General features: G+C 35.3%; 1 long non-coding RNA gene across 1 annotated transcript; it reads right to left on the bottom strand.

The window, feature by feature from the left end:
- Positions 1-5,010: 5,010 nt before the first annotated feature.
- On the bottom strand, positions 5,011-20,604 carry LOC125351564. The gene is made up of 3 exons (XR_007210973.1): positions 20,594-20,604; positions 11,320-11,329; positions 5,011-5,386 (listed from the first exon to the last, which is right to left on the bottom strand). It is a non-coding gene; the product is annotated as an uncharacterized LOC125351564 (long non-coding RNA).
- Between the last annotated feature and the right edge of the window lie 51,485 nt (positions 20,605-72,089).

A 72,089-nucleotide genomic window follows, 5' to 3' on the forward strand; every position in this document is an offset into this window, starting at 1 on the left:
TTCATTGATATATCTATTTATGCCAATTTACACACAATGTTATACTTATACATAAATATGCTAGACATATTTTTCAATAACAGTTGATTTATATTTATACATAATATAAGATTTGCATTATTTTAATTATAAATATAAAATTGAAATCACATTATAAAATTATAAATTACATACATTTATGTAATACCATACCTAAATGTTGTCTATCTTAAGTATATTTTAACTCATTTTTGTTCATATTTTGAATCTTACTAAGACTCTCTCTGAAACATATATATGATTACATTTGATCAAATTTCTCTGAATATTTGAAAGAAGGGAATTCAGGGATTTTTTTTGAATTCAGGGATTTTTCATCAGTAATATATATTTATTGATTGTTTTAAGAATTCTAAAACTACCATATTCAATCTATGCATTATTACAACATACAATTAAGAATAGAGAAGCTATAGGTTTACTTAGAAAATGATCCTTGGATCTTTTCTCTGGGATACTGTTTATTATTAAAAATAAAAAAAGATACCAAGTAATAAATAATACTGAATGAAGCATGAAAAATAAAAAGAGCTAGTCACAAAACCAAAATATTTAAATAAGTTCGATTTACAAACACTACAGTTGTCAGACCCAAGTTCTCCAAGGACTATGAAAGCAGAATTAATTACTGATTTATTTTTGTTGCTAAACAATTTTAAACATATATGGCAGTGTTTTTTAAGTAGTTGAACTGTCCACTCAATTCATCTCTAAATTGATATTTAATAATCTTGAGTCAAGTTCCCCATATGAATCTGACATATTTGATCACAAAGTATATTAGTACTTGTTGATGTTACCAAAGCAAACGTTATCTTTCTTGTCTCATTAGTTTAGTAGTTTCAATACAGTACTTTGAATCTGCTATTGAAAAAAAATTGTGTACTATATTTTGTGCATTACAATTGTTGTAAACTTAATTATTCCATTTACATTTTTCTCAATTTAAGATTAATATATTGGGGGGGTTGAGTCAACAATCAACTTTTTTTATGTTTTTGTTCTGATTTTGGAACTAAATATATTTCTTTTAAGCAAATGTACCATTTTTTCCCCTCCCACAAGTACTATTATCCTACCAGGCCTGAGAAGAGGTTTCTATTGCACATTTTCTAGAGGTGTACAATTTTCCCAAGTAGTGGCTATAAAATACAATATAGAAAATTATGTTTATTTGTGTGTGTCTCTGTGTGAATTATCAAAGTCTCCAGCTGTCTATATTTAATAGCTATACTTTCTCTATTATTTAAAATGATATTTCTTTTTCATATCAAATTTTCTTTAGTAACGCACCTATTTATACTGCTTCCTATTCTTTACTTATCTTAATATAGTAGGCTGTTGTAACTTAATTAATAACTAATACTAGCTGGACACAGGGGCTTCTGAAGAATTTATGATCTAAGGATCATTATTCAAGGCCAGCCCAGGCAGAAAAGTCCATGAGACTATATTTGCAATTAACCAGAAAAGGAAAACTGAAGTGGTAAAGTGCCAACCATAAACAAGAAGAGCCAATAAAAAGAGCTCAGGAACTTAAGTTCAAGCCCTGGTACTGGCAAAATTAATTAATTAATTAATTAATTAAATCTAATATTAGCTAGGAAATTTATGTTTGTTTTCTATTTCTTGCCTTTTATGAAAATGCTACGATAAACTTGCCAAGACTTCTGAAACAACTTAAGATTTTGATTAAAATGCTTTCTGCTTATGCACCAATTGATATGAATTTAATATTTGTACTATTTTGAATTGTCCTATTTATATAAACACGCTACCCATTTGTTCAGATGATCTTTAATGCAATTTTCCACAGAACAGATATTTTTCTTACTTGTACTATTTATTCTCATTATATTCAATTAACTTTTGAATAAAAATCCAAAGTAAGGAAAACTTTTATAAGGATAAACATTACTTATAATATCTTATGCTCTTCTTTTTGCTGAGACTTGATTTTTTTCATCACTTTCACTTATTTTCAAAAATTTTATGTAGTATTTCTCAAATGACAGCCTATTGACAATGCAGGAAGTTGTTTATAAATTCCTTTTATTATCACTTGCACATATGTGTAGGCATTTTAGTAATTCTTTCACTAACTCAGTGATTCTTTCACTGATCAATCTAGCTAAAGGTTTGTAATTTGCTTGATCTTTGCAAAGTTTCCAATTTTCCTTTTAATGACTAGCTTTCTTTTATTCTTTATGCTATTTGAATCTGTTTTCTTTATTACTTCCTTTGTTCTATTTAGCTTTATATCTTTTACTCTTTTTTATTCTTTAAGATAAAAACTTGCCTTATTTAAGTTTTTCTTCTTTTTTACTAGTAGAAGCTTTTAAGGATTTTAACCTATTAATTTACCCCTAAGTATCGTTTATTATGTTTTGAAGTTTGGTTGTTGTGTTTTTAATCATCTTATTCAGGGTATTTTCTATCGTCCTTGTGTGTTTTTCCACTGACCCATGAATTATAAGAATTCAGTTAGCTTGAGGCTTGAACTCTGGGCCTAGGCATTTTCTCTGACCTTCTTTTGATCAAGGTTAGTTAGCAATTTACCACTTGAGCCACGGCAACCCTTGCCACTTTTTCTGTTGATGGGGTACTTAGGAATCGAACCAAGGGCTTCATGCTTGCTAGGCAAGCCCTCTACCACTAAGCCATCTTCCCAAACCCGGTTAGCTTTTTCTAAAACAATTATTTTCAAAACTTTCGTGTTTGAAGAATCTTTTTATTGTATGTAGCATTCAACTTAAGTTCTTTTTATATTTTAAGGGTAAAATTTATATCCCATTGTTTTCTAATTTTCACTGTTTCTGCTGAGAAACAGTGATTACTTGCCTTTTTTTTAAATTTAGTTTTCTTTTTTATCTGTGTTAAAACATGTCTGTATTTGGTTTTAAGATTCTACCTCTATCATTGTTTAATTATGATATGCCTTGTGTTTTCTTTTCTTTGAGTTCATTGATCTTTTGAACCTCTGTGTTGATATTCTTCTTTAAATACAGAAAATGTTTTCTCAGAATTTCTTCAAATATAATTTCTGATAAGTGTGTTATCCACCAGATTCAATTACGTGTTAGTTAAACTACTTCATTTTATCTTATAGGACTGTTAAGTTCTGCTTTATTTGCTTCCTTCATTTTATTTTTTTTTCTACTTTCTCTGATCAGTTTCTTTGATGATATCAAGTCCTCAAATCTTTTCTCTTTCAGTAACTAATATGTTTGTAACATTACCTAGATATCTCTCTGAGATATATTATTCCTCAGCTTTTACATGTGTAAAACATACATACCATATTTTAAATATGCATTTTCATTTTTCTCTTGGTTTTCTTGGATCATATGGATAAAATGTGACAATTCATTTACTTGTATATCAGCTCATATATCAAGAAAACTAACAATAACAATTGTTGGAGGGGATGTGGCCAAAAGGGAACCCTACTTCATTTTTGGTGGGAATGTAAACTGGTTCAGCCACTCTGGAAAGCAGTATGGAGATTCCTCAGAAGGCTAAATGTAGAACTCCCCTATGACCCAGCAGCCCCACTTTTGGGTATCTATCCAAAAGACCACAAACAAAATCACAGTAATGCCACCAGGACAACAATGTTCATCGCAGCACAATTTGTCATAGCTAGAATCTGGAACCAACCCAGATGCCCCTCAGTAGATGAATGGATCAGGAAAATGTGGTACATATACACAATGGAATTTTATGCCTCTATCAGAAAGAATGACATTGTCCCATTTGTAAGGAAATGGAAGGACTTGGAAAAAATTATACTAAGTGAAGTGAGCCAGACCCAAAGAAACATGGACTCTATGGTCTCCTTTATTGGGAATAATTAGCACAGGTTTAGGCAAGTCATAGCAGAGCATCACAAGGGCCCAATAGCTATACCCTTATGAACACATAAGATGATGCTAAGTGAAATGAACTCCATGTTATGGAGACAATTGTTCTATCACAGTTGTAACTACTTTCAACATCCCATGTGTATCTGTAGCTTCTATTATTGATGATGTTCTTGTATCACCTTCCTGTGGTTGTACCTACACTATCTCTGTAATCTTATCTGAGTATATTGGAAACGGTGTATACTGGTATTGGAAGTAGGAAATTAAAAGGGAATACCAAATTTGAGAGACACAGGGTAAAAAAAGACAAACAACTACAAAAGCAATACTTGCAAAACTGTTTGGTGTAAGTGAACTGAACACCTCAGCGGGGGAAAGAGTAAGGGGGAGGGGGAAAAGGGGGTATGAGGGACAAGGTAACAAACAGTACAAGAAATGTTATCCAATGCCTAATGTATGAAACTGTAACCTCTCTGTGCATCAGTTTGATAATAAAAATTGGAAAAAAATATTTTTGAGCTTTTCAAATGTTAATTAATTAACATTATTAATATTAATTATATTAATTCTTAATTAATATAATTAATATTAATAATATTAATTCATGTAAAGCTTCCAACTTTTTTTTACTAATAGGGTACTTGAGCCTTTCAAATTTAATATGGTAGCTTTTTTGTATCTTTTTAGGATGTCTGATGTATTCATGAGCTCACTCCTCTGATGATGGTAAGAACATGAATGTCTCCCACTCCTTCAGTCCAGGAACTATCTTTGCTCAATGTCTCATTACTCAATACTTTCTCCAAAAGTTCTTTTCCATTACAGTTTCACCTTAGCCATCTAATTCAAGTAACTCCTTGAAGTTTTCTGGGACTCTTTATTTTATTGATTCCCTTCTTTCTACTCATTTCCAGAAATGGTTGCCATCTAATCCTCTCCAAATTCTGATCTCAAGTTTCTTTATTTCAGGGAAGCCACTGTGCACAGGGTTTCTCTTCCCTCAACCACAGTCTGAAAACTGCCTACAAGCACAAGCCAGAAAAAGTAATAGGGCTCATCTTATTCCTCTCCTGTCTTCAGAGATCAGAGTCTGGCTTTTTTTTTGCCCATGTTTAAAATAGAAACAATTATTATATTTCTCTTATCTACATTTTAAAGTACTGGTGACATGAAGTCTGATCTAGTGCTAGTTATTCTATCATTGCCTGGAGCATTGCACTTAACTCTAACAATAGACTGTCACAGTTAGGACAAAATCTAACCTCACAAGGCATCTATAGATCAATACACCCTACCCTAATAAGACTTAAACTTCCTTTGCCAATTACCCAGTACACAGGACTCCTTATTAGTGTACTTTGTAGTCTTCTATGGCAGGCAATTTTAATTCCCTTCAGTGATAGTGCAGGCCCTGTTTCCCACATAGGCTTACAAAGTTTGCTGGTTGGTATGTTTTTCCATCAACAGAATTGTGTCTGCAACTTACCCAGGGAATCCACACTTAGAAAGCCAGTTCTCCTTTCTTCTCAGTAGCCTTTCAAATAGTTGACCACAGCATTATGTTCCCCTTGAGCCAACTCTTCTCTACACTAACCATGCTCATTTTCCCCCATTGATTGAAGAAGCAAGATAGAAGACAGCTGTTTCATTCTCCTCCAGGACCTTATACATATGCCCCAAGACATGCATTCTCCAGAGAAAATTCCCTAGAAACCCTCCTGAAATCTTACATGTTTATATTTGTTTAATTTGACCAAATGATCATTCATTCAACTGTTGTAAATGGTCTATGGAGATCCTAAAGAGTTTGGGTCTACTGCTTCCCTTTACAGTGCTCTCTCTCTCTCTCTCTCTCTCTCTCTCTCTCTCTCTCTCTCTCTCTCTCTCTCTCTCTGTCTCTCTGTTTCTCTCTCTCTCTCTCTCTGTGCTTCTTGTTTCTGTCTCACAAATAATTTTGTTTTGCCACTTGAAAAATACATAGCCTATGGTGTTAGCATCTTTCAGAATCTCCTGGGAATATCAAATGGCCCCTTTCTCAGCTTTATAATCCAGAAAATAACACTTCTGACCATAGAACTACAAAAGAAATAGGTAATAACTTCATTTATTATGGCATGGGAGCTATAAGTTAAAGAGGAAGCATAATTCTATCAAGGAATATATAGTAGTAACATTTTCTCATTAAAAACTTCAAGAATAAGATTGGATCTAAAATTTCAAGCCACCACTAATCAATCTAAACATCTGAAAGACAAGGCTATTTTATGGTTCTAATGTAATTTGCTGCTTAACTTCAGTATGTTTTTTTTTTTTGTTGTTTTGTTTTTTTGGCCAGTCCTGGGCCTTGGACTCAGGGCCTGAGCACTGTCCCTGGCTTCTTCCCGCTCAAGGCTAGCACTCTGCCACTTGAGCCACAGCGCCGCTTCTGGCCGTTTTCTGTATATGTGGTGCTGGGGAATCGAACCTAGGGCCTCGTGTATCCGAGGCAGGCACTCTTGCCACTAGGCTATATCCCCAGCCCAACTTCAGTATGTTTTTAAAATGGAAGTTTTCAATGTTTTGTTAATGGTATTAATCTTACTTAATAAACACCTTATAGTGAAGGTAATACAAAGTCCTGAAAAACACATTCTCACCTGTTATCTTTTCACTTGTCATAAGTACATGTCTGGGAACAGTGGGCATCCGCCTGACAGTGTTTTTAATTGGTTTATAATTTATTTCTTTAGGCTATGCTTTTTCTTCCCATCTCTAGGTCTAATATGCATAACAGAATTAACAGAACATTGTGAAACATAATTCTGACTCATTAAAAAATGCAGATGCTAAATGTCAGCAATTTACATTTTGAAACACTGATTTCATTGAGTCTACTTTATCTTATTTAACATTTAAAAGTGATTTGCCAACGAATAAGTGTAAGAAAACCTTGGTAACTTTATCTAGGCATTTTAAGCCCACATAGACAGACAGCCAGTCGTTCCACCAAAGTGTCAACTAACTAATATATAATACTTCCTATGGCATGTTGGGTTGTTCATTTGACAAGTAGTTATAATAACTTTTAACATTTCATATTCATGGCTATATTTATTTTTATCTTTCCAGGGTACTTATTTGCACTTAAACTTGTCTTATTAATTCTCTGCTTCTTTATATCTTCATGAAGCTTTAGAGTAAGATTCCAGGATAAAGATAGTTATTTAGTTAACGCTATTACCCACAAAGGCTTTCCAAAGACTGTTGACAGAAAAGAAAAGAGAGAATGGAATTGAAATCCATGAATGTTTGTAACCTACTAAGCTTTTCTTGTTACTCTACCACATAGCCTGGAAAAGAAAAGGAGTCAAAGAGAAGAGACTCAGGGGTTGATCCCAGTTAAAGAACTCAAATATAAGCAGCCGGGAAGATTATGAAACTTCTATCATTGTATTTTATCTTGTGTTCTAATGCTTGTAGAAGCTCATATCGGCACCAAATAGGAGTTTAGCCTAGTTCTACCCACCACTCATATCTATTTTTTATTTTATAATTCATAAAATTGCATCACATTCTTCCTAAGGGCTCATCCTAACATGAGATGTGAAAATTGAAAAAGTAAATGTCAAGTTTTCTGCTTTGAAGGGGTGTATAAGATGAAAACAACACAGACAGTCAGAAGAGAGCTAAATAGGCTTTCAGTCAAGTCAGGCCATGTTCAAAAGTAAATTTTGCAGGTCAGAGACAACTTCTTGAAAGATAAAACATGGATTGAACATTTACAGATGAGTTATACAGTCAGTATAGAGGTAGAGAAGAGAGAAACATTAAAATGAGGGGAGGAAAAGATAGCAGGTAAAATGAACTGGAAATCTGAAGCAATATGATGAGTTATACTCATGACCAGTGGTTTAATGTGGTAGATATATTAAACATTTATATCCAGAAACCCTCTTTCTATTATTGATGTTAACCATTTACCCAGCTCAGAGGGTTTTCTACATTTTTTATTTTTTTTGCCAGTCCTGGGGCTTGGACTCAGGGCCTGAGCACCATTTATTCCTGGCCTATTTTTTTTTTTTTGTCTCAAGACAGCATTCTACCACTTGAGCCACAGTGCAACTTCCAGCTTTTTCTGTTTCTGTGGTACAGAGGCATCAAAACCAGAGCTTCCTGAATGCTAGACAAGCACTCTACCGCTAAACCACATTCTACATTTTTGTTTTCCTCATGTCCTCACTCTTAAGGCCTAAGGTGTCCATCACCCACTCCTAAGTCCTTCTTCCAGGCTTCAAGTCTCCATACTGTCTGCTCTCTTTTCAGATCTCTGTAGGAAATACAGACAGTATCATTCCTTAGCTGCAAAATAAGTATCAGGAGTTTTGTGCGGACTGCAAATATATTTCAAACTCTTACTGTCGTCATCTAAGACTCCAATCTGATTCAGCCAGCTCAGTTTATCAAACTGTATTTCAGCCACCAACCTAATATGAGCTCCCACATCTTTTTACAACCCTGGTATTTTGAAGTGTCTCCTGAGATTTGAAGGTATATCCTTCTTTCTCCTTTTAAGTATGCACCTACTTATTCATCAGGATTTACCTCATATGCTACTATTCCTCGAATCTCTTCCTGGCTTTCCTGATTAAATCTGTCAGTATATCTTTCTTCCCTTGGCATGTTATAAAAATTTTTTATTAAATGTATTTCCTGTGCTGATTACATTTTCACATGAAGTTAAAGCTGTATCCCCTGTAGGACTCTTGATGCTAATCACTGTCTCTGGCATTGGAAGCTATAGGTGAAATGGTGATTTGCAAAAGGGTATTCTTGTATCATAATTTCTGGAGTGTACAAATTCTGCCTTATTTGGGGAGTTTTTATGGATGTGATTAAATGAAGTTCATTGGATGAGGCGATCACCTTGGATTATTGAGAGAATCCTAAATTCCACGACAAGAGCCATGAGCTAAGACAGAGGCAAGAGGATATTTGACAGTGAAAAGAAGGAGCTAATGTGACCTGGAGACAGAAATTGTAATGATGCAGTAGCAAGTGAAAGAATGCAAGTCACTACCAGAACCTGGAAGAGGAAAAGAAGGGCTGATTTGTTAGAGGCTCCAGGAGAAGTACAGCCCTGAAAATGGCTGACCACCAAGCCTGTAAGAGACTATTTCAAGTCATCTATTTTATGGCAATTTGTTACAGAAGTCACCAATAATAGAGTATTGGTTTCAGATCTTTTCTGCTACAGTCTTCAAATATTGGAGATTATCATATTTTCTTTGGCAGAATAGAGAGTCTTGTTGATATTTCTGTAAAATAAATTTCAATAAAGAGAAAAAATTGAGCTTTAATTCAGCAATGTAATTCAATCATATAGAAAATAATTTTGTCATCAAACACCTTATTTAATTTTGTCCTTACAATTCTTAGGTTCTTCATAGACCTAAAAGCACTCTTTCATCATATTTTATGTAAGTGATTGAGTTTCAGTTACAGAAATATCAACAAGATTCTCTATTCTGCCAAACAAAAGATGATAATCTCCAATATTTGAAGACTGTAGCAGAAAAGATCTGAAACCAATACTCTATTATTGGTTTCTGCTAGGTGAGGTAGAGATGGCAAAAGGCCATTGATTTCCCAGAAGTTTGCTTTCAAAATCGTAGAGTTAGCACAAATATACAAATGCCATTAACCACAAGTAATTACATTATTTTAGCCTGAGTTGCATTTAAGCCAGGCTGTTAGTTAATTTCCTTGTTTAAGATCAGTGTTTCATAAATAAAGCCATGTTTACACGAAGTCAAGTTAAATTCACACCACCAATACAGAGCTGAATATTTCTACAAACCCATGTTTGTCTTCATTTCTTGGGAAAGGAAAGACATGAAAAGATTATTTGTAAGGCAGCAGCCTGGCATGTGTCAGAACCCAGTTCTGATAGCTGCCAACACAGTGCTGGGAAAGCACTGAACTGAATCAGAAATGGCAACTAATTCTGTTGTTCACTATTGTGCCACAGGAATTTGGGCAACGTATCCTTATCTCAAAGGTGTTAGCTTTTATTACAGTGAATAGGTCAAAGTGTCACTGACATCTATTCTAAAAATTTATTGTTCTAACTGAAAAATAAGAGAATTAGTCATAGCAACTATAATTTGTCTCACCAAAGATCTGATGGGACCCATATATGGATCCACTTTTGAGGAGTTCCACTAACTTCATGTTTCATGGAACTCTGGTCTTTTCCTTATGAGTAATTTCACAAAATGATGGGTGTGGCATGTATTTTAGAGATTGAATTGATAAGATTTGGTAGTGATACATGAAAGAAAAGGAAATAAGTAAAATGCTTGTACTCATCTCCAACTATTGGGTGGATGCTGACATCAGACACATTAGAGGTCAACCATACAGGAGAGGACAATCAAATATTTACTTCTGGGCAAATTCAACTGGGGATATTTTGAGGAGCCAATTGTACATTCCATTCATTACACAAGTCAGGAACTTAAAGGTCAGGCAAAGAAGCATGAATGTGGATGTTATCAACAAATAAATGATATGTTTAAACAAGAAATGAATAAGGCAGAGACAGAGAGTATAGAGTATGAAGAGGATTGCTTAGGGACTAAGCAATTTCCCCATTACAGCTTTAGAAGCAATGGCCAAAGAAATAGAAAGATAGAAGAAGATCGCAATATTATGGTGGACTAAAATGTAATGTCAGACAAATGCTTAATAAGCAGGAAAAGTCAACTGTACAAAATGAACACTTTTCAAAGGATGGGGTAAGGGTAGTCAAGAGTCAAGAAAGAATCATAAATTTATTCTCTAACAGCCCTTCTGATTTAAGTACCTACATAGATAAAATATAACATTTAAAATACATAGGATCAAAAACTAGATGAACAAATATTCCCATGTATATCAGCAGAAGATGATGAAAAGCAATTAAGTAGGCAATTGTTCTACACATCTAACAATGATTATATGAAATGGTCTGAGGTTTACAAAGGCAGACCAGGCTAACCTAAGTCAGAATCAAGGGAAGGGCTTAAAAATGTTATTATCGTTGTTTGGGACTGGCTCTTACATCAAGCATTTAATCGAGATTTGAATATCACAGGCAGTGATAGAACTAAGATCTAAACCATAATCTTACCATAGAACAGAAAAAGAAAATGTTGTTCCTGCTGTATAATTTGGTTCTGGACTCAAGTTAAAGATTTCCAAATATTGAAGTAAGCTGGAGCTCATTCCTTTTTTTTTTCTTTCTTTCTTATTTTTTGGCCAGTCCTGGGGCTCAAAGCTAGCACTCTATCATTTGAGCCACCACCCCACTTCCGGCCTTTTCTGTTTATGTGGTGCTCAGGAATTGAACCCAGGGCTTCATGCTTTCTAGGCAAGTATTCTACTGCCAAGCCACATTCCCAGCCCTGGAGCTCATTTCGATTACCTTTCCCAGCTACATTTATTCTTTGCTGATATAATCCAAGCTTATGTTTTTATTATTTTATTTTTATTAGTTATTGTATCATCAGTTTCTGGCTGCCTCATGAATTTACACCTTTAGCTTGGGCCTCTCCCCTGAGCATATGTAGTTACTTGTTTGGTATCACCATTTGAATGTCCCCAAATTCAACTCTGCATCTCACCTTTAATCTTCTCTCATAGTTTTCCACATCAGCCATTTTTCTGTAACTCTATAGTAACCAGCCTATCTCAAAATGCTCTTAACTCTCATCTGAATGACTGCCTTTCTGTGGTACTTCCTCTGGGGTACTGTAGCCCAGCTACATAACAACAGTATCTATCTACCTTGTCTATCATAAGTAGGTACATTGCATGGTTGCACTCTCCATGTTACCTACATTAATAATATTAACCTGAGAGAGACATGGTCAGTTAGCTCATATTACTCAAAATTCATATACCCCCAAAATGTCCATCTCTCAAGAGTAAAAGTCAGAGACTACAACCTTCCACATGATGTTGTACGGTCTCTGAGCTCTGTTGGTTATTTCTTCCCGTGTTTTTCGCCTCAGCCACATTGGTCCTCTGCGATTTCTTGACCATGGGGTATATGTCAGAAAATGAGCTCCATGCTATCCTACATTTAAAAAAATATCTATCATTCACTGCTATGTTCCTAGTATCTAGGGCTTTTTTAACTACTGGTGATTTGTCAATAAATATTTCTTGAGTGAATAATAAGGCCAGGGTAAATAGAGAGAAAGAAGAAAAACAAGCTAAAAATAAAAATTCTGATTCTTGAAAGTGAGCCATGGATCAGATTTTCGACGCATTTGGAATAGTTTCTAGGACAGCCAAATCAACATGAAGATGGATAAGTCTCAAAAACACATTATTGAGAGGGGAAAAAACACAATTCCTAATGATACATAGTGTGTAACGTCAATATATAACACATTTAGACCAAGCTGGAAAATGAAGAATGATACTATGAGCTGCTGAGAGTCATGTATATGTGGCAGCAGTATAAAATCTTGAGTAGGAATGGCAAATGGAAAAATAAATTAGCTGCAGTGAGGTATAGATGGATCTCAGTTTTGAACAAGCATACAGGTTCCAATGCTTTCAGAAGGCTTTGGTGAGAGTCTGAATGGAATGAGACCCGATATTTTCTCAAGAAATATTTCCACAAATAAAGTAAATGAGCAAATGCATAGGGAAGACTAGTTCCAAGGTTATGTTAGACTGGCATTACAGAAGAAAACTGACCACCTGATTTGAGCAAACAGATTTATGGCTGACCAGACTCTTTTTTTCCCTCATCCAGAATTTTTTTTTATATCTTTCTCTTTTTTTCATTTCTTTATTTTTAAAGTGATGTACAGAGGGGTTACGGTTTCATATGTAAGGCAGTGATTACATTTCTTATCCAACTTGTTACCTCCTCCTTCATTTTCCCCTGCTCCTCTCTTCAATTCCCTCTTCTCCCCTCATGAGTTGTACAATTTATTTACACCATGTAGTTTTGTAAATATTGCTGTTGTATTGGTCTGTCTTTTTATACTACGTCTCTTGATTTTGGTATTCCCTTTCCCTTCCCTAGGTCCAATACACGTAAGTACAGTATCCAGGGTACTAAAATCAATCACAGTGATATCAGGGAAAACCACGGGAAAGAAAGACAAAAGAAAAAGGGCATAATTTCACATGGTATTTTGAAAATAATGACAATGATATACCACTTGTTTCCATAACTTGAAGTTCATTTCACTTAGCATCATCTTATGTGTCCATATGTACATAGCTATGGCACTATTGTGATCTTCTGCTAGAACTATCCTAGACATGTACTAATTATTCCCAATAAGGGAAACCATAGAGTCCATGTTTCTTTGGGTATGGCTCACTTCACTTAGTATAATTTTCTTCCAAGTCCTTCCAAGATCCATCTTTCTGCTGCCTTCAAGAGACACATCTTGCCAACAAAAGACTGACTTGACTCTTTATCCCTAAATAGCCACAAATATTTCTAATAGTGTTTTAAATTTTTTTCTTTTAAATGGTGTTGCTGAGTTAGGACTTTCCATTTCTCTCCAGCTCAGTGTCACATTTCTAGGCTTGACTTGATTTTCTTTTTACAAACTGTCAAATCTTCATATCAGCATCCACATGCCACTCTCCATGCCCTTAGGAAAAGGTTTTAAGAAAAGGCTAAATAACAGCGTATCACATCGAAATAGACCATGGGTTGTTGACATAGACATTGGAAATTTTTACTAAGATTTGTGTTTCTCTTCTTGTAGGAACATATCTCCTTGAAGGTAGGTATACCTATGGGACTTGCTTTGGAGTTTGTCATGAAGAAGAAATGAAGTGTGGGTGAGTCCTAACCCAAAGCATCTAAGTAGTGATGTGCATTCCCCCATCTTTCCTTCTTTCTGCAGTTGGCTGGTGCTAACCCTTTTCTTTTTATTTCATTAGTAGTGTTCTATGTAGCAACTCCTGTGTCAACATCACTTTATTACCAGAGTCAAAACAGCATAAATGCCATAAATAAGGAACTAAGTTAAATATGTGCTAAGTGGAAAACTATATAGTAAATATAATTGTATCAAGTGAACAGACTTGGGGCAATTAGATAGCCCGTTCAAATGTCTTTAGCTAGACCTAAATGCATCACATTTTTATATGGAGGTTATTAAAAATAGTCACATGGCTTAATCTTCTGAGATTCCGATTCAATGGTTTCAGGGGTTGGGACCCCTGACATTATTTTGTTTTAGAGTCACCCTTGGTGGTTATAGTGTACAACTGGGGTTTGAGCCATGTTATTCTGAACTTTTCCTTAACTGTTTATGAAGGCCATCTACAAGGCCTATAAGAATGGAAACATCTGGAGCGAATACTCAAAAGATGGTCATTTATTGGCTTCCAGTAGAATCTGTGTATTGATTAGTTTAAAATGTCTATGGATGTTTCTTATATAGAACCTGTTTGAGAATCAATGAACTGAACATTGGCTCCTAAACTGCAAATCTCCAAAGAACTGTTAACACAGAAATTGCCAAACCTCATACCTAGAAACTCTGGTTCAGTGAGTATAAGAGGAACCAGAGAGTTCATCTATCTTCTGCTGTTAGTCTGGGGACTGCACTATGAATATCACTGAGGTAAAACACATTCATATTAAAAAAGATCTCCAAAGCATATTAGTCTTCCAGATATTTTAGCTTCATCTTAAGAAAATTCAAGTTATTTCCTTAGTAATATTATAATATATTCTTTGTTATTTGAAGTTGAGTGAATTTGAAGTTGAATGTTACAAATTATTAATTAATTTCTTCATTTTCTACCCTTCTTCATCTTCCACCAAAGTGATTTTTTTGGTAATTTTAAATCAGAAGAAATGGAAATAAATGATTACCAAGAATTTGTAATTTGATTTTCTTCTACGAAGGGTTAAGGTCCATGGCTCTGCAGTGATTATTAAAAATCATATGAACACAAAAGAATAGGAGGCACTGATAAAACAGCATTGTAGATATCATATAATAAAACTAAAGTTAAGGTCACATTGACCGATAGTGTTAAGAGAACACCATCTACTAAGCACAAAAAGAAAATAAATTTTCACACTTTATTTTTCCAGTGATGTGGTTGAAAGTTGATATTTTAAGAAGTAATATTAATAAAACATTAACATAACTAGGAAGAAAACCTAGTAAGTAAATATGTACTGTAATTCGAACCCAGATTGAACAATGACTCTTCTCTTCTGTTTCTGCTTATTTTTAATTAACAAATATCACTTCCTGCAGTATGGGCCCACTCCTGTCTATCATCTGCAAAAGATGCATAGCCAGTTTTAAAAGCACAAAACCCACAAAAATAAATCATGCTTTCTGTCCTCATTTTTCCCCCAACCTATTTTCTTGAGAAAATGTAAAAGGGCAGCCAAATTATTGACTGGTACAATGACTTTCACACTTCAGACCTTGGCCACACAACATCCATTGTATTCATCTGTCTCTGGTTTTCCTCAGATGAGGTCAACAATTTCCAAAGGAAATAAGCCAAAGGGCTAAGGAGCACTGGATACATGAAAACCTTTCACCAGGAGGTAGATTGTGATTGCTACATGAGGATTCTCAATTTATTTAAAGAAGAGGAAGACGAAGAAAAATATTCTTGGAAAAAATATAAAAAGCCACCTGCTCTAGATTTTAATTATAAAAGTGACTTTATCAGGAATATCAAGATGTTGACAGTGATTCGACTGGGAGGATATTTTGAACTAGGACAATGTGATTGACATGTTTCGTATTAACACACATATACAAGGAGGCATAAAACCTGACGGTGGGTACTGTGCTAAATCAACTCTTTATATAAAACTGAAGTACAATTTGTCTCACAATCAAGGTCAGATTGCAAAATGAAAGTGCTTCTGTCCCTAAGTACTCTCTTCCATCCTTGCGCTTAATTAATCACAAGTGCCTTACTTTGGATTCTTTGCAATGTGGTAAGAGAAACTCATTTTTAAAAATCAGGAAAAAAAAGCAGCCATAAGTAAATGCAAGGAAATTAAAATACAGATGAATAATTTGAGCTATTCATTAGATAGGTAATAATAATAACTATGGTATCCTACAATTGTACAAAATAGTAATAGTTTCCAATCTATTGAAATTGTCTTGTCACATAAATAGATGTGCCTTGACTACCATTTGATAGATGCATCAGTTGTATTTTGAAGTTAAGGATCTGCTAAAAGCATTCAAGCTGGTATGGGTTTCATTGATCTGTGAAAAAACATCTTCTCAATCCCAGTATCAGTCACTTCTTCTCCAGAGAGAGAGAATATAGAAAGCATAACTTGAACTGTGAACATTTGTTTTCCATAATTATTTTCTTCAGTAATTATTTTTTTAGAAAAAAACACAAAGAAAATGTACAGAAAGAATTTGTTGAATGCTAAATTGTTTAGACTCTTTGGGAAATCATCTTAATCATAGCAATATCACATGACTCAGCAATTCCAGTTCTAGCTAAGAGAAGAGAAAGTATTTGTGCACATAAGAACTTAGTCATGAATGTATATTGTAGCATTATTCACAATAGCCCCAAGTGGCAACAACCCAAATATTGATCAGTGATGAATGTAGAAATAAACTATGTTTCCTCCTGTTTGGCACATGAGGTGCCAATACAGGCTACAAGGTGGATGAAACTTCAAAATATATACTGTTGAGAAGCCAGACCCAGGAACCATATATCTGAAAATAATTTTAGAATAAAATATTCAAAACAGGTAAATCTGTAGAGATAGAATGTAGTTGCACAGTATTGGGTAGTATATAAGTATTTGAAGAACAATGGCTAAAAGATAAGGGGTTTCTTTTAGTGGTTATGAATATGTTTTAGGCTGATTAGAGGCATGGCTTAGGTGGTAGTGCTTCAATGAGTAAAAACATGAGATAGCAAGATAGAGTTCTGATCCCAGACCTAATAATATAATAATAATATTCTAAAATGTATTGTGGTGATGTTCACATATCCCTGTAACTTTATGAAACGCTACTGAGTTGTATACTTTTCAAGGGTTAATTGTAGGTTGGTAAGTTACACCTCAATAAAGAAGAATGATTTATTTTTAAGTGTCTGAGGACGTCTCTACATCCACACAGAATTCTCTCCCTCCTTTAACAGTCCTCCATTATTCCAGTTCTTAGGACCTGAAACTCATATCATTGTGATGGTAGATTTGCTAGAAAACTTGAAGCTAGATGCAATATTTGTCCTATTAGTTTAGGAATTCTGAATTTTCATTGTCTTAATGAAACAAGGATATGTGCAAAGACGTCCTTCCCTACAAGAAAACTAAAAATATTTAACCTAAAATATACATTGTTGTTGTTGTCACTTCAGCTGGATTATTTTTATAGGACAGATAAAAATTGTTCATATTTATGGGATGATGTATAAAATTTTGATACATATATACCATGCGTAATGAGTAAGTTAGGACAATTAGAATTTTGATCTAAGTATTTCACATTTCCCTGTGTTTAGAAATTTCCAATTCCTCTTTTTTTAGTTCTTACATATATTATATGCTAAATTGATTGGTAGATAAGGACTCTCAATTTACTTAAAGGAGAGGAAGACAAAGAAAAAATCTTGGAAAAATATATGTGATGAATTGATGAATGGTTTGAACTACAATTACTTAGCTGTGACATAGAACATTAGAGCCTAGTTCTCCATTGTAAATATGTGTTGGTAGCTAGTCCCCAGCCCTTCCTTTTTACCTCTCCAACATTGTTCATATAATATTCGCTGAGTGCTACACTATTCTCTATGTTTGTGAAATCAACTGGGATAATTTTCAGGTATGAGAACACACAGTGTTTTCCTTTGACTGGCTTAAAATTACAAGCATCATGAATTTGCATGTCACCCTGGCATAGGGCCTATGATAAACTCTTCTGTACTGTTGCTGTACTTGCACTGCCAGAGCTAACCCGAACCTAGCCTTCTGTGTAGTACTGACTCTCAGTGACCCACATATTTATGGCTTCAGTTCTTGTCTTGTCAGCCATTCTTGTCTTTTTCTAGAATTTCGAATAATGTCTCTATCTCTTTATCTCACCTAGTTCATAGCTTATGTGAATAATGATAAAAGAAAATTTACAGGCAACCATTTTCAAAGTGATTACCCACACACATAGGTAGAAGGGTTCTCTAGCTTTAAACAGTAACTATTTTCTTTTAATATGCTAAGGTAAGAAAAATTCAATAATTTAAATAGTGAATGATATAAAGGCCTGAATCCAAGATGTGACAATTTTCACCTAATCTGCTGGCTGCTCTAATTTTTCATCTCTAAAACTCAGGTTTTTCATCAGCTATAGGTATCTGCTGATGTATAATGATGGTAAAGAACAGATCATACTGCCTGGAAAATGCTATCGTTTAGAGCACAATGCTGACTATTAGCTTATCGACATTATTTATATATAAAATCAGGTTGGTAACAGAAAAACTCAGAAGTTACAAGTAATCATAGAAAGGGAACAAATATGGAAAAAAGCAAATACACCAGTTGTATATAGTTGCATTCAATCATCCTGATGGTTTTGCAAAAGTATGAAGGAAGACTCCTAAATTCATTGCAAACCATCCTTCTGGAGTCATGTCTTCCTCTATGTGAAGCACATATATTATTCCAAATGTCCTGAAATCTTGGACGATTGGAATTTGCAAAGCAACAAAGGTTTAAAAATTAGTAGAGGGATCCATCTTTAGATTGTTACTGGAGTACATCTAAGCTGTCTTTTCTGCTCAGCTGCCTCATCTCATCTTCCACAGTCATTGTGGGTGGTTTGTGACTAGCATGTAGACGTCTAGAGATTCTGTCCTTTGAAAGTGTACTCTGTTATTTTGTAATACAGAAGACATTCTTTCACCAAAACACCTTATGATCTGTGGGAGAGAATTAACCTTTCTTCCTATCAGTCATTCTTTCTTGCTATATCTTAAGTCTGTCATTGAAGTTTCTGGGGAATAGTGAAGTACACTCTGGAATCCTAAAGTGCTGTTACTTTTGAGTTATTTTGATTAAAACTAGACTCGTCAGTTGTATGAGAAATGATTTTTCTAAATGTTTCCCTTGACATGGCAAGAATCTTAATGCAGATTACATGAAATAAATGTGTTTGACCAACTCCCAACTATGATTGTCAAAGATGCTTCTTCTTGTAGTGATTTGTTTAAATTTTCTGTCAGTTTTTCAAAAAAAAAACTGAAACAAAAACAGTTACATGAAGATAGGTTATTTGGCAAAGTAATGTTGCCACTAAAAGATGTAAGTGTGGAATCGTTCATCCTACAAAAATTTGAATGTGAAATTAAACTTGGAAAAGTTCATTTTGTTGATTTCTTGGAATCATGATGAGCTAATCTCCAAATATTCATCATGTTCTGTGCTATTTACAGATTAGGTTCTTATTCTTAGAACTATTATGTATGTTCCTAGAGAAATGCTAATTTTATGCTCTGTTATTTTATAATTGATATTTCAGATTTAAACAAGTTCACCTGCTGGTAAATTAAACAAAAAAAAAAAAGCATTAAGATATTTCCATTTCAACTAACCTCCTTCTCAATAGCATCCCCCTGGCAGTCATAATACAGGACCTAAGACAATATGATTTTAAACTGCAGTAAAATTAAAGTAGAAGTCCAGATTGCATAAAGATATTCTCAATCATTTGGAGACCCAAAACCCATTAAGTAAGCTATAGTAAAAGAAGAAATCAAGGTTAAAAAAAGAAGAAATTGTACACAAAATTAGCATTTAAGGTAGAACTTTTTTGTATAATAGTTTAAAGATGATAAATTTTAAAAAGAAAAGAAATGAATGTAAATGGAAATATAATAGGCCAAAATTTAAATAGTATAGCTAAAATATTGCTTAGAATCTGTGTCAAAACTTCTAGAAGAAATATAGGGTAAAATATCTATATAATTAAGTAAGCAAAATTCTCTTGGATACTGAAAGGGCAAGTCTTGAAAACAAAATGGTGAAAGCTTTTTTTAAATTAAATTTGAGGGGCTGGGGATATAGCCTAGTGGCAAGAGTGCCTGCCTCGGATACACGAGGCCCTAGGTTCGATTCCCCAGCACCACATATACAGAAAACGGCCAGAAGTGGCACTGTGGCTCAAGTGGCAGAGTGCTAGCCTTGAGCGGGAAGAAGCCAGGGACAGTGCTCAGGCCCTGAGTCCAAGGCCCAGGACTGGCAAAAAAAAAAAAAATTAAATTTGAATTATATCTGAACTGATAAATAAAGCCTCATAAGCTAGAAATCAAAAGGTAATCAAAAGCTGAATATGTAAAGAAATTGTGGTATACTTTAAAATGAAATACTTATTGAGAACAAAAAAAACAAGTCTCCAATAAACACCACAACATGTGTAACTATTGAAAGCATGTAAAAGGATGCATAAAGGAATTTATGTAATGTATGCTTTCATTTATATGAAATTCTATGAGAGAGAAACTACTTTAAAATGATAGAGATCATATTAGTGATTGCCTAGGTCCAAGCATAGCGGTATAAATTTCCTAGGGGCATGAAGGAAATTTTTAGTTTGCTGCTAGTTACTCAGGTATATACACATGTATACATATTTTTCAAAACCCATTGAACTATACACTCAAACCCACTGACTTATGTAAATCATGCCCCAATTAGGTTGATTTTTTTAAAAGCTGATTAAAAACCTCCCAAGGTCAGCTTTGTATTCATGAACTTGCCTATAGGATTGTTTCTCTCTGGTTTTATATTTTATCCTCTCATTTCTATTTTTTTTTCAAATTTTTATTATCAAACTGATGTACAGAGAGGTTGCAGTTTCATACGTTAGGCATTGGATACATTTTTTTTAATGTGCAAGTAAAGGGAAAATATCAACATTTTAAAAAAGCTTTTCTGCAGCCCCATCCATGCCATTGTGTTATGGTACATGTCATCCTACCTTATTAAAACAGAATGGTTGAAAAGTACTAAAGAGTATATCTAACTTATACCTCTTTTCAGTCCCAAGCATTTTAAAATTAAAACATCAAGTAAATCCCCCTCTCACAGGACCCACTACATATTTTACATGGGTTGAAGAGCTGAGAAAAGCTTTGCTTGTGACCACTGCTACCTCATCTTGACCTCTTTGAAGGCTAAGTTCACGTTCTTTCCAACACAAGGGATAGTGTTTCCTTCAGCATTTCCACAGGCTACTGCTGACCTCTCCCTTTCTCTGGTCTTAAGGAAATCTTAGTAAAGTTAATATTGGAGGCTCCCAGAGTTTACAAGCACTATGATTAAGCAAGTTGTTGAAATGGTATGGGAATGGAAGGGAGGGGAGTAATTTTGTGTACATTAATTTAAAAAAAATAAAAAAGGAATACCCAGGTACAAGGCCATGTTGCCCTCACTACTTAGTAAATTTAATTAAATAGGACTATTCCTAGGAGAGGTTTTCTGCTTCAGTTTGCAAGTAAGGTTTACAAAACTCTGTTTGGATAGGTGTTCAATTAGATTTTCCAATTTAGACTGTGCTGATCTGATATACATTTTTTGAGTGATTCAGTGCATTTTGATTTTCTAATTTTCTGGGTCAGGTTTTTAGATACTATGTTAGCTAAAAGAACACATTTGATGAATGAGTTGAAATGCAAGAGGAAACAAAATATCCCTAAAAGATTGAGGGAAATAAAATATTCATAGGTTTTTTTCCTTCATTTATCTTTTAGTGACACTGTTCAGTTTTGTCATTCATTCACTTGTGTATTATTACAGAATCAGTCATTTATTCATTTATTTCTCCATGTGTTCATATCTGAAGTGCATACAAAGTACCTAAGCATACAAGGATAAAGATAACACTAACATACTGGTTTTTTAATCTCTTGGGTTTGTGGCACTGTACACACTTCATTTGTTTTTATTCCCTAGAAACATCTACTTTCTTTATTTTCCAGATGAAGGATATGAGATTGAATCAAGATTTGAACCCAACTGTCATGAGTATAAAACCACAAATTCATTTCCCTAAGCCATTTTACTTCCCAAGTCATAGTGTAGAGACAAACCAAAAGGATCTATAGATGTTCAGAACACCATAAAGCTGGAAGAAAAAAACAAGTTCCAGAAAGTTGGAACTGTAGATTTATTCCTGACAATCTAGACTTGTCACTTTAGAGAGAAAATTTGTGTATAGAAAATTTGTATATAAATCCCCGTCAAAATAGGGAATCTATTTACTTGTTGTTTATTTGTGTTTAATTTTGGAGGTCTTATTAGGTACTTGTTTGAGAAAATTAAATGCTTAAGTGTCAACGGATTCAAAAATCTCATGAAGCAGCTTTGAGGCTAGTGATTTTCAAGCTCCTTTAGTTCCTTTCCTTTTGACACTGGTCCTCAAATATGCAAATATAATGATGGTGCACACCTGGTGATTTTTAAATATTTTAATCTTAATTAACGAATAAAGAAAAACTTGTATTGCTGAGCTCAAAAGCTTGTCAAGAATGAGAAAGCTATATCTCAGCTGTATGTTCTGTTACACCGTGTTCCTGAAACCTCTCCTGTCATTCTGTCTGAGTGCAATCTGAAAACTAACTGCAATTATCAGATGAAATATTTATATATGCTCTCACATAGTCAGTCCATATGTGCACAATATTGCTCATTACTCAGTAGCATTCAGCTTCACCCACTCCTACGTTGGTTTCTTAGAGTAGACAGCATGGTGCCTTCCAAAGTATTCTCTGAAAGCATGCAATTTCCTTGCTTTATGTGTGTGTCATGGAGCTCAAGTCAGCTCAGTGAAGTGACACTTTTGCTCTGTATCATGTTCTATTCCTACCAGTTTGGAGGCATACTTCTTCCCTTTTGAGTTGATCACATTTATAGCTTACAGGTCACCCTGTATGTGCACAGGTCAGTACACATTAACATGGGCCACCCTTGTATAAAAATTCCAACTATTGCCTCTGTGCAACTAATAGAGAATACACACTGTCTCAAAAGGAAATTTATGCCTCCTCCAAGTATAGAGTCTCTTTTATATTCGGCACATGAACTTGTTGATTTCTCAAAAATTCTTACAGAAACTGAAAGGATATAAAAACTGGAAGTTAAACCTATCTTGGATATGTTTCTGTGTTTAACCTAGGGTATCCACTAGTTTAAAGACCATGGGGCAGTGGTGTTCAATAATGTATTTCTCTTCTCCTGTCTTAACTCAGACCAGATAACATTGAGTTGAGGGAAAACTGACGTGAGATTTGACCTACCAGTCTAGAGTATGTGTACCCTTAATTTACAGAAACCTTTGAGCTTTATCAATCAAGTCACAACAAAAAAATAGAGAGAGAAAGAGAGAGTGCGGGAGGGAGAGAAACAGTATAGGCAACAGAGAAGAGGGAGAGGTGAAGAACACAGATGACTGATGTGTCCCTTGAGATGGATTCTTGTGCTACTGAACTAATGACAGAGTCAATGAAAGTTGTTGAAATGTAGAGAGCTAAGAAAGGTCTTGGTTATTAGACCAATATAAATAAGAATGTTTTAAAATAAGTACAGCTAATGCCTAGATCCAGAGGATATTGATGCCTTTAATTTATGACCCCCCCATTTTTTTTTAAAATAATACAAGCCTTGTTAATAATGCAGAGTCTCTTGAAATGTACAATTCCACAGCTCTTAAGAACAACCTTGAAAACAGAGGTACTTTACAGAACAATAAACGCATAGTGTAACTACAGTTTGAAGCAGGGAGGATTACATTATTTCCTATCTTTTTCTATCGTAATAGATTTGTGGTAGGTTGGTTTAAGAGGCTCCTGCTGTCTCAGACTGTTCCCTTTGAGTGCTGACCATGAACTGGGCTCAAAGATTATTTAGACACTTAACATTCTCAAGGACAAAAATTTCTCCCAACACTGCAGAGAGAGCAAGATGGGAAGAAAAGGTTATTTTTACCATTCTGCTTTACGGTTATTAAAGTAAAGCAATACAGGAAGAGTCCAGTATTGAGCTTGCTGTGTCTAATTGTGAACTATTTGAATTAATGGCATAAATGTCTACATAAAAACTAAAAATATGCAGAGCTATTTATGCAATGGTTTAAACAAATAAAGTACAGTTTCAGTTAAAAATGCTAACTTGGCCACTCCCTGCCAAATCTCTTTGCAAGGCCTGTCGGCTAGTTTTCTCCACCCTGACAGATTGGATTTAATTGAAAAGTTGCTAGTTTAGAGCTGTCTTTTAAAACCCATGTGGGGAAATGAAATCAGTCTGATGACTGTCCTTCAGTCTATTTTTACATAGCCTCTTTACTCTGGTCATCAGTTTTTAGAAACTCATATGAATATTTCCCAAACCCATCAAAAATATCTAACAAGTGGAAGTACTCTCTACTTAAGAGAAGTTCAATGTCTCTAACAACATTAGTATTCTTGTTTCTTGTCACCCATGAGCTTTTAGTGCCCTATTTATGAGTCAATTATTATTTTTTGTTTACTGAGGTTTAAAAATCCTATTTATCTTTATTTTTTATTCTACAATCAGGAAACCACACCACAAATTGGAATGATTTCCTTTTAAAAGCACACTGAAAACAAGTGAACATGCTCTCAGATTGAGGCAGGCTGAGCAAACTGAAATAAATCTTCTATGGAAGAGATTGAAAATAAATAAGGTGAAAGTCAGACAAGCAGGGAGCTAATAACTCTTTATCTCATTGCCATATTTTCTTAAGTAATTTCCTCCAAACTTCTATTTGGTGTGTAATACTACATGTGAGTTTGGGAAACTTCATAACAAAATAGGCCCCAGTGCATACCATCTAAGGGTCACAAATTTATTAGGGGTTTCTATGTCTTCAATCATTGTATGCAGGTTTATCAGCTTTGTTCAAACAACAAATAAACAAAAACCTAGAAAATACAACTGCTATCTAGAAAATAACTTTCCTGTATTTTAATAAATATCACTGTGTAATCATTCCAATGATTGTCATCATCAGGAACAACAATGTCTTGCTACCCAACAATTTTTGTAATATTATTCATTTTTCATAAGTTGGAAGCACAACATTAACCCAGAAGCTTGATGGGGTTGTAAATTAGTAGATCTCACTGACTTACAGAATCGGAATTTGCAAGTTACCAAGTCCCCAGTGATTTTATGCTACTGAAATTCCAGAGGCATCTCCTGAAAAGACATGTGTAGGACATCCATGTGAATTTCCTTTAAAAAGAACAATCTTAAGATTAGAAAATACCCTGCACCTTTTTTCCCCAATTTTTAAAAATCACATTGGCCAGCCTGAAGAATAGATTATTCCAGTTACAACTTTCAAAAGCTACTAGAAAGGCAACCTGTCATTGACATTGGGGATTCCACTATCCAGGCACTGTGGTCCAAAGAGGAATGATGACAAACTCAATTGCACACTGTTGGTTGTAGAGGACACGTTAAGTAGCTGTTGAGCTGACACATATTAGTATCAGCTATGTAAGCATAATTATTGGTCAAGGGCAGATTGTTGTAAAACAGCTAATAAACAGGAAACATTAACTTCCCTTGCACAGGTCCTTGGCAAAACAAATATTAGGCTTATGTGCACTATACATGTATTTTCTCTGAAGCCAATTAACCTCTTTATTGGAAAGCAAGAGCTTCACTATTGTTGAACATGGCAGCTAATCCTTCAGAGCAGATAACTTCCACTGAGCATGAGTAGAGTTTGATTACTTCAGGACTGACATTCCTATATAATTAAAAAGGAAGATCAATTGTTTAATTACCTCAATGCTGATGCTAGTGAAGGCTAGGAGATTCATAAAACTAAAAACTATAGATTCTTATTCATTCAAGGCTAAAGGAACAGTGGAAATTAATATTTAGATAGTAGGTATCTTTTTACTATCTTGACCATGTAAGGAAGAGTATGTTTATCAAATCTATTTTTACTATATGTTTTCCAAACAACTTTGAAATTTCAGACTTGGAAATGATATAAGCCTACATAGTTCTGTCAAATCAATTTGACATTAAGGAATTGGATTTTTGGTTGTCGTGTGTGTGTGGGGGGGGGGGTTGGCATATATGGAAGTTTCCAACAATGAATAACAATAATATGAGCAAGGAGAACTTCAGTAAATATAAAATGCTGGAGGTATATCTAATAACAATGTGTACCATTAGTATAAATCTACCTACATTTGTGATATTGTACTAGGTCTTCCTTCTATACTTCCCTTCTGAGTAAACATGTAGGCAGAACACCTTATTAGTCAAGGAGCTCATGGAATGTTGGCTCTTTCAAGTACTTTTAAAAATCACTTTCATCTGTTCTGCCATTTCTGGCTATTTTATCAAAGATAAAACATAGCAGTCCTTGTGAACTTCTCTAGCTCACAGAGAAGACTCCAAAATGACTTCATTAAAGACAGCTCAGGCTATCTTTTAGGACTTGACATGTGATATCTGTAAGAGATTACAGGGTGCCCTCAACTGAAGAGGATCTAAAGTAAAAAAAAAAATGTATAAATAGATCCATTAAGATGGGAGGGTTTCTCTACATCTCAACTTGGTTGTTTTTTCTCACCACCACAGAATTGCTTTAAGTCCGTCTCTTTATCTTCTTACATTTAAGTATTTGTAAATCAATAACAACTTGACATAAAGACCAGAGGGAGAAAAAAAGAAAGAAAGCTAAAGCATTGGGAAACATTGCTAAGATTAATAAAAAATGGAGACAGTCATCCTGAAGTTTACTGTTAAGTCAAAGGGAAATTACAATTCACCATTTAAAGGTGTCAACGCAGCTCATTTTTACCTTAGCAGGTGTGGAGCTATATTATTAAACAAATCTCTATGATGTTCTATATTCATCAATACCCCTCTTAAAATTAATGACCATGAGCACTCACTACACACTACTATGGTGAGTGTGGGCGGGAGTGCACCCCCCCAACTTCCTATTTCTTTTTTCTTTCCTTTTTTTTTCTTTATTGTCAAAGTGAAGGAGAGAGGGGTTAAAGTTTCATATGTGAGGCAGTGAGTACATTTCTTATCCAACTTGTTACCTCCTCCCCCATTCTCCCCACCTCTCCCCTCCCCCTTTCCTTCCCCCATGAATTGTACAGTTGGTTTACACTAAATGGTTTTGTAAATATTGCTTTTGGAATGGTTTGTCTTTTTATCCTTTGTCTCTCCATTTTGATAGTCCCATTCCCTTTCCTAGTTCTAGTACATGTAAATACAGTATCCTGGGTACTAAGATCAGATACAGTGATTGCAGGGGTAAAACCATGAGAAGGGAATATGAGAGGAAAAAGAAAAGAAGAGTACTGTTTCACATGGAATGTTGAAAATAATTACAACAATGATATACCGCTTGTTTCCATAATGTGGAGTTCATTTCACTTAGCATCATGTTAGGTGTCCATACAGGCATGGCTTTTGGGATATTGTGACCTTCCACCAGCACAACTATGTTCGTAGCAGCACAATTTGTCATTGGTAAAATATGGAACAAACCCAGATGCCCCTCAGTAGATGAGTAAATCAGGAAAATGTGACACATATACACAATGGAATTCTATGCCTCTATCAGAAAGAATAACACTGCCCCACTCATAAAAAAATAGAAGGATTTGGAAAAAATCATACTAAGTAAAGTGAGCCAGAGCCAAAGAAACAGGGACTCTACAGTTTCTCTCATAGGAAATAATCAGTACATGTTTAGGTTAGCCATAGCAGAAGATCATACTTCCTATGTCATTCCAGAAAATTCTACAATGTTCTTGTGAAATGATAACCATTGATAAATGTTGACCTAGGGGTAACTTTAAGTTCCTACAGCTGCTAGAAAGCCTTTTTTTTTTTAAACCAAAAACAGCTGCAAAACCAGACAGACTGACTTTTAACCTCCCCAGTTGAATACAGGAACACTTGGCACAATTACAGTGCAAGTAGCACAGATTCTATGGGGTTACCATTATAGAAACAGACTTGGCCAGCAGGAAATGTTTACATCCTGCATGAAACCCTGATGTGTGACATGAAACCTGAGCTGTTCTCCAGGGTTTCAGGAAACAAAAGTCTCCATCTTTGAACTTGCATGATAGCCCAAATAAACAAATATTCTCATTTCCTTTTCATCAAATGCCTCAAGCCCATCTATTCTTTTCACTGAACTCTTTCATATTCTGTAGACATGGGACAGCTACAGCCCTGCAGAGTTCCACTCATAATGAAATAAATGCCACTTTCACCAATAGTTGCACTCAGTAAGTAACACAACAAATACAGGCACCCTGGTGTTGTCATTTCTCAAACATCTCCTCAATACAACAATTATATTTCAACAAGAAGTAAACTAGGCTTTATACTAAAAAAGAAAAAAATGGCAAGAGGATCTTCTCTTAGAACCCAAGAGGTATTACTGATATGCTGTCTTTCACAAAATACTCCAAGATCATATTTCTGTCCTGGTTCATTGGAGGGGAGAGAAATGAAAGAGATCTGGACTGAGAGTTTGAGGTGGCTGAATCTAAGATCCACAGGAAAGAAAGTAATGCTCTTTTCCAACCTTTACCAGCCCTTAGTACAGGTACCTATAGCTAAGTAAAAATAGAAGATTGGTGAAGCTTCCCAAAAGCTTGTTCATTAATCTAATGGACAATGTACACCTAATATCTCTATTTACTCTCCTTACCAACAAAATGTTAAAAGATTAAAAAGTACAGAAGGGAACACCAATGATTGACTTTGAACATGTCTAATACGTGCATATTTTAAACAGTTAATCATTGTACCCACCTCTGTGGTGAAATGCATGGCCCTACAGAAGCCAGATAATTTTGCCATAATTTCAGTAGGCTAATATGGTTAGACCCTATTAGCTTGTTCCTTTCCTGTGTTGAGATGACCATGCAAAGGCTCCTACTTCCTAACTGTAGAAGGTCAAAAGGAAATCAGGAAGCCAAAGGCAAACTGTGTGTCATCATCCCTCTTCCAAATTTATTTGAATTTCACAAGTGCATACATATGAGCAAGGAAAAATGAAAAGACTGGGAGGCCATGTGCTAAGGAAAACATAGTATGGAGTTTCTGAGCTATTGTGGTTAGTTGAATAATATTATGAATGTATTTAACTTCTTTGAATTTCTGTTTATCTACATCAAGTGAATCAATATCTTACCAGGACATAAAAATACAGAGTTAAGGAGAGACCAGGCTACTCTAAACTCACTGACACTTAAAATGTGGAAAAGAAACTTCCTCATTTAAAGATTCAAATGTACCCATTGTCTGTTTATTCATATATATTAAGTGATCATTAAAAATATTAGGACAATGGTTATATTTTCTATGACTTCTATAATGAATTCTTACAAACGTTGTGGGTTAAGTCAACATAAATTATCTTGTGTTGTTCTTGGTTATAAATTTAGCATCAGTCTCACTAGGCTTAAATCATGATGCTGGTAAGGCTGCATTGTTTCTTGGAAGAGCTAGATTAGCATCTGTTTTCCTTCTCATTGGGAGATGTTATTGAGGTTTGACTCATGGCCTCATGCTTGCTAGCCAGACCCTCTACTGCTGAGCAATGCCTCCAGCTCTTTCATGTTTGCAGTGATTATTTTGAAATAGGTTATTACTTCCTGCCCGTGTCCAGGTGAAACTTTGGATCATGATCCACCTATTTTAGACTTCCTGTCATAGCCGGAATGACTAGCACGCAGCACAATATCCAGCTTCTTCCATTGAGATAGATTCTTGTGGACTTTGGGACTATGCTGATATTGAACTGTAATCCTTTCACTCTCAGCCTCCCACATATCTAGGATGTCAGGTACTTACCACCATAGTCAGCTACTGGCTGAGAAGGATGCTAAGAGATTACATCGGTATCCGTAGTTACTTAAAAGGGTTATGTCTGGAAGATTGTGGATTGAAGCCAATCCTCCAGAACAGATGAGACTCCATCTCTAAAATAATTACAAAGAGATGGACTGATACTACCCACCAAGCTAGTAAGCCAAATGAATACAAAGACCCGATTTCTAACTACAGTACCACCAAAAAAACAAAAGGAGTCTCCTATGTATGCTTGGTTTGGCTTTCAATCTTCCAATCTCATTCTCCTGAGGATGTAGGATTCTATTCTTTTTCTCTGCCCCTGGCAAGCACTCATATCTGCTGACTTCCTTTCCGTCTAGCATCAAAGCCAGTAGTTTCTAACCTTTTGAACCCAGCATAGGAAAGTTCTCCTATCCAAAAACTCATGTCATTACATAGAGCTTACCTGGATAAGTAAACATTATTTTCCTTTCTAAGTTCTTAATCACATTAGCAGAGTTGGGCTTTTAACAACATACTCACAGATGTTGGACTTCTTTGAGGACCACTATTCTGCCTGTCTCACTCTGCAAAAAGACAGAATCTTATATATGTTCCTTGTTACTTGTAAAAATATGTCTTTGGAACTTTGACTCATTTTTTTAGAATATACTTGAACAATTCTAGAACTTTCTAGAATCTTCAAAATATTTTCATAATCTCAAAGGTGGGAATATAAAAGTAAATTGATTAAGAAATAAAGCTTTCAAATATATCCAGTGATTGGATCAGACTGTGTTCAAGATATCTTCTGGACTATGTATATATCAATTTGTTACAGAAAGAAAAAACAGCAAATGTTAAATAACTTAATGAGTAACTGGAAAAAAAACCTGTGCATTTCTCAACTAGTAGGAAACATGTATTTATTAATCACTTTCAAAACACATTTGGATCTATTTCTGTCTCTTTAAAATCTTCTCTTGAGAGTAGTTATGCATACGACTAGTCATGCCTAATGTAGTTCTAGGAATACCACTTAAGACTGTGGTATGAATGGTAGCTGCTGCAATTGTTCAGTGTAGCTCTACTGAAGCTAGAGAAATCAATCTAGATTGACAAGAAGAAAAATGGGATGGCCATAAGGAATGCCAAATGTCAAGAACAAAACAGATAAAAAATATCAAAACATGTGAATAGGGTATAGGTGATATAGTTCAAAGATAGAGCATATGCCAAACATCCATAACATCGAAAAGAACCATCAGAACTACAGTGCTTACTAATGACAAGGAGCCATGATCATTAATATTATATTCTATGAAGTAATCAAGTAAAATGTAGATTTAAAGGGTTTTTGTTTTATTTGTTATTTTGTACTTGAAAACTAGGAAACAATTCTTGGTGCCAATCAGATTCGAGCACAGATCAGAAATTAAAGTAAATTTGAAAAGATGGTGCCAAAAGGAGATAATGCACATAATCCTTAGAGAATATGCTTACAAAGACATTGGTTCTATATTCTTTCTGTTTGAGTTTAACTTTTCTCATCTTTCCTAAATTGTAATTTTGACTCTCACACGGTTTTCAGTGGTATTCTACAGGGACTGTGCATTGTAAATTAACAAATAGATGCTATTTTTATCCTGCAAACACATTATGTCTGACTGTTAGTTTTCATTTCTGTTTGGAAACAGTGGAGCTAGGAACTGCCATGCTGTATCTTAAAGTTCTTGTAGCATAGATATCAGCTCAGCTCAAATGTTCAGAAATACCTATCACAAAAAACAAGGGATGATGCATCAACTCTCACTAGGCACAAGGGTGTTACTACATCTGTCCCCAACATCTTGTGTAATGTCTGGCCACAGGCAATGAATAGTGATAAAGGAATGAGTAAATAAATGAATGCAATCTGAATTACAGTAGATTTTAGTTGAGCCTTAATAAATAAACAGGATTCAATTTGACTGGGTTAGTACTATTTAACCAATTTCATGATGTGTTATTTGTGGCAGGGACTACAAGTAATTTGCTGCTAAAGTAGTTTTCTAACATCACCCATTATTTCCTTTCAAACAATAGATCGAAATGTGTCACTTATGCTCCAGCTTGACTTCCCATATGAATCATAAATGGGAGATGGAGAAGTATGTTTCCAAGAAGTGTAGTTTGTTTGCAGTGAAGGGAGTGTCTCAAAGTGGAAGGCTCTGTCCATCATGATAATGAGGTACAATAAAAATTGGGAGTAGTGTTGTAGCTAGAAACATAGCAGCAGAAAATGTTAAGGTGGAAGGAAGTTTTTCCAGGTCATGAGTGTGATAGGAACACAGAGGCTGGGATGAGTTTAAGTGGAGTGACAACATCCTTCAGCATAGTTCACCAGTAGGAATTCTCCAGGGAGAAGCTGTACCAATGTGAAAAGATAAGCCATGCCATTCTCGCTTGAGGGGAAAATATATTAGGAAACAAGCTTTTTCTTCAGTACAGAAATGGCATTGATTTCATGAGAGAGACTGAGGGGGAGAGAGAGAGAGAAACAGAGAGACAGAGAGAGACAGAGAGAGACAGAGAGAGCTAATTAATAATTCCAGAGACTACTTTTCAAAGAGAATAATGTCATAGAAACATTGACTGACCAAACCTGCCTGGAAAAAGTGAAATAACGGCTATCCTCAGAGCATGAAATGCATACAATGCAAGGTATATCATTTTGTCATTCGAGGTCATGTTAACCTTTTTGATGATAGAGCCAAGTTCTCCTTCAGTTAATCATCACTTACTTCGGAGTTGGAAGCTATTTCAGCTTAAAGTTTTGCTCAGAGCACGCATGTGTATGGCTGCTGAAATGCTATATTTGTTTATGTGAGGTCAGACTAACCCAGAGGTCTTTTAAGTACTGCAAAGTGGGAAAAGTTTAGATTAGTCCAGCATTGTATGTGTGATTGTGCAAAAGATAAATCATTCTTTGCCACCCTACAAGGTCACTCCATTCTTAATAACAACTTCACGTTTCTGAAATAGTAACCATTCAACAGAATATGGAATAGACTTGATTTAGAAATATGAACATTCATTATAAAACATGACTTTTACTGCACCATAAGAAAATATCTGCACTATGAGTAGTAGTCAATAATGAGAATCACAACAGAGAGCCTTCAGTTACAAAGTTTACTATTTCCCTGACTCTTATCTAAACCATCAGCATATGCATCAGTTGAAAGCCAACTACTGGTCTGAAAATTAACAATTAATTTTATATTAAGTTTGGCAGAATGGGAGCAGCACAGTCAATAGGGCTAGCAAACAGCATGATTTATATATCACTTTTAATTAAACATGAATTCTTTAAAGTTATTTAAGAAATGAACACATTGAATTTGTCTCCTTTATCATAAATAATTTAGTAGGAGCATAATGAGTGCATTTTTATGTATGTGAGTGTTTTTTAAAATATTGCCCATCTGTCTAACCTGTCTAAATGCCAATGTACAGATCAAAACAATGATTGTAGAGATAAATGACCCAAAGGAGATTTTCAGAACAACTGATAATTGAGCTCTGAGAAGTTTGATATTTTAAGTGGTCTTTCCAAAAGAACATTGTGTGATATGGAAGCAGCCATTTATTCTTATTTTTCAGCATTAGATATTTGTCCGCTGTTAGAATGGAAACTCAAACTAGAAACATAAGACTAAGTAAAATTCAAGGGGGAAGAGAGAATATTTTTTTTTTTTTTTTTTTTTTTTTTTTTGCCAGTCCTGGGCCTTGGACTCAGGGGCTGAGCACTGTCCCTGGCTTCTTCCCGCTCAAGGCTAGCACTCTGCCACTTGAGCCACAGCGCCGCTTCTGGCCATTTTCTGTATATGTGGTGCTGGGGAATCGAACCTAGGGCCTCGTGTATCCGAGGCAGGCACTCTTGCCACTAGGCTATATCCCCAGCCCGAGAGAATATTTTTATATGTCAAGCTTGGATGAAGAATCTTCATCAGGAAGGCTTCCCATTGTTTTTTGTTGTTGTTGTTTTCGCATCTCCATCTCGTGTAAGTATTTTCTTGAGTGGAGGTTCTAGAAATCTTTGGAAGGATATGAGAAGCCTGCTTTTTTATTGAACGATTTCAATAAAATCAAGAAACATTGTCACAAAACACTGTTATCTAAGAACAGTGCAAGAAATAATATAGTGAAAGAATCATGAGTGACAGGGAAAAATTACCTTCTAGTAATCTATTGATAACCCACAGAATTGAACAAGGTAGAATAAAAGGGAGGAATTACACTATAAATATTTAACTTGGGAATGTATGAGTAATAATATCCCTCTAAGTCTAAGTCACATTCTGTGAATTATCTCTGCATATTTTATTTTAAAATATTAATAGAATATTTATTAATTTCCAGGCACCATGCTAGGAAGCAGCAAGAAACAGGAAGCTAAAGGATAATAAAGGATAAGGATATACACACACATATGTATATGTGTGTGTATTACACATACACTATACACATGTATACATATAAATTTGTATATATGTGTGTATGTGTGTATGTGTGTATATGTATATATACACACAAGTTATATATAGTAGATATGTATATATATGTGTATGTGTGTATATGTATATATACACACAAGAGATAGCTAGCTAGCTAGATAGATAGATAGATAGATAGATCTTGAGCACCTGGAGCTTATAGACCAGAAATAGTAGCAGGTAATCATGAAATAACACTATTGAGTAGTTACAAATGATCCCCAAAGGCTCTTATGAAAAAACAGGAGTTTGTGGTTTTCTGAGGATTCAGGAGGAAGATGAACTTTCACTTTGAATTGAAATTAAGTAGGTAAAAAGCTCTCTCAAATGGGAGGCATTGAAAGAGTGAGAATGATTTACAAGTAATTGTCCTGTGGGCACAGGCAATGTGATTCATTTGAAACATTCATTGCTTATGTCAGTGGAGACTGGAATTAGTATGGTAAGGAATGAAACCTGTACAGAAATAAACCAAGCTATACACAAGTGTGGGTTTTTTCTAAAGACCAAGAAACCAGTGTGTTAGAAGTGTGGTGAAATGGTTAGTTTCAGTCTCAAAACTTTTTTCCTGCAGTGCAGAGGGTGGACTTTAAGAGGACCAGTATTGTTTTCCAGGGGTGGAAGACATTGGAAGCCTCTATCTTAGCATGGGGCAGAAAGGCATTGTACAACTTCCATGGTAGGGTGGAGACGGACACAGTGGATGGTTTCAAACACAGCAAGGAACTTGAATTATTTTGTTTAATCCAGCTATGTTAATCACTTTACAAAAAATAGTTTTTTTAAAAGCTGTTGTGCTGATTAAGGATCCTGGTTATGAACAGAAAGAAGCAGATGAATTACAGAAAAGCTGAAAGATAAATTACAGGAAAGATACCAAGAAGCTAGAAAAATGAGTTAGACATTTTTGCCTACTCTGAAAAGTTTGATAAGGATGAACTTAATTCTCCATTAAGTATTTGGTGGGATTCATCAATGAAGCCATACAAAGGACTACAGACTTTACATTGTAAGTTGATTGAGTCCTGAGAATGTATACTTTTGTAACTCAAATATCATATATTTATAATTTACTGAGAGTAGGTCTTAAAACCCTAATCAAAAGAAAACAAAAAAAGAAAGTAGAGGGAAAAATACTAGCTATGTAAAATGATGGGAAAACTAACTTGATTATAGTGATTATTGAACTTTTACATATATAAAACTGTCACATGTATGCTTTATATAGCATTGTCAGTTATAACTCAAAATAAAATATTGGAATATAAAATATGAATTATATGAAATATTTAAAATTAAATGTTTAAATTAAACAATCAAATTTATTAAATGAAAGATTAAATTGCAAACTAATAAGATATATATCTAAGCCTAGCTGAGCTAGCCTAGCCTAAGCAAATCATCCATGAAAAGAAAAGTTACTAATATATTCCAGAGATAATGGGGGAAATCCCACAAAATCAACAAAAAGACTTTTGCAAGAATGCCCAATTGTCTCCAAGATATACAAAGTTTACTTTGAAACTGCTAATAGCTTGAGCTAGGAATATGACCTAGTGGTTGAGAGGCTTGCCTCACATACATGAAGCCCTAGGTTCCATTCCTCAGCACCACATATATAGAAAAAGCCAGAAGTGGTTCTGTGGGTCAAGTGGTAGAGTGCTAGCCTTGAGCAAAAAGAAGCCAAGGACAGTTCTAGGGCCCTAAGTTCAAGCCCCAGGACTGGCCAAAAAAAAAAAAAAAAAATACTTACAGCTATAGTCATTTCTGGAGAAATTTATTTTCCAAATATACACACCTTTTATTGTGTAAAGAATTGACACAAATGTTTAGAGAAAATTAAAGAAATCATGCCATGTCAAAGCAGCTCCCAAAAGAAGAACGAACAAAAATACCCAATTGAGCACTTAATTATAATGTTCACTTCAAAGAATAAACAAGAAAACAAGCATACATTCTATACTAAAAATAGTAAGCTAGAAATGGTGGCTCATACCTGTAATACCAGAGGCAGGAAGTTTAAGGTCAGGCTGGGCTACATACTAATTGCCAGATCAGACTTGAAAGTGAGACTCTTTCAACAACATAAAGAAGGAGAAGGAGGAGGAGTGGGGGAGGAGGAGGAGGAGGAGGGATAAAAACACAAGGGTATATTAAAAGAATGAGTTTATAGGTGAATGATGCAAAAGTAAATGAGAATTACCTGGTGCTTCTTAATGCAAATGCAAATGTTGAAGATTGTATTTTAATTGAGATTCTTTTGAAGCAGAAGATTCTATACTTCTCATAAACTCCCAGGTAATTCTATGCTGCTAGTGTCTGGACCTCATTTGTCCAGTAAGGCTCTATATAATGAGTGACAAAGGAGGCATGTTGAATTAGTGGCAAAGAGTTTTTCAAAACAAATTATTAATGTTTAATCAGTGCATATACATTTGGATATTAAGTTAACCATGTATAAACAATAAAGTGAAATTATCCCCTTGTGGAAACAACTGTTAAGCAAAGACAGCTTTAAAATGATAAAAATCAGTTTTAATTATATAAAGGTGAACATTTATGTAGTTTCGGTACGGAGATCTTTTTAAGACTAGCCCATAAAATATATATCTGAGAGAGAAAAACTAAAAAAGATTCTATTATTTTAAAACATTAAATTAAATTCCTCCATTAAAATATCAAGTAAATTGGAAAGAAAGTTCAATATTTTCAGTATGCTAAAATCTAGAAGTTACTGTGTTCAACATATAAAGGGCTCTTACAAATAAATAGGATAGAAACACATTGGAGAATAGAATAAGGTAGATACAAATGTGTCCAAGAAATTATTCATGTAACATGTTTTAATTAACTCAAGCTAGATGTATATTTTTATCTTACTAGTAATTAGGAACTTCATATTTATCACTTAAAAAAATCAATTTGACAGTAAGAATACTTTGAGAGGGCATAAAGAAGTTGGTATTCTTATAATTGACATAATTTGAGGGATGACTGGGTAATATAAATAAAAAGTTTTAGAAATGAGCTCACTGTAATTAGAGGCTCTACTTCTAGAAATTTAACCTGAAATTCAAGGTTGCAAGTATTTATATATAATAATATGTACTGCAATAGTTCATCATGACATATATATGTAAATGTTACAGTCACAGGGTAAAGATGTGAAATAAACAACTTATTAAAATGTCTCCTCAGTGTGTCAGTTGGGGCTCTTTAACTGTAAACAGAAAAACACCCAGCTTTGGTTAAGTTTGACAAGAATCAAGAAATAGGAATTCAGAAAGCTTAATGAGTCTAAATGGGTAAGGAATATCTCATCCATATTTCCCATCTTGTCTGTTGAGAAAAATACACTCCAAGTATATTTTGTGCCCCATCTCCATCAACTGCATCCTTCTGTTACGTCATCAAGACCCAAAGTCCTGGAAGATGTTAATAGGTCGGTCTATCATGGGCCAACTGCTAGTTTCTGATTGGAGAAGGCAAAGAATCCTTAATATGTGATACTTCCATCAACAATAAACACCATTAGGTGACATTAAAATCGGAAATTTTCTAGTACAATGGAAATAAATACTAATATACAAATCATCAACATATATGTATGTGTACAACAGAGTCACAGAAAATAATATAATAGTGACCACTAATATAAGAATGACCTTAAAATGATGTTAGGCTATGGTTGGATTTCATTTAGTTTTGATCCTCTTGGTACCAGAGTTTGAACTCAAACTGTTCACTTTGCTTAGGTTTGGTAACCTACTATGTGAGTCATGCCTCTAGCCTTGTCTTTTTATTTTTATTTTTATTTTTTGCTGGTGAGAATTAAAGTCTCCCAAACACTTCTGCCTGGACTGGCTTCAAATCTTGATATGCCACATCTCAAAATCCTGGACTTACTTCTTTGAAATGTATATTGAAACCTACTGAATTCTAAGGAAATCCAATTTTATCTGGTTTTACATAAAGTACCAAATACTTTTTTTTTTTTTGCCAGTCCTGGGGCTTGAACTCAGGGCCTGAGCAACATTCCAGGCTTCTTTTTGCTCAAAGCTAGCTCTCTACCACTTGAGCCACAGCGCCACTTCTGACTTCTCTGTTTATATGATGCTGAGGAATTGAACCAGGGCTTTATGCATTCTAGGCAAGCAATCTACTGCTAAGCCACATTCCCAATCCCCCAATACATCTTAATCCTATATAATGTATCCTAAAAAACAAACTCAAGAAAGAGAACATTGTGCTGAAGAAATTGTTTTTGTTTAGTGCACTATTACAAATCCTATAGAGGGATGATCTTTTTGTTCTTCTGCTAGTCAGAGATAACTGAATACCATGGCCAAGAACTCAAACTGACACTTATCTGGTCATAAAATTCTTGGACTGTATCATTTTGAAATCAATGTGATTATGTTTTTAAAGCACTACAAGTTGAATTCTGAACCTACTTCTGTATAACACATCCCTTCATGCAGAGTTACTTTGACCAAAATCAACGTCATGGCTCCTGTATATCAACTACTGTTCAAACCTAAGTGCCTGCTTTAAACTCAAGTTCCTCAGTAGTCATCATTTATAACAACTGGATATGTGAAGAAAATTCTCAAAATTTTATCTAGAAGAGCAAACATTCCCATTTTTCCATCATCACCCAAATAAAGGATGTCTTTTAAGTGAAAGTGTCATATTTTAAAAACGTTGTCCTTAATCCCAGAATCTTAATCAAACCTCATATGAAAACCTGACTTGGAACTCCTAAAGATTATATTAAATGAACTATGGATATAAATCACAGGATAAAAGCTTTCCAGAAGTTTACCTTACTGTCTTCTCTCTTTTTATGAATATAAATTTAGCTTTGTATGAGGTTTTGAAACATCAAAAAAAGAGACATCATGGGAGAGTTATTTCTGTTTTCATTTTTTAATGAGACACAGCACTTCAGGTTTAGTTATCCTATAGAATATAATTTATAACTCCATGACTGACAAAGAAAGCACAGTTCTAAACTATTTGAAGACTTAATTACTAATGTATGTGATCAGTAAATTTGCACTTACCAAATCTAGAAACAGCTTACGGTTATTTTTGTAAAGTAAATGTGCTTTATTCATGATGTGAAAGTGAATTAAAATTCAATTTACTAGTGTCCATGTTCTTTGATACTGATTGATGTACTCAATAACAGAATGGCAATTTATTCTATAATTTATAGAAGAGCTCATTTCTGTTAGAGCCAAGCATGCCATTAAATTAATCAAGGTAACAAGAGAAGTTCGGTGAGTTCCTTGCAAATTTTTACTTTTTAATGACAGATTAGAAAATAAAGCCACGTGCCATTGGTTCATTCCTGAAATCCGAGCTACTCAAGAGGCTGAAATCTGAGGATCTTGGTTTAAAGGTAGCCCAGGCAAAAAGTTCCTGTGACACTCCACTCAAAAACTGAAAGTGTTGCTGTAGCTTAAGTGATGGAGCACTAGTCTAGGGCACAAAGCTCACGGCAGCACCAGGTCTGAGTTCAAACTTCACAGTTGACAAAACAAAACAAAAAGCCCTGTTTGTTTATTTTTTTCTGTCTTATAAATTGATACAATCTTAATGCATTAGTTTGTTACTAACTACATTAAGCAAAGGGATCATCAGGAGCATTTGTCAAACTCTGATGTTTAAATAAGTAACAAGATTCAATGGCTGTGTTTCTCTTATTACAGATAAAAGAAATCTAAGCTTCTTTTATTTATTTTTTTTAACTCTTATCTGTTTTATGTCTCCTGGCTTATATACCAGAGATGTGATCTTAAGGTTTTATTAGGTATTTGCTTGTTTTGTTGGAAGTGACCTCCAGCTATAACTCTTCTGGGGCATTATGTTCTATTTCAGATAATCAGCTCCTAAGGTCATGTTGTCAGGGATGGGTGGCAAGGAATTTTTACCTTTTATTATGAAACTACAGATAAATCTCCAGTCAGCTTATATCTGGCTCAATAGTCTTCCAGGACTGTTGGAGCTTGTTTGATTTAGTCTAAAGCAAGACTCTCTGTATAATCATTCATTTTATTATTTATTGATTGGTGGGCAATGACCATCACTTGCCTCTTTTGCATCTATAATCATTGATTTAAGTAGTATAATATACAGGACCGTCTGTCACACAGATATTGTGGAACTCCAAACTGAGATTGGTGTTATCCAAAGTTGATAATTATTGTGTCTACAATCTTTATTTTTTGTGAAAATCAAAGTCCTTATAATTAAATGTGAAACACAGTTAAAATGCCCAGACTTTTACCTCCTCCTCTGCCTTTGTGAAATAAAGGCAGGATTAGTTGGTTGGGGTTAAAAGGTCGGAACAAAAGGTCACTTTTTGTCACTATGCAAATAGAAGCTACTTCAGACAGAAGAATGCAACTCGATGAAGACATCATCATTATGCCACAAAGAGTTTATTCACAGTTGGAAGCTGGTCTTAAAAATGTGAACCATTTCTTGTTTTTAATATATGATTGAGTTCTGAAGAGGCTATATTTACTCTCTTTTATAAGAAATTTACATAGTGTTATCTTACACCATGACAACTCATAATAATTGCAGCATGGAGACTTTATGCCATCCATTTCTAGTGAAAAAATTTACAAAAGACAAGAGAAGTATCTGGAAACTGGAGCCTTATCTTTTAATTTCCAATTTAGCCACTGGTAATCAAAGTCATAATATGTACTAGATTTTTGAAATTGCAGAAGATGTTTTGCAAAGCATTCTTGATTTCCAAATGCATTTTTTCTAGAACATGAATTACTGAAACCTAGAGCTGTACACAGTAAGATCAGAGAGCTCATTCTGGAAAACTTCTTCAGGTATCAAAAGATATCAACCACCTACACAAGTTCTATATGGGAATTCTATGCCCTCTGTCATTGCAGTTTTTTTTTCATAAAATAACAAACTTTGATCTGGTGTACGTGACTTAACTATGAATCTTTGGTGACAAAGCTCCTACTCTTTAAACTTGTAGACAGAGCATAATGTTATTTGGCAATAGTAGATTCTGAAACTTCAAGCAATCCTAATCATATTATATTTTACAACAGTTAATGAATTACATTTAATTAAATGCATTCACATTGTTTTTAAGAAGCAAAGTGCTTATCATACTTGTAAATAAACTAGCATTTATATAAATGACAACGACAGCTACAAATTTCACATAGTTTGTTGTATACCGGATACCCAGGTGGGCCTCGAACCCACAACAATAGTCTCCAGCACTCAGTCAATTGGGCTAGGAGTCTTTATTTAGCTGTGCACATGTCTGCTCACCACCACTGGGGCCAAATAGGGCTGGGCTTTTATAGGCAAATATCACATGTACCTCACACAGGTTGTTGTGGTCTGGCCAGTTAGGCAAATCAAGCCGGCAGACATACAGAAGCAGAATTGCTGTTAGTGATTACAATTCCAGTAGATTTGGTAAGCAAAGCAATCTAAGTTATACAATTCTTGGTTCTGGGTATGATTGCTCTTAATTAACCTTAAATCTTTCTTGTCCTAGAACTTCCCCTAAACTGAGTGGTCTTCCTCATTCCTTTCTTTAGCCAAGGTTAAGCAGCTCTAGGTCAAGCTGTTTTGGGCTCCTGTTATTTGGCTTAGGTTTGCCCTTCCCTAGGCCGACTACCTTGTCTAAACCTGTTTCTAAGAACTCAGAGAAGGGGGTTCCCCTACACCCTTCACTTGGTTTCCACAAGTTGTGCCTTACAATTTAGTTCTTTTGGCAATAAAAGGATTTGAACTCATAGCCTTGCACTATGTCAGGTTATTGACCTCTATGTGACTCATGTCACATTTCCAGCCTGGCTTTTGTTGGTGGTTATTTAGGAGATGGAGTCTTGCAGATTTTCCTTCCCAGACTGACCTTAAATTAAAATCCTGCAGATCTCAGTCACTTGAGGAGCTAGCCTTACTTATATGTGTCAACAACAGGCCCCAGCATCGTTTCTTCTTTTTCATTGTTCTCAAGATTCCTGTAATCAGGATCAAGATGAAGAACAAACCATTTTGTTCAGTTTTCACTGTAAACCCTTTCCCACAGATACATGTGAAAACAAAAGGTCAGCGACCTGACCTTTCTGGCCTGAGGCTAATTAATGGTCTCTGAACCTTTCCTATTACCCTTTCACCTCTCTTCTTCTCAGGCCCCAGGCCTACAGGGTCTCCACACAGCTCATCCAGCTGCCCTTCTCACCCCAGTCTCTCCTCACCCCCACATTCACCCCTACAAAGAATTTCTGATGTCATGGAGGGCTCATGACACCTAAATATCTAGACTTTAGGTAAAAAGTCTCAATTCTATCTACAATGTAGATTAAAAAATTAGGATATATAGATATGCTGTCAAGAGCATTTGAGAAAATCAGGCTCATCCTCAAAAACAATCTTCATTTGGTATAACTGTTTGTTAAGGGAAATCTCACAAACATCTCCTAGTGGCTCATTTCTGATTTTCTTTAAGGAGAAAAGGATACCCTCTGAATCAATTAGAAATTAAAGACTAAAAATAACAGTACAAAATAGAAGACAAGTGATTGAAATTGAATCACTTTCAAAGAGTGAGTGAAGAGATTAAGACAAAGAGAATTGGTTGCACCAGAGGAAAGTGCTTGCACTAAAGACAGCACTTCTGCTTCCTGATGAATGTTGAGGATATTTCTAGGAAGAATATCTTTGGAATTTTGATAGAGGTTACATTGAATCTGTAGCATGATTTCAATAACATGACCATCTTTAACTAAGGACCCAAGTGCATTATATACATGTATGGAAATGTCAAAATGACATCCATGACCAAAGGTAGTATCCTTGGAAAATTACTGTTACATGGCAGCTCAGTTCAATGTCAACCATATTTGAGTGAAGAATGAACTGTGTGAAAAAAATAACCATTCAATATTATTGTTTTGATTCAAATGGCCACTTATTATAAACATCTTTTGACACACTCATTCCATTTTTTACAGTTCTTTATTTTGACTGCTTTTCAGTACTTTAAAGTACCTATTAAGTGTCAGCTATTATACCAAGAGGCAAGGGTGACTAATTGAGTTATGTATGTTAAAGAGTCTACAATGCAGTATAAGTCCTACTTTTAAAAACAGTTAAAGTCAAAACAAAATGATAGTCTTATAGGTACTCAGGAAATAGCAAATAGAAAAATAAAAGTTGTCAGTTGATTTTCTTTACTAGGAGGAGTACACTAACAGAGGAAGTTTCATTTAAATAATCCATTCAACAAATATTTACTGAGCACTTACAAACAACAAAGTAGCACCTGTAGAAGCAGAAGACCCTGGAGGAGGCAAAAGTCTCTACTTTTAAGAAGCACAGTCTAGTGCACAACACAGAAATTGATTGAGATAAGTAAATGATGGATATCTTATAAAATGTTGGCACAAATAATAAAGCAAAAGAGAAGAAATGTTTTAATGAGGTGTTACTAGGAAGCCTCCTTAAGAATGTGAGTTATACGCAAACAGCTGAAGAGAAATAATTTACCAGGTAAATGAGAATTTGGAATAAGCATATTTAAGATAAGAAAAGAAATGTATACAAAGGCATGGGGCTCATACTATTATGTGTGGTAGCGAAATTGCATATAGCATCTTCAGGGAACACATATATCCCTAACGATAAAGGGGTGTGTGTGTGTGTGTGTGTGTGTGTGTGTGTGTGTGTTCCTATGGGACTCTGTATGTGTGCATCTACACATGTGCTTATATGGTTGATAAAAATGATTTTTTAAAAAGCTGGGTGCTGGTGTCTCATGCCAGTAATCCCAGCAGCACAGTAGGCTGAGATCTGAGGATCATGGTTTAAAGCCAGCCTGGGGAAGGGAACTCCATGAGACTCAAAAAGTCTGAAGTGGCACTGTGGCTCAAGTGGTAGAACACTCCCCTTGAGCGAAAAGAAGCTAAGGAACAGCACCAGGACTGGCAAAAGAAGAAAAAAAAAAGATAAATAGAGCTAGCACTGAGACCAATATGTGTGGAACACTAAAACCATAGTAAGCTTATTAAATATTAAGTTCATTTTGAATTGATATGTAACACAATATATATATATATATATATATATATATATATATATATATGAATGGGGTGACATAATCCATGTACCCAGTGTGTAATGTTTAAATTGGGTTAAATGTGTCTGTCTCCTCAAAACATAATTGTTCATTTATGGCAAAACAACCTTTCAAACCATTTTGGCTAGATTTTTTATATAAAAATATATATATGTATACATACACACATATATAATAACACTTTATGAAATGTTTAGTTCAAAAACACTCTACAAATACTAAGAGAAGAACTTTATACTCTGATCTAAGCGGTAATCATTGATCAACCTTTCCCCTTCTTCCTACCAGCCTCCAGTCTACTCCCAGCTTTGATGAGATTCACTTTTTTAGAGTCTACATGTAGTACTTCTTTTTCAGCATCTGGCTCATCATTTCACTCAACACAGTCCTCTCCAGTTCTGTCATCTTATTAATGACAGTGATTATAGATAAATGATCTTCTACATGTACATATCAGCTCTTTTCACCCACTCATCAATAGATGGCCACTTAGGTTGTGTCCATGTCTTCTCCACTGTGAACTGGAGCTACAAAAAGCATGAAAGTTCAGATGTGTCTTCAACATACTAATTTCAGTATGTTTTGCTTTATATCCAGTAGTAGGACTTTTATTTATATGCTACTTCTATTTTATTTTATTTTAAAAAAAACAACGCCAGTACTAATCTAAGTTTCCATCAATAGTGTGTCAACTTGTCAACACTTGGGAATGCTCATCTTTTTGCTGATAATGATTCCTAGTCCTCAGATGGATAGCTTGTAAATATTTGCTCTCATTTTGTTGGATCTCTCTTCAATGCAATTTGTTTTTCCCACTGTGTACAAGCTGTAAGCTTTTGTTTGTTGTGGTCAGTATTGCTGTGTGAACTCATAGCCTTGGACTTGGCAGGTGTTTGGTTACTTGTGTCATGTCTCCAGACCTGCAAGCTTTGGAAAATATATATTTTTTAAGTAGTAAACTTGTTTTGATTTTTAAAATTTTTTGGTGGTAGTGAGCTTGAAGTCAATGCCTCACATGTGCTAGGTTGGCACAATACAACTTATTTCTGCCTTTATCCCTGTTTTGCATAAGTTATTTTGTTATTGTTTAGTGTCTTACTTCCTGCTCAGGCACATGTCTGTGCTCCAGTCCATCTACTGTTAGTCCTGTTGTTGTTGCTGCGATCACAGGAACAGGCCACTGCACGCAAATTCCCTTCTGTGTAGATGGAGTCTCAGAAGACTTTTCTATGCAGGATGGTCTATCACCACAATCCTCCCTACCTCCGCCTTCCAAGTAGGATGGGATCCAGACCCAAGCCACTGGACCCAGCAATAGACTGAGAAGAGGCCTATGTGAGGAGCATTAAGAAAACAGTAAACAGGACTGGGGATATGGCCTAGTGGCAAGAGTGCTTGCCTCATACACATGAAGCCCTGGGTTCAATTCCACAGTACCACATATACAGAAAACGGCTAGAAGTGGCGCTGTGGCTCAAGTGGCAGAGTGCTACCTTGAGCAAAAAGAAGCCAGGGATAGTGCTCAGACTCTGAGTCCAAGGCCAGAGACTGGCAAAAAAAAAAAAAAAAAGAAAGAAAAGAAAACAGTAAACATTATTGTACATTAAGTTTATTTTTAATTGATATGTAAAACAAAAAGTAGGGTATGTACAATAGAACTCTGGAGGTTTCCAAGAGGTTTCAGGAATCCACATAGTCAAAATTATTTTTATACTCATCCTTTGAAGCCATCGGATTATTGCATTGCAGTGACCTTTGAACTGATGGAGATGAATGTGCATTGATGTTGCATGCTGGCACCAAACTGTGATGATACTTTGTTACCTATTGGCATATACCTTGCCTATCTAGAGCTGATTAAATGGCATACTTGCACTGAAAATATCACTTTGTATTTCTTATGGGAAATAAAGGACTGAAATGAATCACAAGTTAAAGTCTGGGAAGTTGAGCCCAAATTTATGGAAGAAGTTATTTCTCTGTGTTAGCACATAGAAACTGTATCTGTGATAGCATCAGGGCCTCCAATGTCATTTTTTTTTTTTTGTAGAAAGAGAAAGCCAAAGGATAAAAGACAAATGATTCCAAAAGCAATACTTACAAAACCATTTGGTGTAAACCAACTGTTCAACTCAGGGGGGTGGGAGGGAAAGGGGGAGGGGGGAGGAGGGGGAAAAATGAGGGAAGAGGTAAGAAGTTGAACAAGAAATGTACTCACTGCCTTACATATGAAACTGTAACCCCTCTGTTCTTCACTTTGACAATAAAGGAAAAAAAAAAAGAGAGAAAGCAATCAGAGTACAATAAGTCCTTCTAAACCACAGCCCAGCATAGAAAATATGATTCCTAAGAAATAAGTATGTGAATGTGAAATAAAAGTAATTTATAGTTGTACAGAAAAATGTATGGAAAAAGGAACATTAGCAGCAGTTATATTGGGAGATTAGGTTTTAAAAGAACTTTTATTTTCTATTTTACATGCAATGTATTAAATGAGTTTTTAATCATTAACAATATTGGAAATCAGAAAAAAGTCAGTGATAATCATTCATGCTATGTTACTCTTTTAAAAACTAAGATCAAATTTCACAAGCTACAACTCAGCTTGGTTTATTTATGTCTTAGATCTCTCTGTATAGTAATATATTTCCCCATTAGTTTTTTAATTGCTACCTAGGACAGGTATAATAAAGTATTTCATCTGCTCTCTGTTGAAAAGCACTGTTTTTGTTTGTTTGTTTGTTTTACTATTTCAACTAATGTTCCATGAACAAGATAACAGAAATCTGAAGAAATGCACAGAGCAATGTCATGCAGTTTTACATGTATATAACACATATATAAGTGTGTGTGTGTGTGTGTGTGTGTGTGCGTGTGTGTGTGTGTGTTTGCTTTGGGGTTGTAGCATGTGGCTGAGAAGCATGAGTACATTATTCTTATAAAGATTTATAGCAGTTGTGGACTTTATCTTTTTGAAAGCTCACACATTAGGAGATGCCAAAGAAATCATCTTAATGGAATTTGCCCTCTTGTTATTAGATGTCTGATACTCAAAATGGCTTTGCCCAGTGTCCATTCCAACCACAACTCATATAGCAGCTGGAAAGCTCAAACTGCATTTCTCAGAGTCTCTGGAAGCTAGCATATGATTTAAGTTCCATTCTATTCTTTGTAAGAATCTTTAGAAATTAAATCAAAATAGGAAAAGCCATATTTGAGGCACACATTTTGCTGGCAAGAATCAAGGATAAGATGGCAGTTACAGCAGCAACTTCCCAATGTGGCTAGAAGATCCCTGATTCAGCAGCTTCTCAGACCAGCACAGATATATTTCTGGATTATGGCAGAGTAGCCCAAGAATGAAGTCAGCAGTATTAACACAAAATTCATAATTTGTTAGCTTCCTGCATCTGTGGCGAGAGTTCACTTGCTCAATGCACAAGTAGGGTATTTCTGCAAGCTACAAGGCATTCGTGGATACTGAAGTTTCAAGAGTTTCTCCATTCTGCCAATATTTCTATAAGTTCTTTATTCTCTATATAAATTTCTGTATTGCTTATATCATCAAGAGCAAGAGTTAGAAAACAATAGTCTATAAACTACACCTATCCCACTACCTGAACAATCTACAAGCAAAAAAGATGTTATACATTTAACAGGTTAAGAGAAAAAATCAAAACAAGGATAATATATTGTGGCAAATGAAACATATGAGTTCAAATGTGAGTTGGATTGAAACTCATCACTTGCATTTATTTTGTATTATTTCTGGTTCTCTTTACATTCCAACAGAAGAATTGAAGAGTTGAAGGCCTGTGGTCCTTGGTGTTTAAAATATTTATTATCTAGCATTTTTCACACATTTCCAATTCCTGATCTATAATGAACTCCCTTATTTTAACAAAACCCCAAGGAATATAGATGCTAGCCCAAGAAGAAATGTAAAAACATGATGTATTGTATTGTAAACAAATACCGTGTTCTATGTCAAATAAACTTCCACACTGGAATCATATTCTAGAATTTATAAAGGTCTTAGAGATCTTGGTTGTCACTAGCATTGTTTATTATTTAGTATTTCTGTTCCTCTTAGTGGACATGTAGCAAAATTGTATTTGCTTTGACTAACAAAATTGTAGCAAAAGAGAAATACTTTCCATAATATTTACTTCAAAGAATATTCACAGGGAAATGGTCAGATCTTGAACGAATAATGTTGATTGAGACAAGCCTAGAGCACGGAGGACAAAGGCGCATGGTCTCCCTGATATGTGGTTGCTGGGGGGAGGGGAGAATAGTAGAGATCATGTCTGTAACATAACAAACTTCCTTTCAAATGGTATTTCTATATATTTTGGTCAGCGATTTTACATCATGTCTCTAAAACCAAACAATTACTAAATAAACATAAAAAGGTCTAGGATAGATCTGCCAGGAGCACAATAGCTCAACAACTACATACATATGATTACATAAGATGAGGCTAAGCAAAATGAACTCCAAGAGATGGAAACAGGAGGATTTTACTGTTGTCATTACGTTTAATGCACTAGGTGAATTTCCTTTGACGTACCCCCTGTGGTCACTGTATATGATTCCAGTACACTGGATATTGTATATATGCTTATCTGAACTGGGGAAGGGAAAGAAAAATCAAGGAGGGTGTAACAAATATGGAAAGAAATGTACTCACTATTATATAACTATACCCTCTCTGTACATCATCTTATCAATAAAATTTAATTTAAAAAAAGAATATTTTTTGTGTCACTTGAGTAAAGCAAAGAACATCATAGATTTGAAAATGGAAAAGTATTCTGAAGAAGAAAATAAAAAAATTTTAAAAAGATAAACAGCTTGTGAAGTTTAAAAAATGTAATTCCATAGTTAGGACCACTTTTCCTTTTCCAAAAATGGCAAATTTCTTTTTGAAAGAAAAAAGAAAATTAAATATTTTTCATTAGCAATTTGAAATAAACCCAGAAGACATGAGCCTATATTTTCTAAATCCAGGAACATTCTTTAAAATTGTCCGTCCCCACAGTGATTTCTACTTTTTCTTATGTTTTCTTTCAAAATAAACTTAAGAGGTATTTATTATTCCTTCTTGATTTCATGGTAGCCAAGGGCAAAATCATTTCAGTGTCTTGCTCAGGAGCACAGAGCTAAGCCAGAGACAGGACTGGAATTGGTTCAGGACTGTGGCAGGCAGCAAGCCTATGATGCCAGCTTCATTTATGCAATGAGCCTCCAAAGGTCTCATCAGCAATCGCCAACCTTCTCAGTGGAGCTGCCCTGCAACCATCCTCATTTTGGTCTTCTAAGTCATCAGGGCAAGACAACAGTAAGTGAAACTCAGCAACTTTCCCCCCCTCTCACCTTTAACCCAGGGGATGAATATATTATCCCAAGCAGCTGCCCGTTGGCCAGAATTACACATATCACTCTACAGGCTGATGGTTTATTACAGTGGTTTCTATTCTGAGCCCAACAAATGGGCTCAACCCCAGTAACCACACTGCACAGCCTTTTGTACGGCAGAATCCAAATCAACTCTCTTTCTTTAACTTTCCCCCTTATGCTAGTATGCACAGGTGCACCTATCTGCTGTGCCAAGAACATTCTCTTTATGCAGAGCTGAACTGATTTCTTACCCACTTATCATGAGCAACATCTACATCTGGGCACACACTGAAAGTTGCCTCAGCAAATTTTTAGCTATGTTGAGCTTTAAAAGGAATTAAAAGAAAAGATGTGATGGTGTTTGTGTTATCTGTGGTTAATAGCTGATTTCTGGAATCAGCCACATAGAAAAGAGAAACAAACTCGATGCAAGAATTTTGGCTACCTTTGTGCATAGGCATTTGAATGTCTTCACTGACATGTATTCACAAATTAACAAAAACGGGTTTTTGAGGTCTTATTCACATAATAAACAATTGTGTAACAGTACACAGGGTATGTTGATACTTGTTGGCAGAGGAAGAGAATATTCAGTTACATGAAGCATTTCCTAGTGATGTGTGAAATATGTAGTGAAAAATCATGACTAAACAAATGTGCTACCTTGGTCTTTGAGAGGTAGACAATTGTATTACTGGAATAATCAATCTCTCTCTCTCCCTCATATTCAACAAGGTTGCATTTTTTCTGATTTACATTTCTAAAAAGTTCTTGATTTGATTTGATGGGTTGTCTTTCCCAAGAAAAGATAAGATCCACAAATTGCAGTCTTTGTAGTCCTCTTCACATTTTTGTTCTTTATACTTTATCTCCCTTAGTACAGTTACCTGAGTGGCCATTGACTTCAATAGTTTAATGATTTCTCAGAAAATATTGGGAATTGAGTCAAACTTTCTTGTTGGAAATTCCTACAACTAAATCCTCTCTCAAAAGACCATCTTCAAATGGATTTGCCACTTTAACTATTTTTAGGATATGTATTGAATGTGTGTGTGTGTATTGCCTTTGACTAAGTGGTTTATGTATACAATGCATCTTGATTAGTGTCACCACCTTCAACCCACCCCTTTCCTTATTTTTCTTAATTTTTTGGTATACACAGTGAATTCTTGACTGTGTTCAAACACATTGGGTGGTATGCAAGCAATTACAAATGAAGTAATTGAAGTAACATAAGTTTTACGAAGAGTTTAAATAGTATAATTCTTTAGAAAGACTAAGTACCCAACAAAATAAGTACCAGGAAATGGGTACTTGCAAGAGGAGGGATGGGGCCAAGGGAAGAGTGGTAGATGAATGAAGGGGTGTGGGGAGAGAGCAAGGAGGCTAGTAACCAACTATTTTGACATCCACTTCAAATTCAACATTATGAAAACTAATCATTGCTAGATCACAACCCTGCCTTCCCCTCTCTACCTTTTATCTGAACAATTCCCTCTTCCAAGCTTTCAGAGCTCCACTAACTTACACTCCCCCTGGCAAAGCAGTTTCACATCCTCCTGCCAAATCAATCTGTCCAAAGAGCACTCATTACGCTGCTGAAACCCACAAAATAATCATCAGATGCCTGCAATGAGGGACACTCAACCTAAAATAAAGAGCCTGACAATCCAATCTTCCTTTGTCTTTCAAACTTCTCTCTCACTGATGCCTTAGATGGATTCTCTATTCCTGTCTCCTCACAGTGCCCAAGGCACCTTGAACATCTACAGCCTCATTTAGCTGTATTTTTCCATGCTATCATTGCTCGGAACTCCTCTTCTGCATTCTGCCACACACTTAAATCTCATCTTCCCTTCTGGGTTCGGACCCATTACCTGTCTCCTTTGTCAGGATTTATCCTGATTATCTAACACTAAATAATGTCTTTCTCCTCTGCCCTTTCCTTAGCCCTTGGGTTACATCACATTGTAAGCCCTAATTATGCAGAGCCTTGTGTTGTTTGTTATAATTTCATTTAAATTCATATCCTCTCTCTGAATAACACATATGCCTCCAGCCAGCCCAAACTACCAAATAACTGAATATATCATTATATTTGTGTTTTTCCACAATTCAAGTGTTGATTTGTTGAAATGTATTTTATAGCTAAAAACAAACAAAATTTAGAAACTATTGTGTATATAATATTCCATTATATGTTGATATACTGAGTTATGTGTACACTTGAACTTCATGAAGTATGATCAAATGAAATCTGAATTCAGAGATTACAACTGTATGGATTGGAAAAACAGGAATTTAGGGTCTAGCATCATTAAGAAGACAAGAGGAGTTAAGTAGAAGAAGCTATCATTTCTCTGCTAACAAAGTATCAAAACAACTGAAAGTACTTTTGTAGTTGCCAAGGATGAGAGGGCAAATGCCATATTCCTAGTAATGAACCAAAGAAATGTAAATGCATCTTACAGTGGAAAAAATTCTATATTTAGAAAAATAATAAATGTTCACATGCAACAAAATGGACATTTATAAAATACATCTATGCATATTGTTTAGTATTGTGTGCATCTTTCCCATGTAATACCATTTATATTGTGCCTTCACATCTGTGTTTTCCTGCCAATCTTGCTGACACCTCTTCAAGATTTACAAGCACAAGCACACAACTATAAATCCATTCATCTTAGGACATCAGCTTGTTTTACTGGGTCTGTCTCTTTTGCCAAGTAAATAAAATGTGTGCTGTTAATTTTATGTAACTGTTACCATGGAGATTTTAGCTTCTTGTTACTAATGGCTTATGCTTTTTAATTAACAGATCGTTTGATTTTTATAAATATGAGCATGACCTTCTTAATATAATTTTAATTGATTTTGTTTAAATAGCTTTATTTATAAAACTACAATCAATATGGTTCCTAGAAAAAGGAAGCAGACCAAAAATACTGGATGTAAGCCATTTTACAAGATGTCTTTCTGTTTAAGCAAAGTACTTATTAAGAAGGATGAACTTTTAATTATATTATTCAATTATAGCTTTCAGTATGCTGGATTTTTCAGTCATTTATGGTTATAAAGCCCTGATCATCCCAATGGGTTTCTCAAACATATGTTCAAGAAGTACTTGTAAAACTAACTGATTACTCTTCATAAAAACAAAATTTATGAAGCATGTGGTTTAGACCCTGAATACATGGAAAGCAAATTATTGTTTGAAAATTTGCTTTTATGCTGGTGATATTGTTCGTAAGTCCACTTGCCATTAAAGAAATGCTCACTCACTTTACCTACCATTCTTGAGCACAAGTAACTCCTCTGTATATCTGCTTTGCAATAACAAAAAATAATGTGATCTAAAGTACATGAATAAAAGACATCACACAGGGCTGGGGATATAGCCTAGTGGCAAGAGTGCCTGCCTCGGAAACACGAGGCCCTAGGTTCGATTCCCCAGCACCACATATACAGAAAACGGCCAGAAGTGGCGCTGTGGCTCAAGTGGTGGAGTGTTAGCCTTGAGCGGGAAGAAGCCAGGGACAGTGCTCAGGCCCTGAGTCCAAGGCCCAGGACTGGCCAAAAAAAAAAGACATCACACAAAGTGGAAAATTCAGTTTTCTTACTTCTGTTTATTTATTTACTTATATTGTATTATGATGGAAATTAATATTTGTGGAACACTCTAGAAATAGCTCATTATCAGTCACAGGTAGAATGGGATGCAGAGAAATTTAGCCAATATAAATGTCTCATAATTTCCTGGTTATTTATCCTCCAAATTTTTTCTCTGAAGGATTAAATTATTGATATCAGAAGCATGCAGAGATAAGAAAGGATTAATTTGGAAGGCCAGCCATAGGAAGCTCTATCCTCAGGACTTGAGAAGTATCAGGAGTATTGATTATCAATCCACTCTGGTTAATGGGTGGATAGTACTCTACCGAGCATTAACATATGTGGCAAGTAGTAGAGGTAATGATGAAAATGACTGAGTAGACCTTAGACAGGCTTTAAGGCTACAGGAAAGTGAAAATGAGACAATATGTTTTAAAGTACAATGAAATGACCCTAGTGATCTCTGAAAACTGTGTATCTGAGCTAAGTAACATTTTAGCATTCAATGTTATTCAAAGATAAACTGTAAAATATATTTTTCAGTTCTATAAGAATTTAGACCTTATTTAAGAAAAAAGAAATGAGTAAGTTACAGAAAAAGTTAAAAATGGGGAGGGGGCTTTCATACAGGTTGCTAAGTAAAACAAACCATTCTAAAAGGGAGCAAGGGAACAAGGAATAGGCACAGAATGTTGAAATTATTTTAGAATGAGGAAGTTATTCAGAATGATCCTCAAATAGTGGTTGCACATAAATGGACATTTTCTAAAGCCATAGGACCACTGGCATAAAACACATCTATACTTACTCATTATTTATAATAAATGTAATAAAGGATATTTTATTGGTGGGAGGATATATGTAAGTCTATGTACTGTCTGCTTCAATTATGCTCTATCTAAAACTACTCAAATTATCTTTTAACTAATTTTAAATGATAGTCTTGCCTGTTCAATTCACAGTTTTTCTCAGAAAAGAAGATAAGGTTTTTGCTATACCCAAGCAAAAAGGACCTTTTCTCTTCATAGATTTTTTTTTTTTAAGTTTCAGTTTTCATTCTGATTCACTAAAAACTATTAATACTAAGTATTTCTTCTACAGGTTGTCCTTGTCTAAAGAACAGTTCTCTACTACTGAGGTCAGCAAGAGGAAAGAAGTCTTTGACACCGTGAGCGCTTTCTTTTTAAAGAACCTTGAGCCAGATGGTATGGACAAAGAGAGACGTATTTGCCTTTTGTCTTCTTGATGTTATGGCGTCTGTTTTTCTTTCTTTTTTCTTTTTTAAACAATCCCAGATGTGCCTTGATTTAAACACCCTTTTTCTCCTCTTTCCTATCCTCATATCTTCTGTATTTTCTGGAAAGGTCTTCAGAATTGCCTTACTAATGTTGTGACTGGGATTAACTCTTTAACAATGTGTTCCTAAAGAGTGACACCTTTTTATGTTTAACCATAATGGTGTGTCTTTTCCTAGACTCCCTTTTTAAGAGTTCACTAATAATGGCTTAGTTCACAGTTTAAAATAAATAAGAAAATGAAGTCTCCGAATATGTTATTACAGTGATGTGTCTGATTTCATTTATAATCGCCAGTTTCAAAACTAATAAATGTAATTTTAAAATTCTCAGATTTTACTAGTACAACCATGTTAATTGAATTCTTATGTTTTAATGTGCTGTTAATTTAATGCAAGGAGGGGAACATAGACTATTGATGATATGACACAAAACATAAATACTATAAAATGATAGTGAAAGATGGTCCTCTGGAACTTAGAATATATAACCAGACAAGACAAAGGAAACTGAAAATTGAGATAAGTTCCCATAACAAGAATGTAAGTCTCTGCTTGTTTGTTTCTATTCTAGAAACTTTGATCATGTTCTGGCTGAAGCAACATAAAAATTTACATTGGTTCATAGCTTTCAAGATTTAAAAACATAATGAAGGAGATGGGAGCCACTGGCTCATGCCTATAACCCTTGCTACTGAGTAGGTTGAGATTTGAGTATCCTGGTTTGAAGCCAGCCCAGGTAGGAAGGTCCATGATACTCTTATCTCCAATTAAGCACCAAAAAGACAGCAGTGGAGTGTGGCTCAAAGTGGTAGAGCACTAGCCTTTAGCGAAACGGCTCAGGGACCGTGCCCAGGACCTGAGTTCAAGTCCTACAACTGACAAAAAAAAAAAAGAAAAAAGATATATTGAAACATTTATTGCAACCCAGATCCCAGATATCATTTTATATTGATTAAGATCCTTGTGAGCCTCAACAGGCCATGATGCCATTGAAACTATCATTCTACATAATAAAGATAAGTAAAAGTATAAAGATACATTTATAAAAATAAAGATCATACAGATAAATAAGAGTGGTTTGCTCAAATATGTTTGAGAAACAAAGAATTAAGTGGTTATGGAACAAAGTTTTTCAAGGATGTATAAATGAATAATACAGCAACTTCAACTTCCTCTAGGACAGGTCAGCCCAAGAAAGTCTGTCCCACATACATACCCTTTTCTAAGTACAACTCATCATCTAAGGCCTTGCTGTCTAAACAGTCTTATTAATAATAATTAGCATTACTTATTATTATTAGTGGTGACAGTTATACTAAGGATTGAACTCAGAGCCTTACATTCATAAGCTCTTTACCACTTGGTAACACCCTACGGAACGTTCTGTGCCTTAGTTTGTTTTGGAGATATGGTCTCACACGTTTGCCTGAGCCAACCTTAGACAATGATTTTCTCACCTCTACTTCCTGAGTGGCCAGAACTACAGATGCCATTGAACCTATAATATTTAAACAGTCACTAGAATCCACAACAGCCTATTTTGTATGAGGTGGGATTCATTTCTTTCAAGGGCTACTGATTCAGCCAGATTAAATCAGGGCACCAAATGCATGGTTGACAAAAATGTATAGTACGGTCTGATGTAAAACACATTTAATAAATAAATAAATAATGTAATTGATCTGACTCAATAATCTCAGAATACGCCTGGGGATACTCTGGTTGAATGGACATTTAAAGCAGAAAAAGTTAATCAAATGGGCCAAAAGGGAACATTCCAAGGTTGCTCCTCCATTGCCTATTCTGGACTCTATCACCAGTGCTAGATATCAACTCAAGTAGATTTGATGGAATCCAAGTTTAGAGGACGAAAAGATTCTAAAGAAGGTAATTTAATTTCAACTCAGCTTATCACGATCATTAAAGACTTGAGAGGATACTGTCTGGTTCAAATTCCTGTACATCTATTTACTGGCTGTATTACTTATTTTTTCTGTGCCTTAAATTTTCTCCTTTCAAAAAGGATAAAAAGAGAAAAGATTCCAAAAGCAATACTTTCAAAACCATTTGGTATAAACCAACTGTATAACCCATCGGAGGGAGAAGGAAGGGGGAAGAGGGGAGGTGGAGGAAAAATGAGGGAGGAGGTAACAAGTTGAACAAGAAATGTACTCACTGCCTTATAGATGAAACTGTAACCCCTCTGTACCCACTTTGATTAATAAATATGTAAATTATTTTTAATGAGCATAGTGGGAGTGTCTACTTCACAGGTGGCTGTGAGGATTGAGAAAAATCAAAATATACTAAAAAATTCACAAACATCATTTGTTTAGATTTGTTTTGGTTGCTTTTCGGTTAGTCATAGGGCTTGAACTGAGGGCCTGGGCAATGTCCCAGAATGTTTCTTTCCATAACACCACTTGTGGTTTACTAGTGGTTAGTTGAAGATAAGAGCCTCAAGGACTTTCCTGCCCAGGCTGGCTTCAAACCACGATCCTCAGGTCTCAGCCTCCTGAGTAGCTAGGATTACTGGCATGAGCCTTCAGAGCCCAGCTTCTTTCTCTAGTTTTGAGTACATTAACTTCTATATTATTTTGATGTTAAGAAAAATTCAGAATTGTGTCAGGAAAAAATGAAGCTATTTCCTTATCAGTCTGTTCAACATGGAAGATTTGTCTATGTTTCTGTAGTGGGTTAATGGTTTGAGTTGCTCTTTGGGGTAATTCTCAGCAAACACACTAAACAATCATGATATTCAGAATACCAAAGTATTAATTTGGCTTGCTTAGCACTGTAGAGGAGAGTTGAGCCTACACTGACAATTTTTGTTTTTGTTTTTGTTTTTTGGCCAGTCCTGGGCCTTGGACTAAGGGCCTGAGCACTGTCCCTGGCTTCTTCCCGTTCAAGGCTAGCACTCTGCCACTTGAGCCACAGCGCCGCTTCTGGCCGTTTTCTGTATATGTGGTGCTGGGGAATCGAACCCAGGGCCTCGTGTATCAGAGGCAGGCACTCTTGCCACTAGGCCATATCCCCAGCCCTACACTGACAATTTTGTAGCTTATAATCACACTTGCCAGTTTATGAGGTTGACATAGACAAACTGAACTAGACATACCTTACCATCAGGAAAAGTAGATCAGTCAGTGCAATCAATAAGTAAAATTTGTCTTCTTACAATTTATGTAAAATGATTTCTATATTAAGTTGATGAGTGTTTTATGAAATACGTGTGCCTTTTCAAACCTCAGGTTGAAGTTTTAAAGATTTAAACTTTCAAGTTGAGAGGGCATAGGTCTTTAGACTTATCTCAAATTCTGTTAATAAGGTATTAATTCAATGCTACCATACAGACATCCCTGAATAGAAAATTTGGAGGTAAGCACCATATTGGATAGTGATTATCCATTTGTCAAGAGAGGAGGTTGAGCCCACTATGCAATTAGTGTTCTGAAACATCTAGTTATAGATTATTTCTTCACTAGTTCTTATGATTCTGAATGTTTTAGTCATAAACATAAAGCTTCACATACAGTCCTCCTTGGAACAATTTTCTGTAATTGAGCTAGCAGCAAATAGGTACATCATTGCAAGACTATCTAAGCATTTCATTACTCCCAGAATTCTGAGTTCCACCCTAGGATCAGGATTGAACCCACAGTGGCACTCTACTCTTTGGGTTCCTTCCAGAACTGTCTTCCTCCCCGGTGTTTTTACATTATGCTTTCAACTTTTATTGAAGGCCTTTACAAGAAAGAGCCGCATGAGGCCCATTTCTGCATTTACTGTGAAATTGGTGTAAGGACATTGTCCATTAAATTACTCAATGTTCCCTACCTAAGACCCATATGAGAAGTTACTGTGAGTTTTGTACCAGGAAATAAAAAATAGGTCTTTCTTGAGAAAGTAGTAATTTTTTTCTATTTTATTAGTGAGTTATGTAGTGCACTGTGCTTCTTTCTTTCTGGGGGGCTCTGGATCACAAAAATATATATAGACCATGCTTATGTATAGTCAAATCCATAAGGTTCGGCTTTAAGAATTCATATACTTTTCCTTCGCCTTGTTTCTTAATTTTACTTCTTCTAATTCAGTCTAGTCATATCATATAAATCTTTGCAAAGAATCCAGGTATATTTCTGTGTTAGAAAGAGGTTAAATGTACTGAAATCAAACCTACAAATATTATATTACTTAATGTAGATGTTTCTGATACTGATTTATTTCATAAAATGCTCTTGAATTCTATATAGGTTTGATATCTTGTAAAATGTAGTCTTAAGTATGATTTAATCACATGCTCTTGGCAAAATTTCATAAACATAAAGTTATAAATCAAGGGTAGAAAATGCTCATGGGTAAAAACATTGTATCCATAGTAAAAATCAGTTTGTCATTCATTGTCTTCAAAGAGCTTACATCCATTGAAGAATCATTTAGCAGTATGGGCTTTGTATAAAGCAGCTTGCTAAGCACTGGAGAGAATATAAGTGTGAATTAATAAATAGAAATATATGGTTTAGCAAATAAGTGCCAAGGAGTTTACCAATTTTACTTAAAGGTAGCAATGTATTTGTTGACAAGCAGCGTCCTAGGCAACTATATCAGGATTTCTTTTTTAATTCATTTAGAAGATTCATAAAGATAATGTATAACTTTGCTATGAAGAGAAACATGATTGGCAGGAAAGTTCTCTTCAAGCTGAGTTATTTGCCAAAGAGGAGTGACAAAAATAAAAACACAGAATATGACTATTACGATCTGCAAGTAGCTATGTAGGCAGCATTTTTTTAAATGTGAACAATATCACCTCAAAATAGTACATTCTTAAAGGCAGAGGAAATCAGACTGTTGTATGGAGGCTGACAATTTCAACATTTTCTCAGTTGCTTAGCCCCCACACAGGAAGTATAGTCATGGGAATATTTTCACAGCTTGTTGTTGGCCTCTTCAGAACTGAGGGTTGAAGGTTGCTACTATCATTTGCTTTTCATTTTCTCTTGGTCTTTTTTCATGAGGTGAATAATGTGAGAGTGCAGAAAACCAGGGCTGAGGGGTGGAGGGTTTTGCCTAAAGATCTGTTTAGATGAGTTACCGGCTTCCCAGCTTATGGTCATTGAAGGTCACTTGGTTGATAGCTAAAATTTCAATTGGAACCTTGTCATATAATAAGGATTTAAAGCCCAGCTGAGACTTTGTCTCTCCATGAAAGGGGAGGTTGTTTTATGATTAGCTTCAGAATGTTAAATTAAGGGTTGGCAATTATGAGCCATTTTTGTAGTTTAAATTGCACCATAGAAACACCTGTCCAGAATAGCAAAGGAAGGAAGGTTGGAAGAAAAAAAATCCGAGTTCGCCTATGCACTGATTCTATGCACTGATTCTATTATGCATGAACAGTCCTGCTTTTATTATCAAACCCAAGACGCCACACTTAACCACTCTCAAGAAAGAATACTTTTTGTATCCTTTAACGGTAATTCTCAAGAACAAGCACCTTATTAAAGATATCTTCTGTATGCAGTACAAGAAGATGATTTGCATAAAAAAGCTGATTTTTAAAATGACTGAAATTTTTTCCTTTTTTTCCAATATTTTTCCCTTCAAGTAGTCCTCATACACTTAGAAAAAGCCCAAAGATGAAGTCATGAAGTCATGTCTTAAAATTGTCAGGGTTTCATAAATATTTCCACTATTATTATAAAAGGAGAGTCAATCCCTTCCAGTAACACAGGATGGAGCCAAAGATGATTGAGATGATAGGAAAGAAAATCTGATTATATTTCAAAAACATTGATGTTCTTCTGAGTAAGATAATACATTAAATTTCTATCCCTGAATAGATCATACTCGGATAGAGACTTTCTGTAAGAAGTGAGCATAGTGAGTGAGAGAGAGAGAGAGAGAGAGAGAGAGAGAGAGAGAGAGAGAGAGAGAGAGAGGGAAAGGGAGGGAGGAAGAGAGGGAGGGAGAGGAAGGGAGAGAGTCAAAAAGAGACAAAGAGAGACAAAGAGAAAGGGAGAAAGAAGGAGGGAGGGAAAGAAAGAGGAGAAATTATATATCCATCTACATAAGAAAGTATATATTTTTATAAATGTACATATATAGGTAATATACATATATGGTAGAAATATAGATTTCCATCCTAGGCTATACAAGAATAATGAAACTGATTTACGTTCTTGCTTAAAACAACAAAAGCCACTTAAAATAGTGGCTTTCGAGAAACTGGACATCAGATAGTGAAGGAAGTGCCCCTCAGATGTAAACCCATGACTTCATCCAACTACCTGTTTTAGGAGTTTTCTAGGCTTTAGTACAGACAGAAGTGACCCCAAATGGCCTGGAAGATTTCTCAAGTGTCTGGGGAGAACAGTTCATACTGGAAAGGATGGAGATACACAGAGTCACAATTGTACTTCCCAATCTGCTGAGAGTTCCTCTCAAGTAGCATCCAACACAGTAGCAAAAAGTGATTAACACAGGCTTGTAAGAAAACTGCTGGATACTAAGAAAATAATCTTCTGAAGAGATTAACAGGAACAGTGGCCTGCGCTCACCAGGGGATACTGTGGGCTCCCAACAGGCAGACTAGAAAGCCTCCTAATGTGTACTGTAAAAAATGCAGAGAAGCTCTTGAAAGCAAGGGAGTAATTAGTTTGGGTAAATTACTCTGATTCTACCTAGCAATTCTTTTGTTTTTATTTCCTAGTCTTTTGAGAAAGGATTTCACTAGTCAGCCCAGACTGGCCTTAAACTCACTATCCTCCTGCCTCAGGCACCAGGAGGGTTGGGATTATAGACATGAACCACCACACCCAGCCCCACCTAACAATTCTTAATAGCAAGACCTGGAAATGTCAAACAGTTTCCAAGACACTTTACTACACCCAGAAACAAAACGCAAGAACATTTACAGGAAGAAGGATTACTTAGGTTTTAATCCCAGATTTGCTAGCTAACTGCTTCGTCACCTCAGGCAAATCACTTCACTTGCAGGCTGACACTGTGCTCTTCATTCTTGAAATAAAGAAATGGGACCTAGTTAAAATTGTTGTAAGTATGGAAAGAATCCACATATGTAAGGTATTTGTACATGTAGTGTTTCACTAAATGTCACTGAAGAGTACAGAATTCCTATAAGAAATAAGGTAGTCCACAGCTTCTGGTTATCCTGAGATTACCAGTATACCAAGCAGTAGGAAAATGCAACTGATAGCATGTACTCTAACAACTGAAACCAATCCAGAATGGATAGAGCTGTTAAAATAAGCGGAGTTTGATAGTAAACCATTTATAATTGGAATCCATGTTCACAGTGTCAAATGGGAACATAGGAGATATTTTCAAAGCTCTAGGCCAATTTTGTAAGATGTGCTACACATCTCTACTATTGGAAAACTGCATCTCTATGTTGATAAGCTATTGTTTATGAGGGTTAAAAAAACACTGACTAGGACTTTAAAACACCAGATATTGCAAGAGAAAAGTCTAGAGGACTTAGTGATATCATGAGTTTGGGGTCAACTTATCAAATTGTATTTTTGAAATATTTATAGTGTGTGGCAGATCAGTTATTCATCAATAAAGCTTTTCAAAATTATGAAATATGACTGCTAACCTGAATAAATTGATAATCCTCTCACTGCATCACAGAGTACATAAGAGCATAGACAGGTATCACATTATAACAGCAACTTAACTTAGAAGTTTAAGCTAATAAACATATCCATTCAGAAAAATTCTTTTCAATAAAATTATATCTTTTTCCACACAGAGAACAATTTGGCATCTTGTGCTTCTTGGTATCTCTAACTTTTCAGTGTATGGTAACGAAGCTAATGTTACTGAAATAACATTTGGAATAACCTCTTTTAACCTTTGCAGAATACATTATCCCAATTCACTTTTTCAACATACAATTAATTTTTTTAGAGGTAGAATTTTTGAGTGGATTTAAATAACCACCTAGAAAATGGAACTAACCTTCAATTATGAACTATGATCAAAGAGGGCTTTTTCACTTCTTGCATTGTTTCATAAAATGACTTTCATTTCCCCATCACCTTTCAAGTAACTTTGACATAACATTTTATTTTTTCACCACTACTAAAATATTCTCCATTGAAACAATTTAATGAGAAAAACCCTTTAGTTGATTCTAATACAAATAGACTTATAATGAGTGGGCTGTATAGTAAACAAAGCTCTCTGGTTTAATGTCATTTACAGTTTTGTTTGCTTGCTTCCAGCTGGACTTCATATAACACCAATGTATAAAGGAATACAGTTTACTAAAGCTGATTCATAAATCAGTGACAAACATTTCATGGCATTAATTCAGGGATCATATGTGGCTCTAACAGATTGGAAAGATAGATATATCTTATTCTTTTTTTTTTTGGCCAGTCCTGTGCCTTGGACCCAGGGCCTGAGCACTGTCCCTGGCTTCTCTTTGCTCAAGGCTAGCACTCTGCCACTTGAGCCACAGCGCCACTTCTGGCCGTTTGTATGTATGTGGTGCTGGGGACTCGAACCCAGGGCTTCATCTATATGAGGCAAGCACTCTTGCCACTAGGCCATATTATCTTATTCTTAAACCATCCTCCAAAGCCCCTGACTAATTGTTCCTTGAATAGATGAGCATCTGAAACATGGAAAAAAAAGTAAGGTTGCGCAAAACCTTAGAAGATACAGATTATCAGTTGTAAATCCCCATCTCTGAGGCATGTTTTTGGAAAATCAAACAAAAACTTTTATAGTATCTCTCAATCATCCGAAGGCTATTGCATAATGTATCATCAAAATTAAGGCAGGACTTCAAAAATATCCATTGATGATATAAGACATATAATAACTTTAGAAACACTTGAGTCTTTGAATTAAGATAGTGCATCATAATCAGAAATCGAAAATTTTTAGCAGACTGTAAGAAAACATGTCTATGCATATATACAAATGTATAGATGTATATGTATAAAAGTAGGTGTGCAAAGAATACCTTTAAAATAACAAAAAAGCTTGAATTTAATGTCTCCATAGCTAAGTTTAGAGCATCTTACAAGCAGAGATTATTTCACAGCTGAACTTATTTACTTTTTGCCTATTTTCAGACATTTAGAAAATTTAGGGTCATTTAGAAAGACAATGAGAATTTACAAAGCCAGAAGAGTGGTGGCTAATTTATGTTCAATTAACTTTTAAGTAACTATTGAAATTTGATTTTATGGATACTATCTGTTCCTCTCATATGTTTAGTTTAGAGTGCATCATAAATTTAATGGTGAAATCTTTTATGGATATAACTTATTCAGAATAGTCAAAGAGAATATAAATGTTAAAAAGACATCAAAATTAGAGGTACAGTTTGTAAATTCATCCCTTTCTTTAAGCCTGTTGTCAATCACCTGTCAGCTAATCAATGATTATTCACTGGACCTTAATATATGCAGAGCATTATTTCATTATCATTTCTCTCAAGTTAGACCAAACAAATCTGACATTTCTGAATTGAGATTTGGACATGGAATGAGAACACTGGAATTTTTTCAAAACGATATCATCATCACTGAACATAGCTGTCATCTTATTACATATCGTTTCAGACTAGAGGAATGGAATAAGAATGTGAAGTTCCTGGGGGCACTTGGGAAAGATAGAATCTAGGCAGGATGAGGTTTTGCCTGTATCTGGCTGAAATACCTTAGACATGACTAATTCAGAAGTCAAATGAGGCACCTAGAATGCAATGGCTAATGGGAGAGGAAGTGGTGCCTCTCCCATAGCTCAATTTCAAGGCTAGACTTGCCCATTCCTGCAGGGTGTTTGCTTTGTTCCTTAATGTTCCCTTCATTTCTTATTCTTCTGTTTATTTGCTCAGTTCACACCAGTGCTTCACTTCTAACCCTACCTATGAACTTCCTCCAAAGCAATTTAGGAGTAAGCTCCTAAATTTCTAATGCTTACATTAATTTTCAATTTCTGATTAGTTTACTGTGCTAGAGCATATTAAGATTTCAAATTTTTTGTAGAATCTCTTATTATCTTTGAGTTGGGAAACCATTCTTTATTCTGGTACAGGAAGGATAACTTTATACCTACACATGTACATGTACACACACACATAGACACTTTTTTTTGAGATATTCTACTTTAGTATGTATAGGATTCTGTAAGTTTGTCCATTGTTCAGGAAACATATTTCATACTGGCAACACATTCTTTCTGATGTGCCTGGTGCCTTTGTCCCCTTATAAGGAGGAAAATTATGATTCTAAATGCTTTATTCATTCAACTATTATTTATTAAGACTGTATGATTTGCCAAATGCTATGCCAAATAATAAGTAGCTTACATGAGTAGCTTTTCCTTTTCTAAACAGAACACTATCTTGCAATTTCAATAATACAATTTTACCTACTTTTTAAGTCCATAAGAGGGAAAAACTTCCTACAAGAGCATACTACCAGTGACTTACTTTCTCCATCCAAGCCCTACCTCCTCATTCTTCCTTCTCCCACTGATGTTATCAAATTAGGAATCTATTGATGGATAAATTCATTGATCAGAGTCATCATGATCCAATCACTTCCCCCAAGTCCCACCTCTGAACACTATGCTTTACAAACTAAGCTGTGAACATGTGAGCCTTTTGGAAAACATTTATATTCAAACCATAGTACCAGCTCTGTGCTCAACTTACACCACTTGCACCCATGACTTTTCAGATGACTCACTCGAAGCTGGTTTGAAAATCCTCAGTCCCACCCTTCTTGTCCAGCAGTAGCCAATGGCTAACTGCTACAGGAAGAAGATCAAATACAAATAAACCGGAGTTCCCCACAGGATCAAGCTTAGACTGGGACTTCACCTGAAATCACAACCATGGCTTGCTTCCTTATATGCCCTGATTTTCCTCTACCTTTTCCTAATCTTCCACAGCAAACTATTTGCAGATCTTCTCACATTCAAATTTATGTTATGGAAACTCAACAAGATAACAGATAAACTCTGTCTTTGGAAATCTCCAGTCTTGAGGAATGAAGACATTTCTCTTAGTATCTAGTCCTTTCATGTTGTTGTTGTTTTTAAAGGAGGAAATACTGCTGGTCCTCTAAGATTGTAGTCTTGTTTAAGAGTATCTAATATAAATATTTCTCAGGATGTGTACTGATTTTATAACCTTATCCATGGTCATGGAACCCTTTATAGAGTTTGAACTAGTTAGCATAAGGGTAGAAGCCAGAGACACACAGACATAGCATTAGAAAAGATTATGCTAATTATTCCAAAGTGACTATATGACTGGTATATGAATAATACAAATAAAGAGTCCTTGCAGATGACTGGTACACTGCACTGAAGAGTTTGAACTTCATCCTATAGCCATCAAAGTTGTTTAAATGAGATAATGATATAAAGAAATGCATTAAAACAAATGAAGAAACAAAGAGAAATCATCACAGAATAGCAGAATGAAATGGGACAATGTTGGGAAATGTAAATTGGGAAGTCATCTGTGAATGGAAATAGTTTTACATTAAAATAAATCTCTGGGTAGAGATGTGATCATGCATGGCCCCTGTAAAGAAAAATGGACTGAAAGAGCATCTCTTTATAAACTGAGGTACTCAGTAAAATGCAATGGATGCGCAGAATTGAAGGAGAAAAAACAGTACACAGATGAAACTAGGAGAGGTTAGTATACTAGATTTCATCGGAAACACAATATTGAGCATAATATCCTATAGAAACATAGAGTAATGTGAGAAATAAAATAAGATTTGCTTATGTATTTGTTGCTTGTGACTAAAAGAAAGAACCATCTTGGCAGTAAGAGAAGAAGATAGATTGTAACTACTTAAGGACAATGTGAAATTTGAGAAAGTCATGCCACTAAGTATTGTCTTTTCTTTTTTTAGCCCCCTCTCAAGCAGATTATCTTCAAATTGCAAAGGGAATTAGTAGTAACTTAAAGTAGGTGTAGAGATGAGGTAAAATACTTTTGAGGATAAGGAAACTTTGCCTATATTAACGTATTATACAGGTCTGGAGAAGAGAATTAAAAAATAGAAATTGTTAATAAAAAGGGAATTAAGTGACGATCAAGATGCTATAGTGTAGGAAAAGATGATATATTATCAGGGATCCCCAGAAAATCAGAAATATCTATTCATAGAAATTATATATGTATTCACTTATTTGTATTTATTCATATGAAAATGCAAAATATAAATACATATTCCTGTACACATATGTACATATTAGAGAGAGGTTTATTAGAATCAATCAGATCACTTAATTACAGAGGCTAAAAAGTCTCATCGCCTTCCTTCACCCAGGAAAGCTGGTGACATAATGTTTTCTCTTGGATCTGATTATGACTTTTTTATATATAGTGGTTTTGCTTTTCAGATTTTTATATCAATCTTCATACAGTTCATTTCACATTTCTAACCCCATTCCTGAGCCCAAGTCTGAAGGCCTGAGAACTGGGAGAGGCACAGGTATTAACCCCAGACCAAAGGCAGGAAAAACATGATGCTGCACACCAAGCAGTCAGGTAAGAAGCAAAGAAGGGAAAATTCTTCCACGCTCTACTTTTTATTCTACTCAGGACCTCAAAAAATTGGATGATGTACACATATTGGAAAGGTCCATCTATTTAAGTGGGTCCATTGATTTAAATACTAACTTCATCCAAGAACTCTCTCAAAGACACACCCTCCAACAATATTCAATCTGGTACCCATTGGCCCAGCCAAGTTGGCAGATAGAATTAAACATCTCAAATATTTTAGAAGGAAGTCCAAGGGGTACATTGCTCTAAATGCGAGGAAAGATAGATCCTAATGGATTATGTTTTCAGAAACTAAGGAGAAAGCCATTATATTCCCAGGGCTCTTTCCTTTGAGTAATTAGGCAGAATGAACTATTGGAAGTTAGAGAGGTGGGTTAACTCACTGAAAAGGAAAATAAAATGTTCTCAAGAGCAACAACAGAAAGTATTTCTAACCAATCATAATCAAACATAAAAAAAAAGTATCTGGTAGTACTGAGAGTCCAATTGGATTGAAAAAATGTTACAGAGGAACTCTTTGGCACCATTATAAATATCAAATCTTAATGTTCAGCCCCAAGGACAAAGAATAAAAGAAAAAGATAGTTATAACTAAAATGAATGGTAGTTCATCTTCAGCTGTGTTTTCTATGGTGGTGGTTGGGTATGCATCATACCTAAAGAAAGACAGAATTGAAGGAAAATTGAGGATTCTTGGGGCAGTGCATTTAGGAAATTGAACCACCATGTCTAGGCTGAGTTGAAAATGAAATTAGATCCAAATGAAATGGTCAAATCTGGTGACCAAGAGGACATATTATGCCAGAAAGAGTATTATACAAGTTCCAGTGCAGAATGAGCCATAACACTAAGTAGAACATGATTGAGGAGTGGCCTACCACAATCAAATAAAAAATGTGTGCTATGGAATAATATGGACAGCTGAGCTCTGAAAGCTAATAAGCTAACTGCGAACAGAAAAAGAATGGGGTAAATCCACAATAATCTTTGAAAAGAAAGATTGGAAAGCATCACCAGAGGCGAGACATACAGAATGATGGTGAGGAGCAGCAAAAGTACAACTAACTTTCCTAGCTTCTTGTCTTGAAAAAGAAGAGACTAGGATTCTTGATAGAATGGAACAGATGAACAGGAAAACAAGGCTCCATTGAAAGAGAGATGAATTGCGATGATGAAACATGCAAGTGGAATCTTTTCTAGGCGATTGAAAATGCACATTGAAAAATTTAAAATTATGACTGGGTCACAACTACAATCCTAGCTACTTGGAAGACTGAAGTTGTTAGAGCTGAGGAGCTCATGGGGGAAATGTGCACAGGATTCCATCTCAATGGCAAGAAGTTGGATGTGGTGGCATGTGCTCTCATGCTAACTATGGTGGAAAGAATTAATAGGAAGGTTGTGTCCCAAGCTGGCCTGGCCAAAAACAAGACCCTATCTCAAAATAATCAGTGTAAAAAGATGCTGAAGGCATAGCTAAGCAGGAGAGTACCTGCTTCGCAAATGTGAGGCCCTGAGTTCAAGCCCCAATATCACAAACACACACAAAAAAAATAGAGGGAATAAGGTTAGAATGCTCAGTTTTTATACCTCAACAACCTCTGGTTTTATAAATTGGCCTATTGTTTCTAAGACAATCTCCCATGTTGAGTAGTTCCCCCCACCATTTCCCAACTCAAAGTCTATACTGGAGTCACCCAGAATAAATAAAAAATTGTGTGTGGACATAAGAGACTAACACACTGATGAAATTTAGTACATTCATTACTGATACAAAATAATTTAGACTTTAAGTTGATAAACAGTAGTATTATACTTCTGTCATTGCAGAATCATACACACACACACACACACACCACTGAGGCATTGACTCAAATCATAATCCAGGTCTTCTAGAAAGAATTAAGAGGGGGTCTCTGATGGCAAACACATAATTTCTAACCTTTAGTATTTTTAAGTTCTAGGCAGAGAAATCACTTGAAAATATATGTGTCTAAGGGACTGATGGAGTTAATGTTCCTTTAGAAATCTAGATTTTCTTTTTCTCCTCATAGTAAAATCATGCTTCTCATATTGCAAAATAATTTATTCATCCTAAGTACACATCTATTAGTAATTTATGGTTTATAAATATTGTCCCTGGGGCTCTTTTCTTAGCCATATCACTGTGTAAATTGTCTTTATTAGGTCATGTCCATGAGTGATAGCTTCTAATTTTGAGGTTAATGCAAAAAAAGAAAAAAAGAGTAACCCACAGAGATTTGTGCCTTAATCTAATTTACCATCTTTGCTATCTTTTCTATCACAAATTTTTTTCCCCAATAGCAATGCGACTAGTCAGTACAGTAAAGCTTCATCTGTCATCAGGAATAAAGCCCAGTAATACATTGGTTTAGTATATTATTCAATCTTTCATTATTTCTTCCAGCCAAAGAACAGATGAATTATCTCTCAAAAAAGATAAACATGCAGTACGCAACTGGGTAGACTTGGTTTATTAGCTTTCTCTCTCCAAGTGTTTAGATAAATAATTATCCTCACCACAGAACAAAATCCCTGCTCACCACCAAGGATGTCCCTTTCCATGATGACCAAGCACAGGTGTTTTTCAACTGGACTTAGAAATGAAATGCTTCCCCCAGAGTGAGCAACTCTTTACGAGAATATTCAGAGTACAGTGTGTTCCAGGCATGAAGCACCTGTTAGTCACTTGTTTAAATGTCTCACAAAGGGGACAGAGGAAAAAAAATAGTTTCTCGCTGTCTCTGGGAACATATATAAATTTAGCCTACAGTTCTTTTTTGGCCTGGGCCAAGTTTGAATTACCTTAAGAACGACCACAGGATATAATTGCTTGAAGCTAGTCTTCACATTACAGTGTATTCTATAAAATGACAGAGAGCAGGTGGTAGCCCAGAGAGGGAATTAAAAGGATGGAGACAAAAAGAAACGAAGAATAAAATGGAAGGTACTGTTATAAATGTAGATATGAAACTTGGATGAAAAAAAAGTACTGCAATGTGTCCTTAAAGCCCATCATTATGTCAACACATTGGTCTTCTAATTCTCTTGAAGCCTGGCCTATGTAAGTCCTAGGTCACTTGAGGCTTTTTTTTTTTCTTTTAAGAAATTAGAATATATTCATTCTTTCTTTAAATGACTATTTTAAATAGTTGTACAATAGTTGCTATATAACAAAACAGTTTATAAATATCTTGATCAATGTCACCCCTTTCAACATTTTCACCTAACCTTCCCCTACCCACCCCCTTCCTCATCATCTTCATTTTGTAGTAAATACATTGGATTTTTGACTGTCTGTTACCCCTTTTCTCCTCTTCATACATTTACCTTTTGGCTCTTGATTCCAGGTCTCTCCTTTTGAGTACCTTCTCCTGGTGCTTTATTTTGTTGAACTTTGACTTTGTTAGGATTTACACTATTACGTAGATTAGTGATTACCACGTTAGCCTCACACATGAGGTTTTTAAATATTGAAAAACACTCTCTATATCTGAAAATATTACTTATCAACTCTTCTTAGGATACAGACTGATTTTGTATTATTTTTCCTACATTTGAGATACACTCTGTCTAAATGTTTTCTCCCATGTGATCAAACAGTCTTTGACACATTAATACCACACTCAATAAGACTTAGATATATTGATTCACCCTTATTAATAGTCCTTATATTTCTCCAGACCTAAGAACAGTGGAGTCAAATTAAAATATAGTCACTGCTACATTGACATAGTAAGCTCAGTCTTGTTTTTCCTCCTCCCCCTCCCCTCCCCTTCCCCCCCTCCCCCTCCTCCTCCTCCTCCTCCTTCTCCTTCTTCTTCTTTCCTCTTTTGGGGGAGGGCTGGAATTGAGCTCAAAGCCTTCCATGTGTTAGGAAAGTATACTATCAATTGAGCCATGCCACCAGACCTTTTTCAATTTTCTCTCTTTTTCATGTGAGGGTCTTGTGTTTTTTTAGTCACGTCACTCTGAGATTGTGATCTTACCTCTGCCTCTTGCATAGATCATATTACTGATAGGTGTCATCATTACCATCTTATTGGATTCTTGCTAACATTTTTCCCGGGCTGGCCATAGGCCATGTTCCTCCTGATATCTGCTTCCCAATAGCTGGGATTCAGAGTTGACATCATGCCCAGCCTTTCAAACCATGTTCTCAGTAAGCATTAATCATTTGCAGAATAAACACAAGAGACCATTTTGAAAGTGTGCATAAGTTGTACATATATACTGAGTGTCCACCATCATACAGATGCAGTTCCATCTGCATTACAATACTTAGATGAAGTTGTACATGCTAAACATGATCGCTTCTTCAACTTTTCCTTGTAATATTGAATTTAATCACCTGTCTTCACACCAGACTTCTTTGCTTCTTATCCATTCTTTACTAATATAAAATTTATAAATAGTGTTCCAGACTCTGGGGCTAACTTTAGAATTGTAGACATATTCATGAGAAGAGAATTCATAGTCAGTCTGTAGACTATCATATTTATAAACAATTCTTAAAGTGGATAATCTATCAATTTTTGTCTCCCTGTATTCTGGACTTAGAACCATGTACTATTTTCCCTGATGCTTTTTTGTAAATTATTATATTTTGTTATTATAAAGATGGTGTACTGAGGGGTTACAGTTACATAAGTAAGGTAAAGAGGACATTCTTTTTGGACAATGTCACCCCTTTCCTTACTTTCTCCC

The sequence above is a fragment of the Perognathus longimembris genome, chromosome 5 (assembly GCF_023159225.1).
Source record: "Perognathus longimembris pacificus isolate PPM17 chromosome 5, ASM2315922v1, whole genome shotgun sequence".
Classification (NCBI taxonomy): Eukaryota; Metazoa; Chordata; class Mammalia; order Rodentia; family Heteromyidae; genus Perognathus; species Perognathus longimembris.